Source organism: Lampetra fluviatilis, chromosome 2 (assembly GCF_964198595.1).
Source record: "Lampetra fluviatilis chromosome 2, kcLamFluv1.1, whole genome shotgun sequence".
Classification (NCBI taxonomy): Eukaryota; Metazoa; Chordata; class Hyperoartia; order Petromyzontiformes; family Petromyzontidae; genus Lampetra; species Lampetra fluviatilis.
This window is the reverse complement of record NC_136276.1, coordinates 34,609,532-34,681,620: the sequence shown is the minus strand read 5'-3', so window position 1 is coordinate 34,681,620 and position 72,089 is coordinate 34,609,532. Positions and strand designations below refer to the sequence as shown.

The window sequence follows — 72,089 nt, the reverse complement described above, 5'->3', positions numbered from 1 at the left end:
ACGATGTGCTTGCTATAAAAAAAAATTGATGATGTTGCATTGCTAGTAGTGCACAAGCACAATTAACAACAACACCAAACCTCAACACACTTATCAACAACACTGCCTGAAGATAAACATATATTCGTCGCTGACTATACATTTTGTTTCCCTTAAGGCAGTGTTGGTGACGAGTGTGCTGAGTTTTTTGTTGTCGTTGATTGTGCATGTGCACCACTAGCAATGCAACATCAAAGTATTAGTTTATTAGCAAGCACATCGTGACATACCAGAGATTATGCCGGGATATTCTCGAGAGGGGGCTCTCTCTAGAGCTGCCTCTTAGGGGGGGGCCCTTCTGTCAGCAGTGGTGTGAGCTAGGAATTGCAGGGCTCCACCTTTACCCCCACAGTTGATATACAATCTTAAATTTGGTTGTGAGAATCGTTCTTCAGCTCGCTGAAACAATGAGCAAGTTGAAACAATGATAACACTGGTCAACACACTTTTTCTGGCATAAGCTATTCCAGTGGTTTTAAGGTAATGTTGGGGTGCTGATTCCAAATCTGGTATCAGTTTTTGTCTATCACATCAGGTTTTTGAGATATCAAATATTGCATTTTCAATAATAACTGCAGAAGAAAAATATTACATTAATGTGGCTATCTACATAAAATGATATTATAAACACACTATCCTAAAAATACAGCACCATATTTTAACACTAAAGCAGTCACTGACTCGCAACAACTTGCAATCATAAGTGACAGAGTTAATTTCGGGTAAAATCAATTAAAATGGGGTATGCCGATAGCATAAAAATGATGTGATAGAGCAAATCTGAGATCAGATTTGGAATCAGCACCCTGAAATTATTCTAAAACAGCTGCAAAAGTCCAGGCCAGAAAAAAATTCTTTTTTTTTGTTGACCAGTGTTATCGACTTGTCATTCGCTTGGCGGTGATGGGTAGGCGGAGGGCCTTAAGGCACGAAATTCTGCCAACTCGTTACGTGGCCTCATCCGAAAGTTAATTACGCATCAGAGTATTACTGGCTGCGCAAGAAACCTTTGCGTTAAGTTAACATACCCTCGCCCTATGAACATGTGTGTGACGCACAGAATCAAAGTCAGAACCTTTATTCATCCTGAAGGAATCCGATGAGCTATGTTATTTTTTGCAGATGTCCAGTAGATCATGCGATGAACACGTGTTGTGATTATCACGTGGCCTGCTCAGTAATAACCTTGCACGTTTGGTTAATTTCCCTTTTGTTCGAGCTGGCTTGCGTGACACGAATGAAAGTGATTCGCTGCGTGACGTTTCCCAAAGTCCCAGTGTCATATGCGGCCATGAACGTTGGTAAAACCCACGCCACAACGTTCATTAATTTAAATTAGCAGCACGTGCCTGACGGCCAGGAAACTCGGGGCAAATCGCCCACTGTTCGGATTTTAAACTGGAACACAGACACTATGCATCAATTATGAACGAGATCTGTTGTGGTTGGTCGACAGAGTGAATTCAATTAACGTTCAATCAGATTAATTCAATAAATCGGCGAGCTAAATTGTGGTCGATCGCTCATACTCATGCGTCTTTTGCAACCCTCACTGAGAAGCGTGGTCAAGTCTGGTAAAATTAAATAACGTATTTTTTATATTACTAGGTAAGGCCCACTGAGCTATGTAGCTCTTTTTCAGAAGCGACCTGGCTATCACAAATTATAGCTCAACGAAGGGGCATTTCACGTGGAAATGTCTAGCAACTAAATACTCTAAACGCATGTTGAAGGGACAAATCGAAGGACCCGGAGAAAAATCCACACGACCACGGGGAGAGAGAAACACGCAAACTCCAAAAATATAGCAGCAGGCGTCAGGGTCGGGATCGAACTCACGACCTCCTGTACACCAGGCGAGGTAGTTAACATCTCCTAGCCACCCTGATGATGAGAGAGAGAAACGCACACTCCAAATATACAGCAGGCGTCAGGATCGGGATCGAACCCACGACCTCCTGTATACCAGGCGAGGTAGTTAACATCTCGCCTTTCCCCCAAAAACCGTACGGCCATGATGATGGCCTTCATCCAGCAGGGGATTGACAAAGGAGAGAGGCGATTGATGCCAAGTCTGGACGTCTCCTGCACAAAGTCCTCCCACACCGGTGCACGGGTCCAGACGTCTCGTCCCCCGACACGTCACCATTGCAAGACGCGTCGCTGTCGATCGTTGCGCTTTATGTGAGTGTTTAAATTTGGCTTAAGGTACCTGGTAACCTACTGCAGACTAAAATAGCTCCTCTAAGTCAATGTGGCTGTAATAAAAACCCGCAATGTTAACGACAGGCAGATAAAAAGCAACTGCCCACGTTTGGGAGCGGTAAACGCACACTGTAATTGTGTGTTCACAGTCCATATCCGCTGTTTATTGCCCAGCATGGCCACGATTGAAATCCGAGACCGCATCGCATGCGTTCTTGGTGCGTCCCAAAAGTGTCATTCAGAGAGTGACGCGTTATTGCCTGTGCCGCAACAGCAGGGAACACGCGTTGATCACCGACGACTTCACTCAAAAGGTCCTCTTGGAATACCGCTTCGAACGGCAGCCAGCTGCATGTTACACTGGTCCTTGTGAAATAAAAAAAATTCTCTCTGGATACTCGGTTAGAAAATTATTCCCTGAGACAGTGTTGGCAAATTCACGTTCGTATGGCGGGGGTGAAGCTGCCCATCGGACATCCACTCATAATACAGGGAGGGTTTTTTGGCTGTCGCCTGATGAAGCTAGTTGTAATTACTGGCGAAACGTCGTACTCAGATTGTAAATGTTGTGGCTTGTCTCTCCAACACACAACCGGTGTGCTGTACTAGTACACTACACTATACACTACATTACACTATACACTACACACTAGTGCTGTACTAGTACACTACACTATACACTACATTACTCTACACTATACACTACACACTAGTGCTGTACTAGTACACGACACTATACACTACATTACTCTACACTATACACTACACACTAGTGCTGTACTAGTACACTACACTATACACTACACTATACACTACATTACTCTACACTATACACTACACACTAGTGCTGTACTAGTGACGAATTGGCCACGTTCTGTTTACGTGACAACCCTTACTAGTTGGCTGTGTCGGGTGGTGGCGGTGTTAACGACACATTTATATATCCACGCGATCTCACCCAACAACAAAAAAACCTGTATTATGGATGATATTGATCGTGAAAGCCTACTACGTGTTAAACGGACACCCACTCTTGACATACCCACAGAGTTGAGCTCAGTCTATCGATCCCGGATGATTGATTGACTGCGTCAACCCCTGACCAGGGGGCAGCAGGGTGGAGCAGTGGTAACGCTTGTGCCTCACAGCGAAACACACCTGGGTTTAATTCCTGAATCTGGGGCCTTTCTCCGTGGAGTTTAAATCTTCTCCCGCCTGTTTCTGCACGCGATTCCTCTGGGTTTTCCTCCTGCAGCTAAGAACAACCGACAATGTTGTCATGGGTACTGGTGAAACATCCCAATGCAGGATCTTCCTGAAAAAAAGTCTTCAGACCCAGTATGCGTTTCCTGGGTAAATAAGTAACCGTTGTTATAACCAGGATATGATCTCACAACCTTGTGGTCGTGGGCTCCACGTTGTACTGCTGCTGAGTCTGTCGCCAGGGTATTGGCGTGACGATTTACTGCCAGGTCACCATATCAACAACAGCAACGTGCTACAGCAGCGTCAATAGCCAACAATACCTGCATCATACAGAGGGAGGGAGATGCATGCTACACTGGCCCTTGTGAAAATTCATTTTCACTCTCATGAACGTCTTCCTCCAATGCCTGTTTCCACCAACACGGGCGATACACAGTGAAGTCTAACGTGCATCTTTCCGCAGTGTTACGATTCATAATCGATATTTGGGTTTGACCACGTCATGATCTGGCCATATTTGTGTCATTTAAGACCCTAAACCACCCAACACAACCACATTCCCTTGATTCTCTCACCATCCTGTGATGTTAATAGTCTACCCAGGAACTGCATACGAGCTGCCATCATCCCTCCATCTCCATGGTGGATGTCCTCTCGGACGCGTTCCGTACCTTAGCAGCCACTGCGTCGTTCTTCTTGATCATCGGCCATCAACCCATTCTGCCAAAGCACGAACGCCTTTGACGTGTGTACCTTCTCTAATCCACGTGTTCCTCTTCCTGTCTCTCAATGCGATTCCAAGCATGCACACATTTCAATTTTTTGTTCCATTTTTGTTATTGTTATTGACCGCATTTCGGAACCATGTCATAGCAAATCGTACGCACTGATTAAAAGTGTTATTTCTTCGAAAAGTCACACGCCAATATGTCTGAAGATGAGAGGCTAAGAGGGGTTCTCCTACATTGAATTAAGTTGGAAAAAGCATCCTAGCTTTGCATGCCAAGTTGAAATGTAATCAATATTAAGCCGATCACAGCCGTCACTCTAATCCAGAGCCTCCTGCCATGGCACGCATCAAACAAGACTCTGCATGAAAGCCCCTGCGGGATGCGACGCGAGAGAAAAGGGACCATTATAATGAGTAATCTTGAAACAGCGTGGGGACATTCTTCACTTCTAGGCTTACCGGAATATGGCGATGACGCGATATATCGTACGATATAAGACCCATGATAATCGTATCGTCGGTTCTTCAACACGTAGTGATTGTTGTTGCACAACAAAAAAATTATTAATTGACAAACTCATTCTGGCTCTTCGATGTGTTTACGGATCTTACCACCGCATGATGCCCGGGCATAACGTCCGACGTTTCGTTCCACCTGCTAGGAGCCTTCTTCGGGAACGGAATTGAGCAGGCTCCCACCCTGCAAGTTGAGGCGTTACCTTGCGGGCCGTGAGGAACGTTTAACCACGCGTCACCACGCGGGTTCAGTGCAGGTCGGTTGAAAGGTGAACGGTGCAGTACAGAACAGCAGTGGGTTTCACTGCTCTGCCCTTTATTGCCCACGGCGCCCGGTAGACTTCTCTTTAGCGCAAAAGCGGTCACGACCATCCGGGCTTGACTCCGGTCAGCGTCAGAGATCTGACAAGATCTGGGCGCATTCCTCGGCCGCGGGTCAATCTTCAGTGTTTAGCAGTGAGCTTCATAATTATCGATTGTTTGACTGCCAGCGAGGCTCCCTGTCTCGTTTGTGAGGCCACTCGAGGGTTCACGTAGCCCACCCACAGGAGTCTCACGTCGCAGTCTTCTTACCTCTGCTGCGCCGGCGCATTGCCGGCTGACGGAAGCATTTGGTCCACAAAGAGGAAAGCGTTCATGGGTGCGGCCACGTTGCCGCCACCCATGCGTCTTCGAACGTGGGTCGAAATGAGCGTTTCATAAGTCCAACCTCACGTCCAATAGGCCAATGCTAACTCAGTTACAAATATGGCTTCTGTATATCTCGAGGAAGGCGATGATATTACATGTTCGACGCACGAGGTCAAAATTGCATTTTAAATTGGACTTTTGTATAAACTACTGCAACAACAACAAAAGGCTTTTGAATAATGCATTTCACGGAACAGTGACTGGGATTAAAATGCGCGCGGCGACGTTTTGAATCTCGAAACCAATGCTCGGGGCTATAGCTGCTCAGAGTTGTGCTCCGTAGGAGCGTTGGACTAATTAAAAAAATAAGTGTGGTGCTCATGTGCAGAAACTTAGCAACAGTGATTGCCCCAAGCCTCAGATCATCGAGGCGTGTGGCATGTATACATGTTCACACCGCACGCCACGACCCGGGCAAATGTCGTTCACGAAATTAGTCGCGAAAATATTCACCAATTAAGGGTGTTATTTTACTTTCGTCAGCGAAGTTGACGACAATTGGCAAGCATTTCTTCTTGCCGATGCCACTACTGAGGAACTTTTAGAGTCCCTCTAGGTGGGTATTTGGCCTGCTCTTTCACACTAGCCAGACGGTGGGAGTACCCACTTTATCCTATGCAAGTATGTTGAACTTCCTTCGCTCCGTACGTAGCCAACCATGCTAATAGAGTTGCAGGGGAAAGACAACAAATTAAACACAAAAAACAGTTCTAGAGAAATAAATGTTCAGTCTATATTTGAAAGTGCATTGCTGCAAAAGGTTTCCAGATAACAGAAGGAAGAGTGTTCCAGATGGCCGCAAAAGCGCATCTGAAAGTGCGCGATGCAGTGACCGTCTTTGTTCGATGGCTAGCAACCAAAAGCCGCTGCTGCTGCTGCTGCGAGTATGACCAGAGTGTCACGTGATGATGGTTCATGCTCCATCACGCGAACGAGTTCAGCGCCTGCCATTCGACTAACTGCGCGTGCACCCATTTATACTGCCGGGTTGACAGAGGGTGCTTTAAGTTAAGAAACTTGCACCTTCATTCCAACTTCGATTTAAAGCTTTCGTGACTGCAGGGATTCATCTTCTTGGTTCTTTCGGTAAAGTCACGTAGAATTGAAATAATACAATTATAAAAATAAAACATAATAAAATAATTCTCACGACGTTTCGGCCACAACGCAAGTAGCCATCCTCAGGTGGAGAACAGGTCTGTATTTTATTATTTCAATTCTACGTGACTTTACCGAAAGAACCAAGAAGATGCATTCAAACTGTCACGCCGGGAGATCATGTCGAACCGTGCGACCTCTGTCGATGCCCGTGGCACCAGGGCAGCAGCATCCCTGCATCAAATTCTCCAGCACATGTCCTGTGCATGCACTCTGCCATCATGTGACTAATTGCCCCGTTTGACGCATGCACTCTGTGCGCAGAGTTGCCTCTGCATCGTCAGCCCGCGAGCAAGTGCCATCCCAACTGAGAGGCACCTGGTTTCTTTTTGCAAGAGTTTTAATTTTTTTGCAAAAACGTACACGAACGCTGAGCAAGGTGAGGATTAGCGGCAGTAATATTCCAGCTTGAAGCGCATTCAGCCCAGGCCACCTGTTTTTGCCAAAATGAAATTGCGGTTTTCCTGCTTTATTGTTAATAAAAGACACCGACCCTACATAGCTCATATAGGGCAATATTCGTTTTGGTAAAAATATGCGTTAAATTGATATGCAAATTATTTTGTCAAGGCGCTCTTCTTCCACCTCCAACCCAGCTTATATATATGCTAAATTCCTCTTGATATGCAAATTATTTTGTCAAGGCGCTCTTCCCCCCCTCCAACCCAGCTTAAAAAAGACGCTCCAAGCCTGGGGTTGTCATTCAGACTCTGTCTTCTCGACAGACCTGTTCTTCACCTGAGGACGGCTCCTTGCGTTGTGGCCGAAACGTCGTGAGAATTATTTTTATTATGTTTTATTTTATTATGTTTTATTTTTATAATTTTATTATTTCAATTCTACGTGACTTTACCGAAAGAACCAAGAAGATGAATCCCTGCAGTCACGAAAGCTTTAAATCGAAATTTAAACTAATATGTTATTGAGAACCAGAGGTGGGACAAAGTCATTGTTATGCAAGTCCAAGTCGAGTCGCAAGTCATCAAATTCATGACTCGAGTCTGACTCGAGTCCAAGTCACATGACTCGAGTCCACATCTCATAGGTGGGACAAAGTCATTGTTATGCAAGTCCAAGTCGAGTCGCAAGTCATCAAATTCATGACTCGAGTCTGACTCGAGTCCAAGTCACATGACTCGAGTCCACACCTCTGTTGAGAACTAGTAACGACGCGCCTCCTGAGTCACGGTATGGCCCTGTGCGGCTCGGAGTTGTAGAGTGGGAAAGAGGTAATAGTCGTACAGCCTGTTCTCCTGTGACGCCGTGGTAGTTAGGCTCCTGAAGAACACCATGCTATGAGGAAAATGCGTATGCAGGTTAAACATGGCGGCCAGACCCCACATCCTTCCTTGTGAAGGTGGGAAACCCCCGACAAGCCACACCCAGTATGACATGAATAATTATGCAAATTAAGTTGTAAAAACCCGCCCATCAACTCGCGTTCAGCGGAACACGTGGGAACAGAGATGATTACACTTTTGTTACCGACTAATTTCACATTACTCAAGTAGTCTAGCAATCAAAGCAACAACCAGTTCCTTCAAAAATGTAATAACCCAGCTGTATGAACAAATACATTCGTTTTAGCAGTTGAGATTTAGACTCGGTGTATAAACAATTACGGGTAAGGGAAGATCTCACGAAGAAGATGATTCTCCAACCACAGTGATCTCATCTCTGAACGCTCCGACAGCCAACCATGAGACCTTTTAATTTATGCCAGTCCCAAGCGACAGTTATCTAATGGTAAGCTGAGTTCACAACGATGCACATGCTGAGAATACGAACTCGCTTGCCACTCTGACGTTCTTCATATTGGGAACAGCTCTATACAAGCTCTATGAAGTCCAGTAAGTGGGGAATTTCTCGCAATGATGTGCTTCTGAAGGCACTGCTCGTGTCTCGTTTATTCAAAACCCGCAACGTGTGTGCGGGCCCTGCATGCGAGCAGTGTGTCTTGAGCACCATCTGCTGTTAACCAACACGAAGCGCACGAGGGCATGAACTCGGCTGCCCCCTCTGCTGGTTAAGTAAGGGTACTCGCGGCCAGCAGACGAGGATTGTATTGGCAGCGTGCGAGGCAACACGGGGGAGCTGTCAGTGTCCAGAGTAGACGTCAAACAAATGTGGTTGCCCTGGCTCTTGTTTTAGTTTGACTACTTTTCTCACCCCTGTTGTCGCACGTGAGATACGTGCCAGTGAACGTACGCACGTGCCCTTTATATCAATCAACTGCCCGCGGACCGTCGCAATTATTTGACCATATGACTTTGAACCCCCCCCCCCAACCTCCTACGCATTCCACAAGTAGTGACTAATCCCATAGCTGCATTTCCCATAAATGTGCTAAATTACTCTTGATATGTAAATTCCTTTGTCAAGGCGCCCTTCCCCCTCCAACCCAGCTTAAATATACGCTGCCAAGCCTGGTGGTGCTCATTCAGACGCTGTCTTTCCGACAGACCTGTTCTTCACCTGAGGACGGCTGCTTGCGTTGTGGCCGAAACGTCGTGAGAATTGTATTTTATTATGTTTTATTTTTATTATTTTATTATTTCCCTTCTACGTGACTTTACGGAAAGAACCAAGAAGATGAATCCCTGCAGTCACGAAAGCTTTAAATCGAAATATTTTACCATACTTCACCACGACGGTCAGTGCGGGTTGGTGAAGGCGGCGGAGCACATCGCAGTTTAGTCGTGGATTTCGCTGCCGCACGAGCCACTCCACTCTCCGTTCTGCCCTTGATGCCAACTCCGACAGAACTCATCGCTGCAGCCTGCACGTCAACGCAAATCTAACTCCCGTGGATGTTGGGAGAGACCACAGCTGGGCTCTCTTCATTCTAAAGGTCCCCTTGAACAAGTCCGCCAATTACTCCCCACGGGACCACTTAGTTCCTCTTCCTCCCTGCTGTAGCCTCAGAAGTGCCTTCTTATTCCTGCTGAAACTTCCATTTGTTAAAACTTTAGTAAAAAAAAGGTATTTCTGCTTTGCCGCCCCACGTTTTTTGAATCCCCTTGCCGCTCATCGACGGTCTGGTTCCCTCCTTTCACTCCCCCTCTTTACTTCCCCATTAAACCAAAACACAGCGCTTACTTGCACCTCCACCTCTCATTTTGCTGATGCCTCTTGGTTTGCACATGTTTGCACCGTCTGTTTCGATTCGTGTGTTTGTGGCACTCTTAGACGAACGCACAGAGCTTACTTGCAGCTGTACCGAACTCATTCTGGCGCCTCGTGCTCTAATTTTATTTGCACCGTTTTGGCGATTCGCGTGCGTTTCCTTAATGATCGTCAAGTAGCTCTTTTTGTAGTTGTGCAATATTCCTCAAAGACCCTGTACTCGTTCTCTGCACTATTGATGTTTCTTGTCTTTGTTTTGTTGTTCCTGTGTTCACGCACCACGAATCTTGTAAACAAAAAATAGCCGGTCAGCTGGCTAAACGGGATAATCCGTGTAACAAATAAAATAAACTTTAACGTAAACACTGCCTTCTGCATGGTGGTGGTCACCCTTCCAAGGACTATCCGGGCTTCCAAAATCGGATGAGGTCGGCCATATTCGGGTAACTTGGTCATAGGCGTATACCCAGGTATACATGCACATCATCATCTGCCATCATCTATCCGCTGCTGGATGGACTCCCCATACCGCCGCCGTTGTCCCCCACGATCCTGTGCTGCCACAATTCCATCTCCGGTGCAGTGCGCGAACTGATATCATCATCATCATCGGTCAATCTCCGCGCTGGTCATCCTTTCAGGCAAGTTCGCCCACGTGGTTGCCATTCCTTCACCGGTCTCGTCCGAATGAGCTATCACCCGATAACAGATGAAGAGAAATCTGTTCGTGTGTTTCTGCCAAGCCATATCTGAGTATTATAGCCATGAGTGTTCATTTAGTTTTTTTAGTATTATTATTTTAGTCATAGTCTTCGTCGAGATGATCAGGACCCGTGGAAGTGTAGTAATTACTTAGTCTGTGGATTTTATTCCTTTGCTTTCTTAGTTTCGTCTACTTAAGCAGTCAAACTTTCAGTCAACTACTGTACCCTTAGTTATTAAACACATTCATTGGTGATGCTGCGATGCCAGCGGTGCATGAGTATATTTAACAAACAAAAAACATTCGTGAAATATATATATATAAATAGGCAACGTTTCAGACAGTGGCCCTTCACAGTTCATTGGCCCTTCTTCATAGCTCATGCATGCTTTGACCAAGAGCCATTGCTGAAAGGTTACCGATCATATAGAGTGTGTCATTAAATATTGGTGTGAGGGGCATGCAATCCGCCCCCCCCCCCCCCCCATTATCAGTGAACTCAGTACACATGTGTTTTTATTACACACAGCACACATATAGGCACTGACCATGTGTGGTCTTCCTCAGGTCTCTAGCAACGCTCTTCAATTATCTCGGTCTGTGCCTCCATTCTCGACCCGTTAATTTCGCATCATCACGGTCGGTCTTGCTGCGATGTTAGGTGGGAAGCAGTCGTAGTCATCATCGTTGACACACAAAAACAACAACAACAAAACTCATTGCCGAGTTGACGAATATTTGTTGTCACTAATTTGGCTAACTATGTCAACCTTCATTGCCACGGGGACAAGCGTGGCAGCAGCAGCAGCACAAAAACAAAGATCCCCTGTATAGCCTGTAACAGACTGTTGGGGAAAGTGCTGTTAGCGAGTCGCACCTATGATGGCCAATACGGCACACGAGGAGGTGGGTGGCCAGCACCACGCCCAGCCACTTTTGTCTCCCCAGTGGCGATGTTTACACACCGCACCAGGTACTCATTTGAGGCTGAGTCGACCTAGGGAGGGCCCAGGACCGGTTCAGATAATCACTAATTTTGGCTGTGAGCGCGAATCAAACTCGGGTCGCCAGGTTCGTAGCGCAGCGTAGCGCTAACCGCTACACTACCGCTCCCCAGCAGCACACACACGCACGTTCATTATGCATCGCGGATGACGTTACTGGACATCTGTGAAAAATAGTTTTATAGCAAATCGGATTCCTCCAGTACGAATAAATATTCTGATTCTGTATGCAGCCGGACGTAGCTGTAGGACCTTCTTCTCCACAGTTAGTCAGACATGCCCCCGCCACCCCATGCCGCCACTCACAGAGATGTGAAAGCCACAGTGCATGATGGTATCATTGTAATGAGTCCTCTCCTTCCAAGACAGGAATGCAATTCGCCATTAAAGTAATTCATCCTCGAAATAATTGGGGGAAACACCATGGGGTGAAGTCGTGGCGCAGTAGTGAGTGCAGTGCTATGAACAGAGTGACCCGAGTTCAATTCCCAGCCACGGCTAACAAGTTAAAAGTCAAATAAACCCCCATTCCTGCCATGGTGTGGGAAAGCCTTCATCCAGCAGTGGAGTGACAAAGGGCTGAACAATAATTAGCTCATTAATAGGTGATCCAAGGTCACGATTTTATTTGGGAATAAAATATGTTCTTGTGTTGTTTGTGCGGTCTTGCGTGTTCTGTATCCTCCGTCTGCACTGTCTTGTTACTGACATTTTTTAAAAAAGAGAGCATTATCGTATTTTTTGGCAATTCTACTGTTGTGTGTCTTTGCTGCACTTGTTTTCGTGTTTGCCTTTGTAATCGAGGTGTCCTTTGAAAAAACTTGTAGGGGATGTTTCAATTTGCGTACAGTAAATACATGAAACTGAAACCTTTAAATAAACAAATCTGTCTTTCTCTTACCATCATCATCATAAGTCATGGGCAATCCACTGCTGGGTGACAGCCTCCCCATGTCACAAACGTCTTTCATGCTGCTGCGATATTGATAATCCAACTCGTGCCAGCACGCAAGCTGATTTTATGGCTCCATATCCTCAGTAGACGACCTCTCTGACGCGTTCCGTGCCTTGGCTGCCACTTCCTAATGACCTATCTCCTAAAACGTAACAGTTGCATATGATTTGCATAAATGTTACATTATTCACACACCGTGGAGTGGCCATGGTGGCAAGATGTTTACTACCTCGCCTGGTGTGCAGGAGGTCGTGGGTTTCGATCTCGATCCTGATGCTCATTGTATATTTGGAATTTGCGTGTCTCTCTCCCCGTGGTCGCGTGGATTTTTCTCCGGGTACTCCGGTTTTTACCTCCACATTTAGAATCAACATGCGTTTGGAGTATTTGGCTGTTATACATTTCCATCGTGAAAAGCCACTTCGTTAGGATATCATTTGTGGCCAGGTCGCTTCTGAAAAAGACCTATAGCTTCGTGGGCCTTAGCTGGTCAAATAAAAAATAGTTTAGTTTAGAATTGTTTCATGCATACCCATTGACATCCAGAGGCATTGTGCCTTGTGATTAAATGAAAAATGACCTTTACACTAATGGCCTTTTTACATAATCTCAAAAAAATGTGAATTAAATATTTATGCATTTAATATTGCATGAGGCTTGCGTAGAATCCAATATGTTAAAACAAATTATTGGCGTGGCAAATAGACCAAGTTGTAATTTACGACCGTATATTGTATTTTTAAAGACCCTTTTGAATGCTGTTAAGTCATAAATATGACATTACGTAAGGCCAGCCTTTCATCTGGAACGCACCCATGTCTACACAAATACATTAAAGTATTCCTAACAGAAATCTCACGTTCTCTAATCTTGCTTGTGACCTCTTCCTGGTTCTTATAAATTGAATGTGTTGAGAGTAAAAGTAATATGAGGATTTGCATGCTACACATACGGGCAGCAGCAGCAGCAGCTTCACTGCCCTGATATCTCAAGTCTAAGTAGAAGAAACTAGTGAGTCCATTAAAATATGCTTAAATTTCTCATTTGAAATATTTATAACAAATTATTTGTGTGCGGGAATATAGGGGGGGAATCAATTGCTTTTAGTTAAGTAGTGTTTCGCTACGAATTTGATTGTTCTCATCAAGTTTGAAAAGCATACACCCATGTTTAGGTAAAAAAAAAAACCCCGGCCCTATCCCATTATGACTCGAGGTACAAAGGTATAAGAGATAAATGAGTGAGACAAAAATCTGAAGCAATAAACCAACATCCGTAAGTGACGTTTACTGAATGCCCATTGATTTTATTTGCATGCTCAAGTCACCTTAGTAGGGTGGTATGACGTGTCAACAATGTTCACTGTCGGCGCATTTCACCACCTTCAATCGAGCAATCTCCCAGACACACTAACATGGACGGCCAGTGTCAACCCATAACATCTTTGTCAATAAATACACTTGCACAATAATCACTACTGTTACAGCTAGGGTACATTCTTTTTGAACTGGCGGCGCGGACCATTTAATTGATTTTATTTATTTACATGTTCTACTAGGTGTGATATTTCTAAATTCCGACTGAACAGGTTATATATTTCACATGTTTGTATTATGTACATGTCATTACATGTTTGCTCTGTAATACATGCGTCAATTGTCACCCTGGACACCAATGCAAACGAGACGTTTAATCTCAAGAGATTATCCAGGTGAAATTATCTAATTGATATTTTAACATATACTGTATATGCTTGAAAAATGCCCTCTGCACCAGCTCTGCGAATTCTGTGAGTGAAGGGGACTAAACAGCCTGGATATAGTACGATGACAATCTGCAAAGTGGATGTCTTGCTGTGAGAATGCGTGCGGCGAGTGCATACAGACTACGATCAAGTTAAAGAAAATAACACAATTCCGAAATTCAAGCGTCACGCTTCAGCCAAAAAAACTGTGGCTCTTACCTGCGGTACACGTCTATCGGTGTTACATTTAAAACAAAAATTCTTATGTCTCGCATTTCTAGTGACTCGGCGTAAAAAGAGGCAATGAATCGTGTGGCTCAACTGGCCTGTATTTCAACTCCTGGTTAAATAAATGGGACATTCACCACGGTGGTGCATAGGTGTACGATTCACGCGCACAAAACTGTTCACAAATGGTACAGGATGCTGTTGACTGGGCCACTTGACAGACCACATTGTGCCTTCATAGTCGCCAATAGTATGTAGTTTATGCGAAGCGTATTAGGCTTGCACAGAGCAATTGCTTTAACAGTTGCAATAACGCCGAGGGCATGTGGGGCCCAGACTTGCTTACTGAACATGTTTTACTCTGCATCACACAGAGTACACACAGTTGGTTTGTCCAGCAGAGGGCACTTACCTTCGCTAAAATTGGAGCTGTAATGATGGCAATCCAGTCGTTTTTTTATTTAGTCCAGGTACATTATGAATCGGAAATAAAACCTGCAAAGTATGGATAAATAATGAGGCTACCAACTCGCTAGATGATTGGTACTCCATAAACATTGACTGCAAAAGAAAATTCTGTGGATACAGAATACTTCTGCCTTGCGCTGTATAGCTCACAATGTGTTGGAGAGTCAGTGAATACAATGTAAGGCTTGGCCAATGGTAAGGGAACTGTGAGACGGATTAATTTTCCTCAGTGATTTTCTAATATTTTATATTTGAAGCAGGAAAATGGACATGATGCATCAGAACAATTTTAAAAATTGAATGGCAAGGTCACGTGTCAAACAGTGAGCGTTATTATGGATCAAAACTGACACCTCTCAGTGTAATGATTTAGATTTCAAGGGAAACTGATGAATTGGCCATACATTGGAAATTCCACCTAGGAATTCCCAAGGTCACATTCGTCAGCAAACCAGAGAAGAGCATGTCAGACTATAGTGTGCATCGGATGGAAAGACTTTGTTAAGATGGATTTCAAACACAGCACTTAAATAATGACCTTGCGAAATATTAAGATGAAAATACCTTGATAAGTCCTGGCCCAAACGACCTAAGACAAATGCTAGCAAACGAAGGTGATAGTGTTGTACAAGCACAGCCCGTTTGTCAAACCATTGCTGGGCGGGGGTAGCTACGTGGGCCTGTAATCCAGCACTGTGGATGCGAGGGTTTGTGGATCACACATTTTTGTGAAACTCCTTCCCGTGGGCATCAAAGTGCCATACCATGGCTTGCCATGAGAAGACGGAACAGCAAAGTGCGGACTAATATCATCTGCCATCCCATCTGTATAAACACTCAATATTTATCTGAAAACATCTTAAAATATGCACTTCCGCATGTTGTTGATTGTGCAGCATTTCAATATGCATTGACATTTAAAGACGTTATATAAAAACGCTCATGATTATTATGGATGTGGGTCTACTCACGCATTTCGGACAGGATAATATGACCATACTTCACCACGCTGCGCAGTACATGTTGAGGGTGGAGTTCAGAAATTAAGATTTTTCTTCACTGCCCTATGCTGCCTACAAATGTGTTTTGGCTTGGTGGTCACCCACAATCCAGGCTTAATTTTGCTTCGCTTCTGAGGTGTTACAGGATCGGGCACATCCCAGGTGATTTGGTCCTAGCCAATGATGGTATTAGTCGTGGCCTTATCATCATGCGTCCAGCTGGGATTGTCTAACATCTTGAAGGTAGACCAAAGTGTGGTTCATATTTAGGGGAACCTGATTCATGAAGACGACTGTGTTAAGGAGCTGGTGAATGTATTCCCTTCAGTGGGGCAGCACTCCACACACCCTCACCAGCTGTCTCTCAGGATTGTGCCTGTGGTGGTGGTGGTGGTGCAGATATATTTTTAAACATGTTTGGCAAAATTCACAGTTAACGTCCAATGTTGAGCCAACGTTGGTATGTGCTTAGAACTGTTGGACCAACGTTCCACGTTTACTGGGGTGGTGGTAAACTGACAAAAAAACTGTTGACCACTCGAGAATGCATTCCATATACTTTGGACACTTTTGATAAACCGCAGTGTGGTCATTTGTGGAACAACAGTAGTAAAAACAGAGAGACAAATATTTTAAGAGGGGAATAAACAAATGAAAAAAGCGTACAACTTGCAGCACTTTACTTTCCTATAAAGCCACCAACATCAACACATGGAGTCTATTATTTAAGTCCAGGTCACTACGGAGTGCATCATACGCCTGGTCCCGATGTTGGTTTAGCATGCTATCTCACCATCAAAGTCGTCTCCCACTGGTACCTTGTAAATTGCTCGAAGTGTACCAACCCTTCGATGGTAATTCTAAGCACAATCGAGCTGCTTCGGTGAACAAGGAATTTAGCGTCCCTTGAAAGTGATCCTCTCGGCAATAATATCCTGCCATGTGGTAATTTATTTTTCAGCGTGACTCGTGTGTGCAAATGTCACACGAGCGCTCTACGACGCATTTGTGAAGCTGAGCTATAAAAATATATATATCGAGTTCTATGCCCTCATACATATTTGGCAACTCTCACAGCTTTGCACACTGGGCAACCGCTATGGTCACCCACCCCTATTAGGAATTGGTTTCAGATGTTATTTTTTCTGATATCGGATTTTTATGCACAATTTGTAATGTTTAGTATTTTGAATTACATATTTTTTTTAATAACTGGCTTTGTTTTCTGCAATTAAAGGAACACAATTTTATACTTTTAAATTTCAATCACTGATTTCTTTATTTTTACCTATAAAGTATAACAATACTGTTGATAATTTTGACGAACTTTAAGCAAAGTGACATCATATATCAATGTATGATGTCTCGTGCCAGCACCTTTGTTGGGAAAACGTGGAAATTATTCCTCGAAAGTGACATCACTTCCTGTTATGTCCCATTTTCGGATCAATCTAAAACAAGAAAAAATCGGATCTAAAATCTTACATTGGCCTGATTTTTTTTAACAGATTTGAAAATCGGGAACAACATGCCTAGTGCCTAGTCAAACAATAACTAGCGCTTTTTACTTCAGGGCATCTCAAAATCCAGATCCACATTGTGCCAACCCAGTAAACATGCAACATTGCTGGATTAACGTTGGCATGCGGTTGGAACCGTTGGACTAAAGTTGACCAAAAATGTCATGTTCACTGGGTATTGGCCTTGTTAATAAGGCAGGACATGCAAAATCAGGGATTGCAATGGGGTAAGGCTTGTGGAAATCCCAAAAGGCTAAGGAAATAGTAGAATGTGATACACAACAAAAGTTTTTCCCAATGACGTCCCTCCCACTGTCCATGTCACCTTCCTTAGTCACACCTCTTGGTACATACCTTGTGCCCCAAATTTCAAGACTCGCTGCATAATTAGGAATATAACAAGGCATCGACTCAATTAAAAGCAATACTTGAGCTTTGCATGTGCAATGAATCATGAGCTAAGTCACATTTTTGTGTCCTGTACCGTCCAAGTACTGTACTCCCATGGGTTTGCCTGACCTCTGCTGTCACTTAAGGCTGCTACGTAAACCACAAATGGGTGAAAAGTTGTATTCTTAGATGATGACCCCAAATTGTGACATTTCATAGATTTACCAGGTGGCACAATCGTTACAACCCTATGGCATACCACAGATTCCCTAATCCCAGATCTAAAATACCAGACGTTATGATTCCCAGGCATTTCTACATTAACACATAAGCCCCGTACAACAACATTCCAACTGTCACAGATATGCATCGTACAAATCTCGTTCCCAACATTGAGGCCTCCTTCCCATGTCCGTGGTGGTCCGTGTATTGGGCATTCCATGTCTCAGTCTTGAGGTCTCTTTTTATTTGCTCGTTTCACCCACGTCCTAGCTATCCCTACATCCCAGAATTCCAACGTTCGCCCATGTCTCAGGCTTACAATCTCAAAGATCTCCTTACGATGTCCTTGGTCCACCAACTCCAAGCTTCACCACATTCCAACGAGATCTTTCATGTTTGAGGTGGTCCCATTCCCAAGTCTCCTACATAACAGATCGCATAACCATCCCAGCTCTCTTTTCCAAACTGTAGGTCTTGATTTGTGGGCCATCATGGCCTCGTTCATATGTGCCTGGTCTGCCACACTTCCCTATCTCTGAGGTGTCATGTCTCCTTCTCAATACGTACTCTCTTATTTACTCGAGTTACGAGGAATCATATCGCAAACCTAACTTATGACAATGCTACGATATTGTGACACGTTGTGTACTCTGGCCCCAGGCATTCCATGCGCAGTCCAAAAGCCCTTCTTCCCATTTCAAAGGATGACCAATATCTGGATCTTTCACATCCCTGTATCCCAAGTCCCCTATTTCTCCCCCCCCCCCGTCCATGGCTAAAGTGACCAACATCTCATATTTTGCATGTCCCAAAGTCCTCCAACACTAAAGTCTTCCATACGTCCCCAAATCCCAGTTCTCCTTTCTAATATCCACGTCTCACATGTCCAGTGTCCCATGATTTACTCCCCACAATGCAGCTGTCCATGCACCTTATGTCACAGCTCCACCATGACTTTAGAGTCACATCTCAGGTTCAACCATAATCCAGCTATACCTACACATCCCATCGGCTAGGTATCTCCCCCCAACATCTCAGACATCTCCTCACATCTTAGGTGTCGTACATCCCAGGTTTCAACAGACAATCCAGCCCCCCCCCCCCTCCATCGCATACACATTATACAGGACCCCCCCCCCTTTTAACCCAAGTCCACCATCACTCAGAATTGCTCACATCCCAGATCCCCTGGCACTTTGGTGCTCCCATACATCCCAACCACAGATCCCCCGCTAGCTGTTAAATCCCAGGTCCCCTAAGTCAACCTACACACACCCCGCTCCCTTCCTATCCAGGTCCCATCACACATCCCAGATCCCTCAAACTCAGCCCCCCCCCCCCCCCCACTGATTCCAAGGCCCTTTTCACCCAATTTCCAGATGCCAACCTCTCCCCCACTCTCTACACACACACAGCGCTCGCACCACGCACAGCGCACCACACACACAGCGCACCACACACACACACAGCGCACCACACACACAGCGCACCACACATACAGCGCACCACACACACAGCGCACCACACACACAGCGCACCACACACACACACAGCGCACCACACACACACACAGCGCACCACACACACAGCGCACCACACACACACACAGCGCACCACACACACAGCGCACCACACACACACAGCGCTCGCACCACACACACAGCGCACACCACACACACAGCGCACACCACACACACACACAGCGCACCACACACACAGCGACCACACACACAGCGTGCACCACACACACAGCACTCGCACCACACACACAGCGCACCACACACACACACCACACACACACCACACACACACAGCGCTCACCACACACACAGTGACCACACACACAGCGCGCACCACACACACACAAAGCGCACCACACACAGCGCACCACACACACACACAGCGCACCACACACAGCGCGCACCACACACACACAAAGCGCACCACACACACACACAGCGCTCGCACCACACACACAGCGCACACCACACACACACACAGCGCACCACACACACAGCGACCACACACACAGCGTGCACCACACACACAGCACTCGCACCACACACACAGCGCACCACACACACACACCACACACACACCACACACACACAGCGCTCACCACACACACAGTGACCACACACACAGCGCGCACCACACACACACAAAGCGCACCACACACAGCGCACCACACACACACAGCGCTCACCACACACACAGCGCTCACCACACACACAGCGACCACACACACAGCGCACCACACACACACACAGCGCACCACACACAGCGCGCACCACACACACACAAAGCGCACCACACACAGCGCACCACACACACACACAGCGCACCACACACACACACAGCGCACCACACACACACACAGCGCACCACACACACACACAGCGCACCACACACACACAGCGCACCACACACACACACAGCGCAACACACAGTGCACCACACACACACAGCGCACCACACACAGCGCACCACACACAGCGCACCACACACAGCGCAACACACACACACAGCGCACCACACACACACACAGCGCACCACACACAGCGCAACACACAGTGCACCACACACAGCGCACCACACACAGCGCAACACACAGTGCACCACACACACACAGCGCACCACACACACACACAGCGCACCACACACACACACAGCGCACCACACACAGCGCAACACACACACACAGCGCACCACACACAGCGCAACACACAGTGCACCACACACACACAGCGCACCACACACAGCGCACCACACACACACACAGCGCACCACACACAGCGCAACACACAGTGCACCACACACACACACACAGCGCACCACACACAGCGCAACACACAGCGCGCACCACACACACAGCGCACCACACACACACACAGCGCACCACACACAGCGCACCACACACACACACACAGCGCACCACACACAGCGCAACACACAGTGCACCACACACACACAGCGCGCACCACACACACAGCGCTCGCACCACACACACAGCGCGCACCACACACAGCGCGCACCACACACACCACACACTCACAGCGCACACACACAGCGCACCACACACACACACAGCGCACCACACACACACAGCGCTCGCACCACCCACACAGCGCGCACACACAGCGCGCACCACACACACACACCACACACTCACAGCGCACACACACAGCGCACCACACACACACCACACACTCACAGCGCACACACACACACAGCGCGCCACACACACAGCGCACCACACACACACACCACACACACCACACACACACAGAGCGCACCTCACACACACACAGCGCACCACACACACACAGCGCACCACACACACACACCACACACACCACACACACACAGAGCGCACCTCACACACACACAGCGCACCACACACACCACACAGCGCACCACACACAGCGCAGCACACACGCAAAACAAACACCACACAGCGCACCACACACACCACACACACACCGCACACACACACACCACACAGCGCACCACACACACCACACACACACACCACACACACACCGCACACACACACCACACACAGCGCACCACACACACAGCGCACCACAGACACAGCGCACCACACACAGCGCACCACACACACAGCGCACCACACACACCACACACACACCGCACACACACACACCACACAGCGCACCACACACACCACACACACACACCACACACACACCGCACACACACACCACACACAGCGCACCACACACACAGCGCACCACAGACACAGCGCACCACACACACAGCGCACCACAGACACAGCGCACCACACACAGCGCACCACACACACAGCGCACCACACACACACACAGCGCACCACACACACAGCGCACACCACACACACACACAGCGCACCACACACAGCGCGCACCACACACACACAAAGCGCACCACACACAGCGCGCACCACACACACACAAAGCGCACCACACACACAGCGCACCACACACACACACAGCGCTCACCACACACAAAGCGCACCACACACACAGCGCACCACACACACACACAGCGCTCGCACCACACACACACAGCGCACCACACACACACAGCGCACCACACACAGCGCGCACCACACACACACAAAGCGCACCACACACACACACAGCGCACCACACACAGCGCACCACACACAGCGCGCACCACACACACACAAAGCGCACCACACACACACACAGCGCACCACACACAGCGCACCACACAGTGCACCACACACACACAGCGCGCACCACACACACACAAAGCGCACCACACACACCACACACACACAGCGCGCACCACACACACACAAAGCGCACCACACACACCACACACACACAGCGCACCACACACAGCGCAACACACAGTGCACCACACACACACAGCGCGCACCACACACACAGCGCTCGCACCACACACACAGCGCGCACCACACACAGCGCGCACCACACACACCACACACTCACAGCGCACACACACAGCGCACCACACACACACACAGCGCACCACACACACACAGCGCTCGCACCACCCACACAGCGCGCACACACAGCGCGCACCACACACACACACCACACACTCACAGCGCACACACACAGCGCACCACACACAAACACAGTGCACCACACACTCACAGCGCACACACACACACAGCGCGCCACACACACAGCGCACCACACACACACACCACACACACCACACACACACAGAGCGCACCTCACACACACACAGCGCACCACACACAGCGCAGCACACACGCAAAACAAACACCACACAGCGCACCACACACACCACACACACACCGCACACACACACACCACACAGCGCACCACACACACCACACACACACACACCACACACACACCGCACACACACACCACACACAGCGCACCACACACACACCACACACAAACCACACACACACACCACACACACACACCACACATACACACCACACACACACACTCCACACACACACACCACACACACACCACATACACCACACACACACCACACACAGCGCACCACACACACACCACACACAAACCACACACACACCACACACACAGCGCACCACACACACACACAGCGCACCACACACACGCACCACACACACACCACACACACACACCACACATACACACCACACACACACACCACACACACACACTCCACACACACACACCACACACACACCACATACACCACACACACCACACACACACCACATACACCACACACACGCACAACACACACACCACACACACACCACACACACACCACAAACACACACCACACACACACACCACAAACACACCACACACACACAGTGCACACACACACCACACACACACCACACACACACACCACACACCACACACACCACACACACACAGCGCACCACACACACCACACACCACACACACACACACAGCGCACCACACACACCACACACACACACACCACACACACACCACACACACACCACACACACACACAGCGCACCACACACACCAAACACACACCACACACACACCACACACATACACCACACACACACCACACACACACCACACACACACCACACACACACACACCACACACACACCACACACACACCACACACACACCACACGCCACACACACGCCACACACATACACCACACACACACACCACACACACACCACACACACACCACACACACACACACCACACACACACCACACACACACCACACACACACACCACACACCACACACCACACACACGCCACACACATACACCACACACACACACCACACACACACCACACACACACCACACACACACCACACACACACACACCACACACCACACACACACCACACACACACCACACACACACCACACACCACACACACACCACACACACACCACACACACACCACACACACACCACACACACCACACACACACCACAACACACACACCACACACCACACACACACCACACACACACCACACACACACCACACACACACCACACACACACCACACACACACCACACACACACCACACACACACCACACACACACCACACACACACCACACACACACCACACACACACAGCGCTCACTCGGAGCGAGTCCTCGGCTCCCCATTCCCCGGCCCCGAGGAAGCGCGCCGCGCATGCGCGTGGGCGCGTGGAGCCGGCTGGAGGAGCGGAGACCCCGTGGCGTCACCGCAGCAGCAGCAGGAGCAGCAGCAGCATCATCTTCTTCATCCCTCTCGCCTCTCCCTCTATCTCACACGGCGACACAACGCGTCTCTTCTCGCCTGCACGGTAGCTCACGCACAGCCCTAACCCACTCCCTCCCTCCCTCCCCCCAGCCCTAACCCACTCCCTCCCTCCCTCCCCCGCCAGACAGGAGTTGTATCTCACGCAGCCTCGGATAAGTCGATCTTTCGCACACACGTACACAGCCGCTGTGTCACTCGCAGCCCTGACACCACGAAACACACACACACAGAGGCTGACACGGGAGAGAGGCTAACACACAGGCTGACACAGTCACACACACACACAGCCTCGGATAGCCTGTCATCTCATCTCTGCTCTCACACACACACACAGAGGCTGACGCACACACGCACACAGCCGCCTACACATGCCACCGCCAGCAGCAGCAGCAGTACCAGCAGCAGCAGCAGCAGGCGCACACCGCCGCCCCTGCGCACACTGAAGCAGCAGCAGCAGCAGCCGCCGACGAGGCGATAAGAGCTGCGGCTGCCACTACCCAGCGCCGCGCCTGTGAGTGTAGCCAACACCATCATCACCCCCTCCTCTCCATGTCTCGCTCTGTCTCTCTCTCTTTCCAGCATCATCTCTCTCCATCATCATCATCTCTCCTCGTCTCTCTCCAGCGGCAGCTGTGTCTCCAGTATCACCGCTCCACCTATCTCTCTCTCTCTCTCTCCAGCATCATCATCATCTATCTCAGCATCATCGGCCAACTTCATAGCATCTCTTTAGCATAATCTCACGCCATCTCTCTCCAAAATCATCTCAATTCACCGTCTCTTTCCGAACTCACGTTCAACCATCATCTCATCTATCCAACATCTTCAGTATTTCCATGTTTCACTCTGATTTCCATTTCGATCCATCATCTCCATCATTCTAACCTCTCTCTGTCTGTCTCTGGCATCTCCATCTCGCTCCAGAATTATATCCATATACCCCACCTGAATTTCTCTCCAGCATCGTCATGCATCTCATCATCTATTGCTAGCATCTCCATCACGTTCCACTATCTGCATTGCTCACCAACATCTCCATCTTCTCCAGCTATCTGCACCATCTCTCCAGCATCTCTCTCAAGAATATCCATGTCTCCGGCATCATTCCTCATCATCATCATCATCTCCAGTGTCGTACTTCATCTCCAACTCCAGCACCATCATCGTTTATCTACAGCATCATCTCTGGGGCACAGGGATTTATTCGGTGGGGTTGGGAGGCTCGGGGAGGGTTGATGGTGTTGTGGGGGTGGATGTTTGAGGGGGTGGTGGTGATGATGGTAGAGGAGGAGCGGTGGTATAGCGGTTAGCGCGCTGCTTTATGAGCCCGGCGACCCACGTGACGATTATCTACGTGGACTCAGCCTCAAATGAGTTGCTGGTGCGGTGTGTGAACATCGCCACGAGGGAGACAAAGGCGGTCGGGCGTGTTGCTGGCCACCCACCGTCCTAGTGTGCCGTGCCGGCCTTCATAGGTGCTACTCGCTAACAGCACTTGCCCCACCAGTCTGTTCAGGCTACACGGGGGGATCTTTGTCTTTGTGGTGGAAGGGGTTGTTAGTGATGGTGATGATATGGTTCTAAGGGAGTCATGGTTTAGGTGATGAGTGATGGTGGTTATGGGAGATGGTTTATAGTGGTTGGGATGGCGGGGTGATAGGGGGTGATGATGGTCTTTGGGATTGATCATTGTGGTGGTAGAGGTTGGGAGGGCAGTGGTTGGTGGTGGTGGTGGTAGTGCAGATGAGAGGGCGTGATACGGTGATAATGGTGATTGTGGGAGTGGGTGATGTTGGTCGTAGTGGGGGAATATGGTGAACAGAGAAGTTGATGGTGGTGGAAAGGTGTGATGGTCTTAGGTTCAATTTTCAAGTTTGCTTTGTTCAACCAGGTGAGAACTCAAGAGACCAGGATAATCCCATTTGCAAGAATGACCTGCGGTATTCGTCTGCCAGTAGGGGGCGATTATTGCTACATGTGGATGCACCCAAATGTTTTGATGAAGGCTTCGAATTTAACTGATTTGGACGCTGAGGCCGACACACAATGGTCTACTGTTGTGAATGACGGCAGGTGATCTTTAACGTCCACTGGTGGATGATGGTGATGTTGGTGGCAGTGGGGTAATGGTAGTGCGAGCGTATGTTCCGGGTGGGTGGTATTGATGCTGGTGGGGTGTCATGGATTTTGGGGGTAAACAGCGATCGGAAAGTGATGGTCATTGTGTTTGTGGGGAGAGGTGTGATGGTGTTGGGGTTGAATGGTGCTGGTAATGGAGCTAAGGAGGGGGTGATTGTGGAGTTGGCTGGGAAATGGTGATGGTGGTGGTCATAGGAAGGAGTAATTGTGGAAGCAGTGATGGTTGAGGTGGGAGGGGTGATAGTGGTAGTTTAAAGCGATTATGGTGGTAAAGCTGGGAGGGTGATAGCAGTGGATGAAGGTGGAGGTGAGAGGGCGATGCAGGTGGGAGGGTGATGACAATGGATTGTGGTGGCGATGTTGATGGGATGGATGGTGGGTGGTGGTGGTGGTGGTGTTGGTGGTAGAGTTAACCCTGAGGCCTTGACTGCAGCTCTCGAGGCAATCGGCAGGATCTGCAAGCAGCAGCAGCAGCAAAAGGGAGAAGCAGCAGCGGCAGCATCGTTGGGGCGGGGTGGACCACAATAATCAAGGGGAGAAGAAGTAACATCATTAGCAAGCGGAGCGAGGGGTTAAGATGCAGAGCAAGCAGAACAGCGAGACAGAGAGATCGCGCATATGGGGAACAGCAAACACGAAGCCTGGATACTGGAGCAAATTTCCCGATCGGCAGAGAAGCAACAGAGAAGCAACAGAGAAGCAAGGGAGGAGAAGCAGCAGCAGCAGCAGCTGGAGGCTCTTTGTAGAGAAAGCCTCATTGACATGGGTCCCACTGCAGAGCAGTAGCAGCCTGCCCTGACTCTTTGTGCTATACATAGCGTGCATGTGTTGTGCACCTCATTCACCATGGCCTGTCATCTCCCATTGTCCCTCCTGCACTGTGTGTGTGTAGACTGTGGCGTGGTTCGTGTTCTGTGTGTAGACTGTGGCGTGGTTCGTGTTCTGTGTGTAGACTGACGTGGTTCGTGTTCTGTGTGTGTAGACTATGACGTGGTTCGTGTTCTGTGTGTGTAGACTGTGGCGTGGTTCGTGTTCTGTGTGTGTAGACTGTGACGTGGTTCGTGTTCTGTGTGTGTAGACTGTGACGTGGTTCGTGTTCTGTGTGTAGCCTGTGACGTGGTTCGTGTTCTGTGTGTAGACTGTGACGTGGTTCGTGTTCTGTGTGTGTAGACTATGACGTGGTTCGTGTTCTGTGTGTGTAGACTGTGGCGTGGTTCGTGTTCTGTGTGTGTAGACTGTGACGTGGTTCGTGTTCTGTGTGTGTAGACTGTGACGTGGTTCGTGTTCTGTGTGTAGCCTGTGACGTGGTTCGTGTTCTGTGTGTAGACTGTGACGTGGTTCGTGTTCTGTGTGTGTAGACTGTGACGTGGTTCGTGTTCTGTGTGTGTAGACTGTGACGTGGTTCTTGTTCTGTGTGTAGACTGTGACGTGGTTCGTGTTCTGTGTGTGTAATCTTAATTTGGGAGCTTTCGTGACTGCAGGGATTATTCTTTGGTTCTTTTCGGTTAAGTCACGTCTAAAAATAAAATAATAAATCAAAATAAAACAACACATTACGACGATGTTCTGTGTGTGTAGACTGGCGTGGTTCGTGTTCTGTGTGTGTAGACTGTGGCGTGGTTCGTGTTCTGTGTGTGTAGACTGGCGTGGTTCGTGTTCTGTGTGTAGACTGTGGCGTGGTTCGTGTTCTGTGTGTAGACTGTGACGTGGTTCTTGTTCTGTGTGTGTAGACTGTGACGTGGTTCGTGTTCTGTGTGTGTAGACTGTGACGTGGTTCGTGTTCTGTGTGTGTAGACTGTGGCGTGGTTCGTGTTCTGTGTGTAGACTGTGGCATGGTTCGTGTTCTGTGTGTGTAGACTGTGGCGTGGTTCGTGTTCTGTGTGTGTAGACTGTGGCGTGGTTCGTGTTCTGTGTGTAGACTGTGGCGTGGTTCGTGTTCTGTGTGTGTAGACTGTGGTGTGGTTCTTGTTCTGTGTGTGTAGACTGTGGCGTGGTTCGTGTTCTGTGTGTGTAGACTGTGGCGTGGTTCGTGTTCTGTGTGTGTAGACTGTGGCGTGGTTCGTGTTCTGTGTGTAGACTGTGGCGTGGTTCGTGTTCTGTGTGTGTAGACTGTGGTGTGGTTCTTGTTCTGTGTGTGTAGACTGTGGCGTGGTTCGTGTTCTGTGTGTGTAGACTGTGGCGTGGTTCGTGTTCTGTGTGTAGACTGTGGCGTGGTTCGTGTTCTGTGTGTGTAGACTGTGGCGTGGTTCGTGTTCTGTGTGTGTAGACAGTGGCGTGGTTCTTGTTCTGTGTGTGTAGACTGTGGCGTGGTTCGTGTTCTGTGTGTGTAGACAGTGGCGTGGTTCGTGTTCTGTGTGTGTAGACTGTGGCGTGGTTCTTGTTCTGTGTGTGTAGACAGTGGCGTGGTTCTTGTTCTGTGTGTGTAGACTGTGGCGTGGTTCGTGTTCTGTGTGTGTAGACTGTGGCGTGGTTCGTGTTCTGTGTGTGTAGACTGTGACGTGGTTCTTGTTCTGTGTGTGTAGACTGTGACGTGGTTCTTGTTCTGTGTGTGTAGACTGTGGCGTGGTTCGTGTTCTGTGTGTGTAGACTGTGACGTGGTTCGTGTTCTGTGTGTGTAGACTGTGGCGTGGTTCGTGTTCTGTGTGTGTAGACTGTGACGTGGTTCGTGTTCTGTGTGTGTAGACTGTGGCGTGGTTCTTGTTCTGTGTGTGTAGACTGTGACGTGGTTCGTGTTCTGTGTGTGTAGACTGTGGCGTGGTTCGTGTTCTGTGTGTAGACTGTGGCGTGGTTCGTGTTCTGTGTGTAGACTGTGACGTGGTTCTTGTTCTGTGTGTGTAGACTGTGACGTGGTTCGTGTTCTGTGTGTGTAGACTGTGACGTGGTTCGTGTTCTGTGTGTGTAGACTGTGGCGTGGTTCGTGTTCTGTGTGTAGACTGTGGCATGGTTCGTGTTCTGTGTGTGTAGACTGTGGCGTGGTTCGTGTTCTGTGTGTGTAGACTGTGGCGTGGTTCGTGTTCTGTGTGTAGACTGTGGCGTGGTTCGTGTTCTGTGTGTGTAGACTGTGGTGTGGTTCTTGTTCTGTGTGTGTAGACTGTGGCGTGGTTCGTGTTCTGTGTGTGTAGACTGTGGCGTGGTTCGTGTTCTGTGTGTGTAGACTGTGGCGTGGTTCGTGTTCTGTGTGTGTAGACTGTGGCGTGGTTCGTGTTCTGTGTGTAGACTGGCGTGGTTCGTGTTCTGTGTGTGTAGACTGTGGTGTGGTTCTTGTTCTGTGTGTGTAGACTGTGGCGTGGTTCGTGTTCTGTGTGTGTAGACTGTGGCGTGGTTCGTGTTCTGTGTGTAGACTGTGGCGTGGTTCGTGTTCTGTGTGTGTAGACTGTGGCGTGGTTCGTGTTCTGTGTGTGTAGACAGTGGCGTGGTTCTTGTTCTGTGTGTGTAGACTGTGGCGTGGTTCGTGTTCTGTGTGTGTAGACAGTGACGTGGTTCGTGTTCTGTGTGTGTAGACTGTGGCGTGGTTCTTGTTCTGTGTGTGTAGACAGTGGCGTGGTTCTTGTTCTGTGTGTGTAGACTGTGGCGTGGTTCGTGTTCTGTGTGTGTAGACTGTGGCGTGGTTCGTGTTCTGTGTGTGTAGACTGTGACGTGGTTCTTGTTCTGTGTGTGTAGACTGTGACGTGGTTCTTGTTCTGTGTGTGTAGACTGTGGCGTGGTTCGTGTTCTGTGTGTGTAGACTGTGACGTGGTTCGTGTTCTGTGTGTGTAGACTGTGACGTGGTTCGTGTTCTGTGTGTGTAGACTGTGGCGTGGTTCGTGTTCTGTGTGTAGACTGTGGCATGGTTCGTGTTCTGTGTGTGTAGACTGTGGCGTGGTTCGTGTTCTGTGTGTGTAGACTGTGGCGTGGTTCGTGTTCTGTGTGTAGACTGTGGCGTGGTTCGTGTTCTGTGTGTGTAGACTGTGGTGTGGTTCTTGTTCTGTGTGTGTAGACTGTGGCGTGGTTCGTGTTCTGTGTGTGTAGACTGTGGCGTGGTTCGTGTTCTGTGTGTGTAGACTGTGGCGTGGTTCGTGTTCTGTGTGTGTAGACTGTGGCGTGGTTCGTGTTCTGTGTGTAGACTGGCGTGGTTCGTGTTCTGTGTGTGTAGACTGTGGTGTGGTTCTTGTTCTGTGTGTGTAGACTGTGGCGTGGTTCGTGTTCTGTGTGTGTAGACTGTGGCGTGGTTCGTGTTCTGTGTGTAGACTGTGGCGTGGTTCGTGTTCTGTGTGTGTAGACTGTGGCGTGGTTCGTGTTCTGTGTGTGTAGACAGTGGCGTGGTTCTTGTTCTGTGTGTGTAGACTGTGGCGTGGTTCGTGTTCTGTGTGTGTAGACAGTGACGTGGTTCGTGTTCTGTGTGTGTAGACTGTGGCGTGGTTCTTGTTCTGTGTGTGTAGACAGTGGCGTGGTTCTTGTTCTGTGTGTGTAGACTGTGGCGTGGTTCGTGTTCTGTGTGTGTAGACTGTGGCGTGGTTCGTGTTCTGTGTGTGTAGACTGTGACGTGGTTCTTGTTCTGTGTGTGTAGACTGTGACGTGGTTCTTGTTCTGTGTGTGTAGACTGTGGCGTGGTTCGTGTTCTGTGTGTGTAGACTGTGACGTGGTTCTTGTTCTGTGTGTGTAGACTGTGACGTGGTTCGTGTTCTGTGTGTGTAGACTGTGGCGTGGTTCGTGTTCTGTGTGTGTAGACTGTGACGTGGTTCTTGTTCTGTGTGTGTAGACTGTGACGTGGTTCTTGTTCTGTGTGTGTAGACTGTGGCGTGGTTCGTGTTCTGTGTGTGTAGACTGTGGCGTGGTTCGTGTGCTGTGTGTAGACTGTGACGTGGTTCTTGTTCTGTGTGTGTAGACTGTGGCGTGGTTCTTGTTCTGTGTGTGTAGACTGTGGCGTGGTTCTTGTTCTGTGTGTGTAGACTGTGGCGTGGTTCGTGTTCTGTGTGTAGACTGTGACGTGGTTCTTGTTCTGTGTGTGTAGACTGTGACGTGGTTCTTGTTCTGTGTGTGTAGACTGTGACGTGGTTCGTGTTCTGTGTGTGTAGACTGTGACGTGGTTCTTGTTCTGTGTGTGTAGACAGTGGCGTGGTTCTTGTTCTGTGTGTGTAGACTGTGGCGTGGTTCTTGTTCTGTGTGTGTAGACTGTGGCGTGGTTCTTGTTCTGTGTGTGTAGACTGTGGCGTGGTTCGTGTTCTGTGTGTAGACTGTGACGTGGTTCTTGTTCTGTGTGTGTAGACTGTGGCGTGGTTCGTGTTCTGTGTGTGTAGACTGTGACGTGGTTCTTGTTCTGTGTGTGTAGACTGTGACGTGGTTCTTGTTCTGTGTGTGTAGACTGTGACGTGGTTCTTGTTCTGTGTGTGTAGACTGTGACGTGGTTCTTGTTCTGTGTGTGTAGACTGTGACGTGGTTCTTGTTCTGTGTGTGTAGACTGTGACGTGGTTCTTGTTCTGTGTGTGTAGACTGTGACGTGGTTCGTGTTCTGTGTGTGTAGACTGTGACGTGGTTCGTGTTCTGTGTGTAGACTGTGGCGTGGTTCTTGTTCTGTGTGTGTAGACTGTGGCGTGGTTCGTGTTCTGTGTACTCGCTGTAGATTGTCACTGACAGTTTCCCATACCTAACCGCAGTACTGCATCGTGCCACGGTGTAACATTACTGTAATAATGTTATATTGCACAGGAGTGTGGTGTATTGTTTTAGCATGCTGCACGTGTAAGTAGTGGTGTGTCACATTATCTACGGCCATGCTCAATCCACTGCTGAATGAACGACTTCTTCTCAAGCCTGTCCCGAGCCTGCTATGTGCAACAGTGTGCAATGTGTATACTGTTACGATATCAACAGTACTGAGGACTGCATTTGCACAATACAGTTGTTTGATATAGTACACTGTGATAAAATACATTGCCGCACTATACTACATTGTAGTACAGTATCACATTGCATACACATTTAAACAATTGTACTGTATTGAATAAATATATATACGAACCGTCATTTGTTAGCGATGTACTGTGTATAATACATTCGCTCCAATTAATATACAACATCGAATTCTATTGTTGTGACATGTAGGGGCAGTGTTTGCTGCATGTGATGACCATATCCCTACCCCACGGGGCTCACTGCATGGCAAGAGACGAGCAGCTGCTGCATTGGTCGTTACACCCCAATGTGTCATGTCCACCTGCAATCTTTATTTTTGATGTAACTCGTTATGCTTTTCTGTAAAGTATTATAGGTAACATCGTGTCCGAGCAGAACTCCCTTCTGTCTCCGCGTACAAATCAGTCGTTCGCTGTGTCCGTCGGCCTGTTGGCTTTTCCAAACAAATATCTAGCGGTTAGGATTTATTTTATAAGCCAAAAAAACACTGGTTTTGACCTACCGGGTCTCATCGGCAGACTTAAGGCTCGTTCAACAATGCTGTTGGGTTGCCAGATGTTATTGGCAAGAACCAAAAAAACATTCCCATCTAAACGATAGCGTGGCTGTTATTCTGAGACCCACGACTGGATAGGAGGATGGGAATGGATGGCTGTGACGGTCCCACCTGATGACGGAGACTTGTGTTGCCTCCGAAACGTCGTGATTTTTATTATTTTATTTTTATTAATTTTAATTTCATTTTTTACCTACGTGACTTTACCGAAAAAACCAAGAGTATGATGGGAATGGAAGCCAATGGGTGCAGGGTTGAGGGATGTGCAAGAGGGCTTCTACTCAGCATTGGGAAATTACAGAGTGACAACAAGTTTTAGGGTATGCATGTGAGTGTTCTGCTGTATAGATTATCTGCAGTGTATGTAAACCTCACAGCCCATGTGTAATCGTGTAAGAGTGCATTACGCCACTGCATTAGTTTCCCGCAGATTGTGTTTCCACGCTTTCTGGTGTCGTACTCCGCTGTGTAAGGGGAGCCAGTGATTTCTGTAACAGGCAGAAGTGACATATAGTGTCAGTGCAGTTATTTAATAAAAGAGCGTTTTGATATTATCCGTCTCCAGAAACAAGATCAAGTGGAAATGCATGTTACATTAATGGAGCATGTTAACTCTGACGAATGACACGCAATAGCACGGCTCGGTTACGCTAACACATTGGCAAGATGGCATGGCCTCGTTCAGTGTATACTAGGGTAATGGCTGTTCGATGGAGGTTTGGGTTTCCTCAGGGTTTTATTTTGCACGGTTTTGAAACATTGTATCATTTTAAAGGGGACGGAGTGGTGGCTGAGTAGTTGTGCGTATTGAACTGTGAACCCGGCCGATCGCCTGAGTTTTATTCCCAGTTAATAGCTAACATCAGTGAAGAGCGATACCTCGACTGGTCCTGGATGGCCCCCGCTTCACCAACCCGCACAAGCCCCAAGACCAAGGCCTTCATCCTTTAGTGGATTGAGAATGGCTGGAATTGATTTATTTCAGAGATCTAAAAAAATACAGCACTGAAATGCCACTCAAATGGTTCCACAATCGGTAAACTTCCGTGTTAAGAACTCGCACAAGTCATGTTACAGCCAAAAACAGTAACCAAATTAACATTACTGTACGTATTAATAGTACATGCTGGAGTTGGCTTCAAGTAGGTTGCCTCTACTCACACGCAGCCTGCAGTGTGTGGAGAATTTTATTATAACGTTCAACGTAATGGAGTTATGCTCGGCTCGAGATCAAGGTAGATGAATACGGCTTGTATTGTGTTAAAACGTGGCCAAGTTACCTGTTGAATGGGCGGCACTTCGTAGAAATACAACAGCGGTCCTGCTGGCATTGCCGAGTGACACTACAGAAGCCCTCTGCACACCTTGGGTTGTGGAAGCACAGAAGGCCTCTTGACAGGCCATGCACCTGGGCAAATGCCACACACAGGGATGTTGAGGCCTTCTATCCACTCTCTGCTCCGCTTACTTGTTTTACTTATAACATGAAATATAAGGGTGTGCTGTGGGCTCGTCATCGCTAGGTGGGTGAGAAAGGAGATGCAAAAAGTACTCGCCTTGAAAGTCAGATCGGCTGCCTGACCATCAGAGGTGGTTCTGGGTCATTGTGGGCCCTAAGCAGGAATTATTTGTGTTGCCTCCTTAAAAATGTTTAAATACTCGTGAAATTACAGAAGAGGTACAGGCAAGAAATATGCTGTGGTTCGAGTGAATTGAGAGAAATGTAGACAAATACAGATAAGAGAGATGACAGCAAGATAGAGATGAGAAATATTGTCTCATTCTGTAACTTAGCTTGTTGTCTTATGATGTGCATTTGAGATAATATTTTAACGCACTCCTTTTATCACGAATCCAGGACCCCTCAAACCGCTTGGTGACCCGAAGCTTTTTCTTGATTCGCTTAGGCCTGGCGGCGCCAACTGCTGACGTGACAATTACTAAAAGCTCGCCGTCCTTCCCCACCAGACGCAGGCGATGGGCTCGGAGCGGGTGGAATCACGGCGATGGCCGGCCTCGCAAGGCGACGGCTCGCCTGGGGGAGTGCGCTCCCCAGGCCCGCGTGCACCCAACGCCTGCTGCTTCTGCTGGTGCTGCTGCTGCAGCTGCTCATGGTACGTCCTCCGGTCTCTTTGGTTCGAAATCCGCCGCCTGCGTGACAGGTAACTACCCTTCCCCCCCCCCCACCCCCAAAACACCCAACCTCTCCGTCCCCACTCACACTTCCATCCCCGCTCACACGTCCATCCCATACACAAAGTCTGTTGTCCACTATCCCACTCACCAGCACCACCATCCTGAGTTTGGGGAGGCTGCTGTCTGCTCTTATTTAACACAAGCACTTGATGTGAATTAGGATACCTCTTTTCCTCTGTACAACCGATCCTCGCTGGGGCCATGGCGAGCTAGCCTGGCACAGCTCAGCAGGCACAAGGTTGATATTCAAGTGTACAAGCCATGGCCATGCTGTAACGGCAACGAAATTAACACGTCATTAACCCTGGCCCAGCTTGACCCCGGTCCAGATTCATGTCTTGTAAGGCGAGCACATCACTCTTTTGTTCTGAAAAGACTCGGCAAATAACGAGTAGAAAACCACGCGCGCTATTAGGGTCCAGTGCTGTCTCAGCTCAGATGTACCCATTGGACAGGGGGGGGGGGAGATTCCACGTGTAAATGGTAACTTTTGCATCTTATGGTACATAAATAAGTCAACTGTGTGGCCAATTAACCTCAAACCAAATCACCCAGAATGTACCCGATCTCTGAAGCTATGCAGGCATAAGCCTGGATCGTACTTGTATGAGTGATCATGCATAACACATTGAATAGACCGTGGGACTACATTATGGGCAGCAGAGAACAGTGCAAGAGAATAAATTGTTGGACTGTGCTTCTATGGTCCCATTTATATCATCTCCCCACCTTCACCAATCCACACTGACCAGTATAAATTATGGTTTAACAACTCCCACAGTGTGTGGAGGATTTCATCTTGCAGTGGACAGAGCACTATATGTGTACATTTGGAAAACTATCAAACTTAGAGCAGACACCAGCATCTTTCTGAAATGCACTCAAGCCTTTCCCACAACCCCCTTATTACTCATGCTCTCACTCACTCGCCCATCCACTCACCATCTCGCGTGTCCCCTGGGCAAGGGCCTTGGAGAAATAATGCATCAAATTGTTTTCTGATCTCCATGCTGCCATTTCCTTTGTTTTAAAGGCATGGTAAACCACACCCCAGAATGTTTTTTTTTAAATGTATTTTTAAGAACCAAACATAGTTTTTACTTGTCGTTAACACATTATTTTCATGTTTATAAGCTGGCACATTATTTAGAAACACAAACACAAATGAAGGGAATGTGGTATATCTTCAGTGGCTTATTTTAGTTCCTGCTAAAAGATTGTGGCACTATTTTTGGCTCCGCTGGGTAAATATAAGTACAACACTTGAATCACTCTGCCCACCCAGGAAGTCGGTGAATTGGCTCTATGCTTGTTGTTTAGAGCCAAGGTGTGGGAGATGGGGATAAGACTTATATGGAACCAGTGCCGCACGGGAATTGATTTTTCACACTCGTGCATTCGATGCAACCGTTTTAAACTAAAAACCGTAAATGGGTAAACGCATGCGTTCATAGTTTCGTCATAAACGTGATGTTATGTTCTCATTGCAGTCATATCTCGAATTAAGTTTTACATCGTGTGCTCGTTCTTCACATTTCGCCATTTTACAGCAACGAAACTAATTTGGATGATTATTATTACTACTATGATAAGGGAATGATTACAATGCTTTCTGGAGTGTTTTAAAATGGTGAAGTCATCCCTGAAATATTGTACACCTTAGAGCATGCCGTGAATGTAAACTGTGCCATGGAGTTGTGACTCATCTTGCTTTAAAAGGTCAGAGTCAAACACCTGCCCGAGAATGAAGTATTTTGTTAAAAGGCTGCAGGGGACAAAATTCGCTGCAGTCTTTTTGGTTTGCGTTGCAAACAGGCAAATAGCAAAATGGGAAAAAAAACACAATTTTCCTTTTGTTTGTAGTAATATAATCACCCTGCAATTAAATCTTGCTGCTGCATCTCCACCGTTGAAGACGCCTAACACACGTGTAAGAATTATTGTATTCCCAAAGCATGACACTTATTACGACTCAGTGCTCGTTTGCTTGATTCTAAATGATACGGAGGAACGTGGAGGTTTGTATATATGCATTGAAGTTTATTAACCATTATTGAAAGAAAATAGTCCCATCTATTTTGAAGATGTTTACATTAGCTGGTGTCTCCTGGGGCTACGAATGGGCTACAATTTGATTAAAGATGTATTTGCTGCAGTGTGCTTTTTTTAAGAATACTTATACTGCAGTATGCATTTATTTATATATATGGTAATTACTGTAGGTGTGTTCGTAAAATCAAACAGTGAAAAGTAAAAACACCCAGGATCAAACGGAACATTTTTGAATGCTTTCCAGCTTTTGACTATAAATTGCCCTTTCTGATGAAAAAAATTATCCTACTGTTCAAAAAACTGGAAACTTACTAATGCATGATGTTATGATTAATGACAAATCGCTGAAAGCTGATAAATACAAACCAAAACATTAAAAAACCTGAATGTGTAATTTATAACCAAATAATATTCACCAAATTGTGATGACCCAAAATGTTGGACACTGAGTCTGCAGCCTTTCCCTTTCCAGCCTGACGGTTAGAAACCATGAAGGGGCGGGCAGTAGAAGACGCTCATCACACGAGAGTAAACTGGAAAGCATTCAAAGCCCCGAAGAGAGGTAAGTTCAGGCTGCGTGCAGTCAGCAAACTGTAAAACCCAGCCCAATGTGAACATAACTCAAAGTAATTACGAGCGTCGTGTTGGAGAATATAAATAACAAAATAAATAAGCAGACAAAATGGTTCCACATATCCTTCTCTCCATAAACCTATAAAATATATTTTTTTATCTTACCAGGTAAGTCCCACGGGGCTATTTAGCTCTTTTTCAAAAGCGACCTGCCCACAAATGATAGCTCAATAAAGTGGCTTATCACGTGGAAATTTATAGCAGCCAAATACTCTAAACGCATGTTTCTAAATGTGGAGGGAAAAGAATGGAGGACCCGGAGAAAAATCCACATGACCACAGGGAGAACATGGAAACTCCAGATATACAGGCATCAGGGTCGGGATCGAACCCACGACCTCCTGTTTACCAGGCGAGGTAGTTAACATCTCGCCACCGTGGCAACCCATTAGCCGCATGGCCTTCTGGGAGTGCATAAAATCAGCAGTATTGTTTCAAGACAAGCAAGCTCTGCACCTGTTTCGACATACATTATCTCATCAGCAGCCATCTCATTGCTTAAATCAATGCTGTTGAATTGCCAATCTACAGGCATGGGACGATAAGGCGGTGCGTTTTTTTGCCACGTGACTTGGCTCTTCCTGCGCAGCTCCCGAGTGACAACGTGCAGGCATCGGTAAACGCATGGTTTAAGACGAGCATTGCAATCAGGGAATGAGGCTTCCTGTGCTAGTTGAGCATATCGTTGTGAACAGGACACTTTTGTCATTTTAGCAAATAAAAAAAATCTGGAGTTTAAAGATTGTCATTGTATTACAACTTGGCAGCAAGATGGTCCTCTTGGCATGCGCGCTGCCCGAACTGTAAAGTGGCTCCGTTTACACATAACACGATTAACCGTCCGTGATGTGGTGCTTTGACAAAGAATGTACAATTGTATATCCATATTTTACGTAGTATTTACGTGTCAAATGTGCATATGGTTACCACTGTAATGTTGTATCATTATACAAATCTGTATGCTCCAGCATCCAACCAGCCATCCCCCATACTCGTGGCACAGATATAGCAGTGGGCCAAGAAGTGGGGCAATTTGTGTCTTTAACTGTGATCCAACTCGTTTCTAATTCGTAGCTATTATCTTATCTCGCTCTCCAGTGTGTTTTCGGTTTATACAACGTGTTGTTCGGCTTCTTCAGGAACTGACATCGTGCCGAAAAGCACGCATCACAATAAAAACACACACAGCAGAGCTATACCACACAGCCACAAGAACCTACGCTGTAGCATTATCCTTCCTACCTCTTTGCATGGCTTATGTAGGAGTAACAATGATATCTTCAGTTGCGAGTTTTAGCCATTCACTTTCATTGTCTGAGAGTCAGCCAATGTCTTTCGTACGTGAAGAAGGTAACACGTATTTCTCACAGCAGCGCAATGTCATAGATTATTTCCACATCAAAGCTTTGTGAAATTAAAGTTGTGGCGAGGGTGGGGGGGGGGAAGAAATGCTGACTGGGGCTCTGTGTGGTTGTGCGTTCATGCCGGGGACCTGCAGTGGGAAGCTGTCGCTGGAGGAGGTGACATCGTGGAACCAGTGTTTTGAACGACTCATGCACAGTGCAGCGGGGCGTGCCGTGTTCAGAGAGTTTCTCCGAACGGAGTTCAGCGAGGAGAACCTGCTCTTCTGGCTCGCCTGTGAAGACCTCAAGAAGGAGGAGAACAAGAACGTTGTAGAGGAGAAGGCCAGGACAATATACGAAGACTACATTTCCATCCTCTCGCCCAAAGAGGTGAGCCACTGCCCCTGGCCTTTGCACCTCGTTCTCACACCCCTGGCGAATGGAGGTTTTGTGCTCTCCGACGTGTTTTTGAGCCGCACCGCGTGTTGTGATGTCCGTCATTTCGTTTCACCTTGCCGGGACCAGCTCCTTTACTCCCTCTCTTTGCATGGCGTTGAGAGATTCGGCACGGTGTCAATTGAATCCCTTAATAGTTACCCTTCGTCGCCCCAAATAATCACGTAGCTACATGCAGGTTTCCCTCGCTTTTATGCGGCTTCGATTGGTGCGATTTTGCACTGTATATGCGGCCAGCCTATTTGTACCCAAAATTCGCTACTTGCCGTTCGAACTCGCTCATGTGCGGACGTGGGATACACTTTGTGTACTAAACACTTGACAAGGCAGGCAGCCGTCTCGTGCGGTCTCGCCTTGTGAGCTCTTTTTCTTGGAACGCATCTACTACTCACACAGAGCGAGGAAAACCCGTATTTGAAGAGATTGTAGGATATAGAAACCTGCCCAATTCAGTTCTTGGAAAAGCTACCAGCACATGGAGCGATGACGGACATCGTGTGGCACAGCCTAAAAACACGTTTGAGAGCTGTCCAACACAACCGTGAAAACATACACAATGTGATACAAAAAAAAACATAGGCTTTCCGCTTTTTGGCAAGAATACAGATGTTAAGATGTTCAAACACCAATTAGACACCTATCACAAGGCATCAAGTCTGGATCTAACAACACATGCTCGTGGTCAAACGTGCCAAAAAGGAAACGGCACAAGCACAATGAGACACTGGTGAGAGGAGGCCATAACGGAGGCCGTCTCTGGCTAGGCTAATCAGTTTCAAGGACAGCGCATACATTTTTTAAGCATGTTTGTTTGCAAACACTTTCCCACGCAGAGGGAGGAAAGTGTTTCCCAATACTGTGTGGATCAGAGGTCACTTGAAGGAATCCCAGAAGTAGCTCTGTGCTATCCACTTCTGCGCGCCACGTCAACTCTTTGACACGATCTGCACTGCTCTGCGAAGACATCCAAATGGATTCTCCGTCTCATGACACGCATCCAATGGCACAATTTGTTTAAAAACTGGGAAAACAAAAATAATACATCGTAAAAAAAAAATTTTAATGGACGGATCGTTACCCCGAGGAATACATTTAGGTGAGTGCTGCGTGCGTGCGTGCGGGTTTCAGGTCAGCCTGGACTCGCGGGTGCGCGAGGTCATCAACAGGAACATGGTGGAGCCCTCGGCGCACACGTTCGACGACGCACAACTGCAGATCTACACGCTCATGCACCGAGACTCGTACCCGCGCTTCCTCGGCTCGTCCGTCTACTCGGCGCTCTTGCAGAGTCTCTCCAGCTCTTCCTCCAACACATAGCACGTGGCCTGCGTCAGCACTTCATCAGCCGCCGTCGTCGTCACGAGAGATGTATTTGCCTGCCTACTTGGCGTCTACCACAAACTTACCCGAGGTCTTTGGGACCTGTTTGTACCTCAGTTTGGACTCGATGTTGATGCTTCACTTCGTAGGGTTTTTTTTTTTTGGAATGATCACAGATTTTTATGAATATCTCTAACTTGGGCACTTGTAGAACTTGTAAACAGTGTGGAGAACTTTTGTGCGTTGCATAAGAAAAGAAAACGACACCTTCCAATCATTTACACTTTGTTTTTCATCCACATGTTTTTCTTTTTTACGTGGATTTTTTGAGGCATCTTGCAATATGAAAATAATGTTCAAGACAATTACTTGCTTGGCCTATACAAACTGTCCAAAATTTTAAACTTTTTAACATTTAGATTATCAAGGGGGCCTTAGACAGGTTATGTACATAGTTGGACAGAAAGTCTGTCTTGTTATTTGCTGTTGCCAGTTTACTAAATGTATGTATGGCACAATTCATTTGCACCATATAATACTTGAGGGTGATGTATCAGTTACTTACATGATTAATAGTCTTTATATTTAAATAAGTGGTCCACATTATCACGTAATAATAATGTAACACACACACTTGCTTCTATACAGTATTTTGAATTGCCAATTTAAGCTTTATTTTAGCCACTATTGTCGACTTTTGTGTTTTGTGGGGTTTTTTTGTACTTGATCTGAAAAATCCAGGTCTTATTTATTTCGAAGTTCTTGAACAAGTTATTTGTGCTTCAAGAAAATGTTGAACACGTAGGCTGAGTGACCAGTTGATTAAACTGCTGCCATTTTGCTTGGGCTCTAAGAGTGCCTGATGACACCCCCCTCACTTCATGCATTGCCAATAAATGAGAAAAAAATGATATTTTCAAAGTTCAGTTTTTATTTTATGTAGTGTGCTGAAATGAGCCAAAACAAAAAAAATGTTACAAAATGGAATGTTTAAACATGTCGAATATTGGCGTTTTCCTTTTATGAAGATTTTTTTTAAACGGTTACTGTGAAATGTTATTTATATGAGTACTGGTCTACGGTAAAATAGTATCTGTCAATGTGCTGTGGTATGTATGCCTTTTTAAATGTAAGTAACGAGACAGCTGCTAGAATTGGGAACCCATTGGAACCCCACACTACAAGTACAAACTCATGAAGCTTGAAAGCAATAGCTATTGAAATAGGGGGCGATGCCCCCCACCCCCACCTCGGTTATTTGTGGTGCCCCATTAATTGGCCCCACATCTCGGGCTAACACGACGAGGGCTATACATGCTCGGTAACCCTGGAATAAGGTGGGGCTCCCCTTACGATGTGACGTTGTACCTTCTTACAGGACATGCCACATCAGGCTGGGTCCTCTAATTTGTGGTTGCGTACTGGTGTTTTTAGGTACTGCCTTTAGGTTCGCGTATATACGCGAATATTTTCATTGTGCATTGAAGACGTATTGGTGCTGAGAAAATTACTAAATTGTAACTCCAGTCAACATGGTGTAGGGTTCCAAATAGCTCCCAAATAGTACCTCTTTTTTTACCACACTAGCTGCTTTACAATCCGCCATGTTTTCATATTTGCAATGTAAATCAAAGCACAACAAATACGACAAACACTTTGTGCAATGTGCAAAAATGTAAAATTATGTTTTCCATTGGAATGCCCAAAGACACAAACGACTAAAATGACCCTTCTATGTCCACGAGACACAGGAAACTAATTTACATTTCAGGCGAACCCCAAAAGCAAATTGCATGCATTTCAACGTGTTGTATTTTTGTGCATTTTATGTGCGCTTGTTTGCGATTTGTTTGTGTTGTTAGGTTGCATTTATTAATGACAATCCAATCGTGCCCATTGCGGTAAATGGGTCATCAGCATCAGAGTATTGAATGCTCTCTGAACCAGAACAGTGGCACTAAGCATGTTCTATTTATTTTTATTGCAAGCAATTACACGTATTTATGTTCTGTATATTTTTGTTAAAATACAGTTTAAATGAATATCACTCTGTGTGCCTGTGGGGTTTTACAAAAATCGCATTTTTCAGACGTTTAATCTCCACTTTGCTTGATTTTTTTTATCACGGTTGATGAGTTTGGGCACGAAGGCCAAACACGCCGAGTGGCCATCAACAAACAGCACTATTGAAGGTGCAACAGACAGGCGTTGTAACGTTGCTTGAGGACCAGTGGCATAAGTGCTCGATGGAAACAATATTTTTTTTATTTAAAGCTTTCGTGACTGCAGGGATTCATATTCTTGGTTCTATCGGTAAAGTCACGTAGAAGGGAAATAATAAAAATTCTCACGACGTTTCGACTGCAACACAAGCAGTCGAAACGTCGTGAGAATTTTTATTGTTTAATATTTATATTATTTTATTATTTCCCTTCTACGCGACTTTACCGAAAGAACCAAGAATATGGAAACAATATTTTTAAGTAAAATTCTCGAACGCAGACTAACAAAAGTGTTTTTACATGGAAAGTACAGCTGCCTCCAGAATAAACCGTCAAAGCCGAGTTGACAACCTGTGGATTTTAATATTGCTGTATATCTTACGGAATCATACTCTTTAGACGAGTTCACTAACCCAGTAACAAAAATCTAGTCCCCTCTTGGCTATTAAATGGTGGCATGAGGGCCGTGCAATACCCAACCCATTCCCCCAATTTTAGGTCGGCCAATGAGTGAACTCGGTAAATGATTATATATATACTGTATAGCTAATGACCATGTTTGGTCTTCCCTCGTGCAATGCCGTCTCTCATAACAAATTAGCGTCGTCTGCATCTTTATTCAGTCTCTACAGCACTAGGCAATTCCGTTTCGTCATCGCCATGCTTTGGGATCTGGTGGATCGTCGTAATCATCATCATCATCATCGTGCTTGAACACTTCATCCACCCATAGTTACAGTTGACTGAAATAAATATAAAAACCCCCTTTTTTCGTGCCAAATATATCTTGAGCACTAAATTCGCGGACGAGCTTCACGCCGCTTTCGAGCGGAATGCTCTCAGGTATGGCGAAGTTTGTTGCAGCGATGCTCGCCTCCAGGGCTTGCAGTGGGAACCTCACACCAGAGGTCGCAACCGGGTACCCGATACCCGTACCCTACCTGATACCCGGCTACCCGTACCTGGCCGGGTACGAGTACCCGTTTGCGACCCTGGTGCGGCCGGGTATGGGTACGGGTAGACCGTGAGTCACTGGTGAGTCACCGTTTGTCACTCATTTCCCAACGTTTTGTCTCTTCTCACAATTCAAGTTCCTAGAATCAACCCACCCGCGCCTGCAACATGGCTTCATCCCAGAGGTCGCAATCAGGTACCCGATACCCGTACCCTACCCGTACCCGGCTGGGTACGGGTAGGGTACGGGTACGGCCATGGTACCCGTTGGCGACCCTGGTGCGGCCGGGTACGGGTGAGGAATCAAAACCCGTTTGAGACCTCTGCCTCACACCCTCGCGACCTCCACACTTGATGGGGATGCTGACATAGCGCCAGCGAGCCCGGCCAATAAGAACATCCACATTGTTTCCCTTCGTCGTTTTTTTTATAAGTTCGGCATTAAAACTGGGTGCCGAAGTAAAGGTTGGACGGGGCGTGATGGGAATGGTTATCGAGTAAAACAACAAAGAAGGTAATGGGATGTTGTAAAAGTTTTGGCCCATGTTGGAAGGTTTCAAGTGTGTTTTTTTTTTGAGTAAGTGACATCTCAGCTGAGTCTCGCTATGTGAAGCAAATTTTTCCGTGTTGTCTTAAAGTTGCACTTACTCAAGTGGATGTCCATTCCTTTTTTATGAACCACCGTGCAAAACTCGCAGTCTTTCCATAAAACAACGCAAGTCAACGCATCGCTCGCACCACAAGTGCAATATAAAAAGGAAAAGGCAGACACATTGGGGTCACCAGCTCATGATTTATCATTTACTTAAGGTTTAAAATAATTCCAATGCAATTTAACATGACAATTAGAATTAAGCTGACTTTATAAAACAAAAATCTATGCCATTTTTTCTTTAAATATATAAACCATTTTTAAACATTCCTTTGTCTTGTTTAAAAGCATTTAAGGCAAGAGAAGTTAGAAGTATTTTTTCATAAAAACTGAAGTGCTTGAATCTTCTTTAGCAGAACTGGGGAAATAGAGGATATGAGTAAATACAGAAAAGAAACTGACATCTTACGTGGCATATTTTAGTAAGCGTGCATCACACAACACCTAGAAAGCACAGTGTTGGTTAGAAATAGTTAGAAATGCCTGCATGCGTGTGTGTGTGTGTGGACATGTGCAACTGGAAAACGTATGCATGCTCTCGATTCTCAACAACAAAGAACACGTGGCAATTAAGCTAAGGGCGACTGTTTAGTCTGCTTCAATTGCAGCCAACCAAGGTCAGTGATCACTTCCTGCTTACTATATCCATGAGCATGACAACTGCTGCCGGGGTTTGTCATCTCACAGTGAGATGCAAACACCCAAAAATACGTTGCGTAAAGGTGCAGTGGCTTATGAGTTTAATTCGCTAAGATTAATATCCTAACGTTAAAACCACAAGGTTTTTGTCTTGTTATTAAAATACAACTATTAATGATCTGGTCAATTCAATGTTAACTTTGTTAATCTGACAGAAACCCTTAGGGTGGCAGGTGCCCTGATTTTATCGATAAAGTTAGTATCACCTCTTGAGAAAATGTACCGAATATACAAGACAAATTGACGTGCAAATTTGGTAGTTTTGGACAAAGTCCGAAAAAAAGGTTTTTAAAAAACAATTGGATGTTAGAGTTACATGAGCCATTGGTGAAAAGCATAACATTCCCAGAGGGTGTTTGAAAAGTACTTCTGTTCTTTGCCTGTAGAACTATAATCGGCACACGTTTGCAGTGGTACAGTATGCCAAGGAATAGTCTACGACGTGAGGTTTCAATAGAAGCAGCAGCACGTGAATGGGCACCCTACGATAACTCTGCATTGTTGCGATGTCTGTGTGAGTAGCAACTATGAACACCGTGGCAAAACTTGCCTTCCATCGGTTCCCGCACTCGTTGCAAAAGACGAACGTGGTCATGGGCTCATCTGCGCTTCGGGTCTGCACCTGAAATACGACAGAAAAACCGACAACGCGACAATTCACGATACCGGCTGCGTAAGTCACCACTGTTGTTCTGTATGGCTCTCCGAGAAAAAAAGCGGGCTGCTCCAATTGGTTCCTGGAGAAGTTCCCAGCATGTGGAGTGAAACGTCTGACATTGTGTCGAACAATATGCGGTACGAGCCATTCACGATTTCTATTTGCAAGTGCTGCACTTGCTGTGCATCAGATGCAAGTGGAAACAAGGTGGTAACTTTTCACGAATGGTGAACACCGGTTAATGTACTGCGCTGTGAACCAGGCCACCCAAGTTCGATTCCTGACCATGGATAGTTGTACATGATACATGGACCGGTCCTAGGCTCTATTAGGTTTACTCAACCTTAACACAATTGCACAATGCGGTATAGTTCTGGCCACACCACCGATTCGCACGCCATCCTGGGCCCGAATAGATGCTCGGTTGCATGACGAGGAGCATCAAACATCACGCAAACTTGCGGCCGTCCTCGCAGCGGCTTTTGGCTGGCCATCGAACAAAGACGGTCACTTCATCAGGCACTTTCAGATGTGCTTCTGCGGCCGTCTGGAACGCTGTTACAATATTAGGAAGCAACTGGAGCTATGCACTTTTAAATCTATATTTAACTAATTTTTTTCATTTACTTTGTTGTCCTGCCCCCGCACCTCCGATTAGCACGGTTGGCTACGTAAGGTGCGAAAGAAGTTCAACATACGTACACGTGTACATTGAGGGACAGGACACCGCTGAAGAACAAGCGGCCACTCACTTGAGTGTAGGTGCATCTTTTCTTCTTGCATTTTCCGCAGCTGAACAGGTCGGTCTCCGTGCCGCCCGTCTTGGCCATCTGGTGCGCACGGATGGCTTCCTCCGTCATGGCCTTGCGCTTTTCCCTCAGCTCGTCACTTGCCATCTCCTGCGAATACAAAGGCCAAGCCAAGTTGAAGTTAATGGGAAGCGTGAGCATCGCCACAAAGAGGAAGGGAACGGGTGGCCGGTGGTGGAGAATTGCCCGATGATGCTGGATGCAATTACCAGCGAAACGTCGTATTCAAAAATTGTAAATGTTGTGGTTTCACGCTTCAACACACCCGTGGGCTAAAGCAGTGAACTATTTGTCTTTTGTCAACGTGACAATTTTTTGCCGATTGGCCGTGTCGGGTGGTGGAGGGTTACAACACATTTATAAATAACGCAATCTAACCCAAAAACGTTGATTATGAGTGGTACTCGTATAGTCTCGTATATGGCCACTGGAGATGTAAATGCACATGAAGCAACAATATGCGTCGAGCGCATCAAAAGCAATGCAAATCCAGCCATGCGAACGTTCGTTTTTGATGTTTTTTTTCATCCACATTTACAAACGCGTTGCTAAGGGCAGGCGGAGAAACTGATTTTATAGACAATGTAAAACAGCTCTTTGACGTGTTTCCGGTTATACCGCGTGTGTTGGTTCGGCTCGGCATGATGTTCGGCGTTTCGCTTCACGTGCTTGTGAGCTTCCGTCAGGAACTGAAGGTTCTTCTTCTTCTTCAGGGAATGGAAGCTCCGAGCACGTCGGGCAACATGTCGGACGTCGTGCCGAGAAACACGCGGCAACAATCCGAAAAAAGCGTTGAACGCCCGTACACAGCGCTAACTGTGAAATCCTACGCACCCTCATGTGAAGATAAGCTCGCACTGAGTTGAACGCTACCTCCCGTTTGACCTGCATCCAGCTGCCACTGCTCCGTGGCACGTAACAACAATTTCCGCAACAAAGTAACCTTAACCACTCGTGGCAGCGCTGGTGTCGACGTAGCTGTTTTGCTGCTGCTGCTGCTGCTGCTGCGTTAGTTTGGCAGAATAAAAAAATCTGTTTTGTCAAAAACGGTCAACCAAACGCAATCCTTGGTGGCTGTTAATGATATCAACGTGAACTCCAACACAGTTTCTGTTGGGGAATTTTCTTTCCCCCCCCACCACCACCCGCTTTGAGCAGAGCTGCGCATTGTTTTTTCTGTGGTTAACGTAGTCCAGATCACCCCCAGGATGGGAAACAGGGCACCTAACTCTCCAGGCACTGTAACGCAATCTCTTCCACGCTGACCACCAGAGCAAGAAGAGATTTAAAAAGCTTCCGTTCAAATGAGAGTTTTTCAAATACATATGTGTGTACGGTACACCATCGCGTATCCGGCCATTACAAATCCGATGACGCGATAACAAACTTCCAAACCTCCGCTGTCATTTTGGCCATGCAGCTCGCTGAAATAGCCCCGGTCAGCACGCTGATGCGGAGGTTCGGGTTTTTGGGGTCCTTGAGGTTGGAAATGCGACTGCGCACGCGGTTCTTGTACTTCTGATCCACGGCAGGCAGCTCCTGGAAGATGGCTGGCCGATTCTCACGTCAGCGGAAAAAAACACGGCAAATGTGATGAATCACTGAGCTCCTATGCCACCCTCCCTCCCCCTGCTGCTGGAATCAAAACATGATTTCCTACTCAAATAGGGCATAGAGCTGGTGCTCATCTCTTCTTTACAGAACTGAGCCAGGGAAGGAAATTCCACGTTCTTATGGCGGGTCGAGTCTATTTGTAAGACAACCACAATGTTGATTTCTCCACAGTGGTGCTTTCATTTATCGACCTCAAGGGGATGATGGGCTGAAACAAACCACCAATCAGGATTTAAACTCTCATCCTTCCAGAGTGTGAGCCACTTTCTCTAGCGCTGAGCCACCAGGCTAGACATGATGTTGTAATCAAGACGGGAAAGAAACGTGCGTAATTTTGATTCATAAATTACGAGAGGAATGCAATTTAGATACAAATGTGATGTGCAATTTAGAGATTCCAATTCCTAATTACAAATGTAGTGAAATTACATGTTAGAATTACATTTAATTTACATACTGCCCCATCAGTGGCTGTCATGTGTTCTTGCCCAAGTCATCCTTGACTGTAACCGTTTTGTAGGCTTGTAACAATTCATCGATTTAAACCAACTCTCATGCCGATCGACTAACCATGGTGCCACGATTTATACTGGTTAGTGGACAGAGGCGGCAGGGGAAATTTTAAGAAACTTGCACCACTGTTTCAACTCTGTTCAGTTCGTTGTCCTTCCCCCGCACCTCTGATTAGCACGGTTGGCTACATATGGTGCGAAAAAAAGTCCAGTGTGCTCAACATTACACCACGATAGCGTCTCACGTGTAGATGTTCTAAACCAAAACTGTGAAAACACAACGATGCGGACTGCCAAAAAGGATACAGTCTTCAATTTGTGCCCCAATCAGCTCGCAGTTCGCCGCATACTTCACGTAGTCATCTGCAAATAATGAAAACACATTCGTACAAACATTCGCATTAATAACATGAACGGTTTGAGCGTTTTGCGAGGGCCACATCTGAAATGTATATTTTGCCAGCAAGGAAAAAAATGTTGTTTGTCGACATGTTGTAAGCAGAATCCACCCTGCCCGTTGAAGTGTGTCGAAGTTTAATATCTGGCATCAATCACTTTATCCCCCCCCACCCCCCCCCAAAAAAAACAAAAGTCTTCAATTCTGCATGATCATGTTTGCATCAGTGGAGCTGCAGAAGAGCATATTTACCACGTCAGCAATATCCAGCGATGACTGCACGAAAAAACACTCAGTCACTGTTTTCCTTTCCATTATTGGCATCATTTGGAGTATGGCTCTGAGGGGTTGTTTTTTATTTATTGAAAGCATAGGATAAACCACCTGTAAGTTTTCAATCAAACAATATTATTCCTAACCATACACGCCGCATCAGCAATATTGACGGATAAGATCAGGCCAAACTGAGGTTGGTGACCAAGGGTATAACTTTCATTGGACAATGATAGTCTTGTAGATGTCATCGGGAAGATTAGGTTGTAATGAGCAGGACGTGTGCATAATGATAGGTGGGCAGGTTAGAGACAGGCGATGGATTGGTACCCAGAGGATGGCCACTAAAGGAGAGACTAAAAGCCAGAGGGGTAGGATGTCAAAGTCGATCTCAAAGGCCAGGTGGAAACTTTTTAACAACTCTAGGATCTGAAGGTGGCCACGTGACTCAGAGGTCAGCGTGCTGAGCTGTTTCCACTGAGATCCTGGGTTTGAGTCGAGGTTTTAGCCACCTGTAATTAAATATAAATGGTTACAGCCTGGCCATAATCACTGCACAAAACAAAATCCATCACGTTACATTTGGATCTGCACTTGGCTGAATTCCACTTCAAAGAATAAAATATATTATTGCTTTAACTTTTACATGAACACATTCCTGCAGAGGGAGCTGGTAGGAACGTTGGGTTGCTCGGTCAATGGCCAGGGTCAACGGCGGCGTGGTGTATTCCGCAAATATGCCCGACTGTGAGGGCGGGCACAAGCCAGCGTGAGTAGGTTAAACGTTGAGTTTTATAAGGGCACCACGGGGTGACTAGCCCCTCCCCACCCAGTCCCACCCCTCCCACCCCCCACCCAGCCCCACCCTCCCCACCCAGCCCCTCCCCACCCTCCCCTCCCCACCCAGCCCCTCCCTCCCCACCCAGCCCCTCCCTGCACGACGGACACAATAATCCCCTGTGGGCTGGTGTACCCAGGAGGTTCCTACCAGTACAAACATATCTCTTCGGGAGAGCACGTGTGGAAGTGCTGCCCCCTACCGCCTTGACCAGAGGTGACTTGAAGGGGGGGGATCTGAGAATTGGGTCTGCGATATCTGCTTCACAATCGAAATAACGTTAGGGGTAAAGACAAAACATTAAAAAAGCAACTGCGGGACCTGGCACAAGGAAGTAGGCAATGGTGGCATCACCAACATTGGCCACCTGTGTTGACCTCTTCATTGTCCTACTGCTGCCCACCGTCATCCCCGGCCAGGTGACTCAACAGCAGAGCGAGCAGCTCGCAATCGGAAGGTTTGCGACTTCCAATCCTGGTTGGGTAGCGGTTGACTTAGCTCGCAATCCCAACGGTGTCAATAAAATGAGTACCGCTGATTTGGTTAAATTAACGGTGATTGTCCTGTCGATACATTTCCCCCCCCTCCCCCCCCGCAATAAGAATATGCAATTTCCACCAATGGCTCATGCCTATAAACAGCAGAGGAGCAGTGCCTCGGTGCTCATGTGAGCAGGAAATCACGTCGCCTTCATTTATGTATTTCTACGACAGTCTCACCATTGGTCTTTAGTGCAGCTGCCAGCATTTCCCGGCACTTTTCTCGCACAACCTCACTGGAGGTGCCCGCCGATGGGAACGCGGGCGACCTTGGGGTGCCAGGAGTGCTGGGGCTGGTGGGTGTGGTGGGCGTGGTGGGCGTGGTGGGGGTGCTGGGTGGTTTGGTCTCCGCACGCCTCCTGTCACCTCCTCCTTTCTCGCAGTGCTTGCCTTCGGGCCCAGAATTGCTGCCATGAGCAGAGCGATAATAGCGGTCAACACGGTGGGACATGTTACACGTACGTACACGTACATCGGTTGCACTGTGTTGCACACGTTGTTGCTAGACACGTGTTAATTATCGGGCTGCCACATCTCCAAGGCTCAACAAATCCCGCGGGAAGAAGAATATCTCACCGTCGCGGAAGAGTGGAGAACTACATCCAAACGCATCGTACTCGAGCGGTGTATTGTCCCGCAACCGACAAAACACCTGGGACTTTTAATTAATGTCCCAGGAAGATTCACCGATTTCCCAGGACGGCAACCTCTAAAAAAGAGGATCATGCTGGGCAAATCAGGACCGGTCGCAACCGTAGTTAATTGCTGCACTGTACTGCATGTGCTATAATACACGTGCCAATTACTGAAATATAATGCATGGATTGCAGTGCACGTGTTAATTGCTGCACAGGAAGTTGATAGCATGAACTGTGCCTCCATTCTGAGGGGCTTTATCACACAGTAGTAGTCGTACTGCATAATTGCTGAATATTCCTGCATTGTTCTTACTCATTTCGGCACCAGAGCATTGCCTGAATACCAAAGTAGTGGATAGAAATCGCTGCAAATTTTAACCACTGACATCACTCCCCATTTAGAAAAACGGTCGAACCAGAGCTTCTTTTCTCACTGAACAATTTCTGGGTCGCTGTTAGACTGAAGTTGCCATTTGACGAGTAGCCACAGCCAGAGGTAAACCGGATGAGGTGGCGATGAGATGTTAACTACCTCGCCTGGTGTGCAGGAGAACGTGGGTTCGATCCCGACCCTGACGCCTGTCATTTGGAGTTTGCGTTTTCTCCCCGTGGTCGCGTGGATTTTTCTCCGGGTCCTCCGGTTTTTCCCTCCACATTTAGAATCAACGTCACGCGTTTTAGAGTACTTCTGAAAAAGTGCTATATAGCTCAGGAGGCATTACCTTTTAAAATATATATTTTTAAATAGTTTAGTTTAAATATGTTTTCCATGTCGCTAACCTGGACAGATCCTGCTTAAATGAATCCCTGGCTCTAACCTCGTTCTGATTATGTGATACACCCAATATAGCAGTTGCAAACATTGATGCTCTTTGTAAAAGTTATAATTTGTGTAGGTTTCCGTGCTTGTGCTGTACAGCTCTCCGATGTGTTTTTGTGGTTGTACCGTGCCGTTCATCAGCACGGTGTCCAACGTTTTGCTCCGCGTGCCGCGAGCGAGTTCAGGAACTGAACATCCAACCCGTGAAGAAGTTCGTAGCGCACGCAGTGAAAAATCTGACGTTACAAAACAAATACGTCGCCACCCCAAAAAAACAAACACGCGGAGAGCTTCTAAGTACCACTCTCTGTTATTTTTGTAAACAGCATTGGTGTTTTCCAGCTCAAAACACTGTGCAGAACTCAGCAACACTGCAAAGGCGAAACCGGCTTGAACTATTGCTCGCACCCCAAGAGTTTCACGCAGGCCCCGCCGAGAATCAGCGAGGAAACAGGAGTGAGAAGGTGGGAGGCTACCTGCCCTCAGGCATTTCCACGGGGGAGTAGGGTGGACTGGACGAGGAGGAATCATGCGAGCTCCTCCTCTTCATCTGATCCACCCCTAAGAGGTCAAACACACACAGCGCAAGAAACAAAAAAACACACACGTACAGGACACGTGTATTTAACATTGCCCCCATGATGTACGCATTGAATTGTGTGCATAGGAACTGATACGTTTAAAAATGTGTGACTATTGCATGTGAAGTATTGGAAATGACGGCAGGAAACTCCTTTGACGGGAACACACTTCTTTTTATTAAATCTTGACTTGAACGATACAACGCGTGGCCTCTCTTCTTCACAGTACGGTCACCATACAACGATACAACTCGTGACCTCTTCTCTCCGCTCCACACTTCTCTCGACTCCCGTAGATTCTGTGCTGCTGGCTCTCTGTGCCTCGTGTAGACTCCGCGCCTCGGCTACACTCTTCTCTCGTCTCGTGTAGACTTTACACATCTGGCTACACACTCTTCAGTACCCGTCTCGTGTAGACCTTACAACTCCGGCTACACACTCTTCAGTACCTATCTCGTGTAGACCTTATACTCTCTCTGGCTACACCGTATGCATTACTCGGCTCGTGTAGACCTTACACTCTCTCTGGCTACACCCTGTACATTACTCGGCTCGTGTAGACCTTTCTCTCTCTCTGGCTACACCTTGTACATTACTCTCCATTACTCTACATTACTTTCCCTTACTCTCCCTTACTCTCCATTACTCTCCTCTCCGGGCTCTATCTCTGCACCTTCGTCTTCATTCCTAGATGGTTCCACTTCCTCCCTCTACTCCTCTGTGCATCACCTTATATATCCCTTCCTCCCGGGAGACGGAGCGGATGCGGACCTCAACGTCGGCACCGCTCCTCAGTTACCCAATCACCACGCGCTATCTCTACGATCCGTTTCCGCCCAGCGCGTGTTTCCACTCCTCGACCAATCACACCGCGCTGCCACCCGATCACTCCCTCTCAGCGCGTCACCGGCACACAGCCAATCAGCAGCACTACCCCCACCCGCGCTGACGCCTGCTCCTCCCCGTCAGCGCGCGTCACCACACACACACCCGTACATACGCGCTGGCACACGACGTATACCCCCAGCGCGTATCACCACTACACATGTAATAGGTCCAGCAGCCATGAGGGGCGCTACTCTATCCCATTATATGTATAAACTGTTCAATTAAGTTTAACACGTAGGCTTTCGCGACCAATATCATCCCTAATACAGCTTTTTGGGGTTAGATTTCGTAAATATATATTTTATATATTTTATAAATATTGAATCGAAATTTATGCAATCGAACCCAAAAAACCTGTATTATGGTTGTTCAATTTAATTCTCGCTTTGAAATGTGAAATGTGACATTTCAAATTGCCAGGGGTGCGGGTGTCAAATAATAAAACCCTCAAAGGGGAGACATTACGCACGATCACTTAGCTGGGAGTGAGAATGAACAGCTGGAAAGTTTGGTCACTCACCAAGTAACTTTTTCCAGGTCTTTATGAGGATCTTGGAAATAGAAATCACCTCCTCATCTTTCGTGAGTTTTCTTAGGGAGTTCACGAGCATTCCCACTCGCGTCACCTGCCAGAGAAGGGGAACTCACATTTCTCAAGGGAAAAGCATTCTAACACTACTGGCAGCCAATGAATAAATATCTTCCAGCTTTGTGATAGAAGCAGTCCAACTCACTTTTAGGATGCCCAGTGTCATGGGTATCGCCTGCAGCTCCTTAAGAAGATCCAGAGCTCCATCCTGCAACACAGCAGACCACAGGTAAAGATTAATCATTCAACGTCTGTTTGCGTGAACGCTCGCAGCACCCAAACGCTCAGTATTTGTTGTCATCACGAGGATTGCAAAATAACCAGACGACATCAGGGGATATAACCCTTCCTGACCCTGCGAGCCAAATGCCAAAATATTCATACGGCCGGAAAACGTGCCAGTTGGATGTGCAACATTATAATGTATTACTTACATTAACCTCACTGCGTTGAGTGTGGGAAAAGCCAAAAACGATCTATGCGAGCCACACAATGACCTGGAATGCACTGCAGGGCTTGGCAACGCATCAAGCGGGAGGCCCCTGAACATCGGACAGTGCCCAGCCCAGCCACTTCTCCACAAGCAGCCAGCTTGAGCTGTGCCTCCAGCGAACTGGAATGGCTTTCTGCACCCATCTACACAAACAAGTCAGTCCGAGGTTCTGCAGGTTAGTTGCAACGGAGGGTCGATCTGAGGGTCCGTTCATTGGTTCGGTGGAGTTACTCCTCGACTTTGTCGGAACTCTGCTTCCGTTGAGAGCAGAGAAGCAATTGAAGTTAAATTGCTCGAAGAAGCTGCCAAGTTGAGCGTCTGTGTCTTCTCCACAGCTTTGTCGACCAACCAAAAGCGCTACGGAGCTAAACGATTTCCAGTTTATTTTCTGAATTCATAATTCTGGAGCAGTTACACCTGATGACGGAGGCTTGTGTTGCCTCCGAAACGTCGTGATTTAATTTAGTTATTTTCATTTATTATTATTTTATTTTATTATGATTATTTTACCTACGTGACTTTACCGAAATAACCTAAGAGTATCAATATACAGTACTTCAGCTTATCTATGGTAAATATGTTCAGCTTTAAGTCCGCAATAATCCACTATTCGTACAATGTAAATATCACGTGGAATTAAAAACCCACCATGACATGTTTTCTTTTTTCATGGAAGCACTGCTTTTAAAAACGAGTTGCTACAATCCACAGTCACTTTACCACACCACGTGGCGGGTCGCACGTGGTGGGGTAAAGTGTGAGCACCCTCGCCTCCAAGACATCTGGCCGTCTGTAAAAGAGTAGGCCAAAAAACCACAACTCGGGGGGCTCTAGAGCTCATTCTATCGTGGAGGCTCTTCCATCAGAAGTGGCATGAGTCAGCAATTAATTGCAGAGCTGGCACCTTCACCGTTTACCAACTTTGGTAATCGTCAGTGAGCAAGCTATCCTGCAGCAATCCACACGATGTGATCCCCAAATCTAGCCCCCCCCCCCACACATCTCCATTAGCCTCACGTATGCAAACGTACAGCACTGCTGCAAGAGGTTTGGGGGGGGGGACAAGGGGCTGTAATTGTTTTGCTATTTTTAGGTGAAATTATTCAGATTCCACACATCTGCTTTCACTTCAGCAGCACCCCGGCCCCCCTTTCGACCCCCCTCCCCACCGACTCTGGAATCCGCAACATCTGTAGTGGATCTGAGAGCAGCAACAATGGCAGTCGGCCAAAGTCAGCAAATGTGAATGAAACGATGTAAAAAATTGGGTTTTTTAACGCACTGTGCAGAACCGTTGCCACCTCTGAGGTGCCAAAGAACGGGGCAGACGAAATTTCGATTTAAAGCTTTCGTGACTGCAGGGATTCATCTTCTTGGTTCTTTCGGTAAAGTCACGTAGAAGGGAAATAATAAAATAATAAAAATAAAACATAATAAAATAATTCTCACGACGTTTCGGCCACAACGGAAGCAGCCGTCCTCATTCTTCACCTGAGAACGGCTGCTTGCGTTGTGGCCGAAACGTCGTGAGAATTATTTTATTATGTTTTATTTTAATTATTTTATTATTTCCCTTCTACGGGACAGACATTAGGGGGAGACAAGAATATCTCACAATACCAGCAAACAGGGAGATCAACTATGTGTACAATACATCTCATTGATCTTGAGTGATGTATTCCTACTACTGTTATTCTGCAAATGACAAAAACGTGGACTTTTAATGCCACGGGAAGAATTACAGATACCCCAGGATACCAGCTACCTCAATGGGACAATCCTGAGAAAAATCCAGGCAATTGGCAATTCTTTCAAAATATCATGATAAACTTTCTATTTTACCAGGTGAAGCCCACTCAGCTATAGCTCTCTTTCAGAAGCGACCTGGCCACAAGTGATAGCTCAACTAAGAGGCATATCGTTTGGAAATTTATAGCAGTCAAATACTCGCGTGCAAATAACACGCGTGTTTCTAAATGTGGAGGGAAAGATCTACGCGACCACGGGGAGAACATGAAAACTCCAAATATACAGCAGGCGTCGGGGTCGAACCCACGACCTCCTGTATACCAGGCGAGGTAGCTAACATCTTGGCACCGTGGTGCCCTTTTATAGATACGTACTCCACAAAAATAAGATAAATTATATAGAAAAACATTCAACGTCTCTCACCAAATCTCACTTAATCATTTAAAAATTTCCTCTGCCAGATATGGAGTCGTCACGGTCAAAAATTTCGATCCTTGTGTATTTTACACTTTTTGAATCAAACTAGGACTCATGTCTAACAGACGGGGGGGGGTCTTTGCCTTTCGACATCTGGCAGTACACGAGAATTGGTTCAGGCGAGCCCGACCGCTGCTGATGAGACAGTGAATGTCAAAACCGGTCCAGCTTGCTTGTATTCAACCAACGCTGCTGAAATCATGCACTCACATAACTCCGTGTGGCTCATGGGATGTGTAAAATAAATACTTAAGATTGTTTTTTTTGTGGGTGGCGAAGCTATGATATACGATGAAGGGGGTGTATTATTATCAGCGTATTTATACGGTAGGAGGAAAACACGTACGGCGATTTCATTTGTGTGGAGGGCCAGATCAAAACAGTGCGTGTGAATATCTATTTTAAATCCCATTTTTAAATAATACGCACAGGACACCGATGTGGGGTATATATATCCATATATAAAAGGCAAAGTTGTGATTATGTGTGTCTGCATTGTGATTATGTGTGTCTGTTCAAAATGTTTGGCGTACTTCCCGACATGCAACAAACTGCAAATTTGCCATGTGGGTACTTTCCAGACTTTACACCATGAAAACATTATAAAAATACCCTTTTCTTTTTTTTGGGGGGGGGGGGGGAGGGCTCCAAAATGCATTTATTTTTTGCACGGCAAGTGAGCTGTGACGTCACATCTGTCATGTGACCCGCAGACGTGGAAGCGTAACGCATTGTAGTGTAGCAGGTAGCGGCGCTGCGCTACGAACCCGGCGACCCGAGTTCGACTCCCGCTCACGGCCACCAACACCGGCCTCTAATGAGTACCTGGTGCGGTGTGTAAACGACATCGCCGCTGGGGAGACAAAGGCGGCCGGGCGTGGTTGCTGTCCGGGCTTCATCGGTGCTGCTCGCTCACAGCACTTGCCCCAACAGCCTTGTTACATGGCCACACGGGGGAGCTATTTGTGTTGGTGTTGTTGTAGGGTGGGCTTGTCGTCACAAGAGGGCAGTATGACCCGCTTCTTCCTCGCGACGCCACTCTGTTCACTCACACTGTAAACACCCCTCGGCGCCCACGAAAAGCCACCAAAAAGCCACCCCCCACGCCCGCAAAATCGCGGCGTGACCGCAACTCTGGGCTCAGCCCTTGTGGATTTGTGATGCAATGCGAATGCAAACTCACAAGTTTAGCGAGCAAAAACCCTCACAGTTCACCAACTCTCTCCCGCTCCCTACACCGAGTCCCACGTGTGTCCACTGCTGCCCGGCAGACGAGGCTTGCGGGCCTCCTGTTGAGGTCGTCCCGGAAACACTGCCATTCTTGTCGTTGCCAATAATGTGTAACCAATATTGGCAATAAACAATATTGCAACACTGCGGGCAATGCATGTACCGTATACTGTACGCATTATCCCCTCCTCTGGCGGGGTACTGTGTGGAACATTCTTTCCCATCATATGCCCAATTAAAATTTTGTACACAGGACTGGAATGAGTGTTATGGGTATGGCTTGCGGAGGCAATGAGAATGGCAGAAAAGTAAAAGCAATTCAATGTTCTCTCATGCTGTATGGTTCCACGTCTAGTCGGTGGCATCAACGTGAAATGACCGATAATCCATCATCATTCGCGGAACACCGTGTCGGAGCAGGGAACGAACCCCATCGTGGGTTAATCTAGGCCTCGGCAAGGTAAGGTAAAAGTTAAAAGGTAAAAACAACGAGCCTACCTTGACCCTATCTTTTACCTTACCACGATACAATCACTCTACCATACCTTTTACCCTTTAGCAGGGAAGGTAAAAGGTAAAAAGCAACGAGCCTACCTTTACCCTACCTTTTACCTTACCACGATACAATCACTCTACCCTTACCTTTTACCTTTTAGCAGGTAAGGTATAAGGTAAAAAGCAACGAGCCTACCTTTTACCATTACCCCATACAAATGACCCCATTACAGGGTAATTACTGGGGTACTACTACACATGAAAGAGGTTTATAACAGTACATTCTAGGTAGAGCGCTTTATTCATATAGAATACTCTCGATTATTCTAATTCTACACGCTTTCTTTTAACTCACTCTGTTGTTGTTGTCGTTGTTGTGTCCTCAAATCTTGTAACTCAATTTTAACCCACTTCCAAATGTGGTATCGACTGCAAACATATATTTTAAGTTCTCATGCTTGCATTACAATATATAGAGCAGTTCATATTTTGTATGGTATCACGTCGTAATGCTCCATCACATGTTTTAAATCTATTACAGAGTGAATATTGAACTGAAGCTTGACTTTAAAAAATGTAATCGCAAATCAAATCGCAATATCTGTCAGAAAAATCTCACTTATTTAAGTTGTTTTTCATTTATTTTTATTTTATTTTTAACTACGTGACTTTACCGAAAAACCAAAGAGTACGAATCCTTGCAGTCACAAAAACTTCAAATCTAGATATTTTCCCCAAATCGTTCAGCCCCACTCCACACCCAACCCAATATTTCCATCTTCCATCTCCTCAGCCATTACTCAATTGGGATCGCACACGCCAACTTCGCCACAGACTGCAAAAATCTTGGCAGACACCCTCCTGGAAAGGCCTTTAAAAGAGTCGGCGTGACTTCCCGAGGAAATACAAACAAAGGGTACCCGAGTCTGCTCTTGTGCAGGTTGTGACACTATCTGATCCACTGTGAATAAAACGTCATGTGGAGGTTGCTTTTTGAGCAAGATATGACCGAGTTTATAGTCAAAACATATTTAATGTCCGAATTTCACTAACCAATTAATGCAATTCTACATTTCAATACAGTAGATATTCATGGAAATCAGCAGCATCATTTTTCCATTACAACCGCTCTGTGTTTAGTTTGTCATCCTTCCACCACACCTTCAATAAGCACGGTTGGCTACGTACGGTGCGAAAGAAGTTCAACATGCATACATACATCGTCAACCATGACCAATCCACTGCTGGATGAAGTTCCTCCCAATGCCATCGCCATCGCTCACGGTTCCGCGGCGTGACAGTCCACCGGGCACATGCACCACGAGCCAATGTCCTTGCTGCGTGGCCTCTGTGGACGTCCGCTCAAGACGTGGGTTTAGCGAACCGTCGGTATTGAGCAGTGGCAAAGTGGTCGAGCCGCGTGCACCGTGCACCGTGAACTTCACGAGACCTCAGCTTGCATCCTGGCCATGGAAACCGGTCTCGGGTAGCCCCCCTCCCTCCGCCAACTGGCACGTTTACCTTTACCGCCGATATCACGCGATGCAAAAGTGTTCCCTTCCACTCCGCAGCCGCGTTTGCGTGGTATTTGTTGACAACATTCGAGCGAGGAGAAATTGCCACCTTGACACATGCAGCCACCTCGCGGCACGCCAATGGAAGTTGGGCGTCAGCGTGAGGCCCCAGCGCCGCTCACAGCAACGTAGCTCAGGAGACATCTACAATTTAGCGGTGGAAACCAGGGTGGTTCCTCAAAGCAGATCCTCTCTCTCTGTCTCTCTCTCTGTCTCGGCTCATCTTGTGAACAGTGTCGTTTGTAGCGGGTACCGAACGTGACCACAGCGACCTTCGTGTAATCCCATTGCTTGGACGAAGGCCTCAGAAATACCCACAACCGCTTTGTTGCGGATCTTGAGGGTTATTATATGATCGTACTTCGCCACGCCGGTCATTGCGGGTTCGTTAAGGCGGGGGAAGCATAGTCGAGGAAGCATAGGGGTACAGCACAACAACAGATGTTGTTGCAATTACCCTTGACTCTCCCACCACGTCGCGTGCAAGCCCTGTGACAACCTGTTTGTGCAGCATGGCCATATATCCAAGCACTGTCCAGGCCTTGAATCTTCTGAGATCTGCAAGTGGTTGGGTGCATTCCCAGTGATTTGGTCAAAGGTGCCCAAAGTTAGAAGATAATTAAACCATAAAAAAAATTATGACGCAGCATACACAGCATTATCCTTCCAAACATGCTATATACATACAGTAATGTTCCCAGCAAAGCTCAAAATAGTTTCTCTAACATTTACATTGTAAATGGGGTGAAGTGGTGGCGCAGTGGTTCGTGCACTATGCTATGAACCATGCGACCTGAGTTTGATTCCCAGCTATGGCTAACATCAGTGGTGACATTAACCTGTCCTGTTGCATGCTTTCACCAACCCAGTGTTTAGCATGGTGAGCTATGGTCAAACAAACCCATAATTGTAATTATGGAGGTCTTAATCTAGCAGTGGATTAACAAAGGACCGAGCATTTTTTTAGACAATTCTGATAGTAATTGAGACATAAATCGAGACCCAAGTCCCGATGGTAACACTCCACGAACACGCATAACGACATGTCCATTACTTAGCGTGTCCCAGTTTCGTGCACACGACAGCCCGTCCACATCACGTCACCACATGCCCTGTCACCGCATAGCCAATGTGTCTCACAGATTCACTGCCTCCAGATCACGTCTCATTCCCGCGATCCCAATCATGTTCACACTCGCCGTGACAGTACGTACGCCTGCTTCAGGCCGGATTTAATTTCCCACTGCATGTGTTCTGGGTGACTGGTGGTCTCCGTTACGTGGCATATCACTGCTATCGGAGCCACAGCCAATGCGAGAGGTATCCTGGATGTGTTGTGCAGTGTGGAAATATATTCAGGGTCACCGAACCAGAGTCACACCCGTCCTGATATTAAGCCCTGCCTATACAAGTCAATGACATGGACGAGTAGAATATATGGCGGGTGTTAACGACACATTTATATATTTACGCGATCTAACCCAAAAAAAAACTCTGCTATGGATGATATTGGTAGTGAAAGCCGACGTGTTAAACTATAATATATTCTTTTGTTTTTAATATTGCTGGTGGTACAACATTCCTGGTAAACGTGTTACGGAGGTCGATGTGGAATATGGGGGATTATACTGCTGGCTGAACTGATGGGGGGGTGGTCTATGGTCATGTTGTCACGGAGTAGAATGTACAGGAGAAGTGTCAACTAACAAACATTCAGTGACGAGGTTTTTGAGTGGCTCAGAGGCCAGAGGTCAGATTGCTAAGCCGGCACTGCTGAGATCATGGGTTCGAATTCTAGCAGGCGCCCATGATTAAACTGTGTTCTGAAATCTAGATAATTGATGGATTCGGTCTGGTTACCAATGACTGCACACAGAATATATATTTTTTGACCTAATTGGCCTACATTTTAGCTTCAAGAAGTCAACATATGTATTTGACTGTATAGTTTGAATATGTATTTCTGCATCAGAAAGGTAGGTCGCTTGGAGAGAATTCAGAAGCAGTTATGTGACATCTCCTTCCACGGAACATTCTCTTACACGGGGCAATGCATGCCATTGATAGAGCTCCAAACTAATTATTTGTCTCATGACATGGTGCTGACGGCACGATTGGGCTAAATCTGAGAAAAAGCCAAAAGTTAGGAAATAATCTAACAAAAATCAGAATCCTTAAGTGACAGAAACGTGGCACTGATTTGCGCAAGGAATTTCCACACAACTATCGGTACCGTATGCATCGATGCCTAACTGCTGTAATCCATCAATGCACATTATATCTGCTCGAATATGATGCACAATCTTTGACATGGTAAATACATTAACTGCCCATCTTTTGCAAACGACCACGGTAAGATATGGACTAGGTCACGTCACTCAAGGTGACGACAGCAGCTGCGTCTTTCTCAGGCCTTTCCAAAGTTCAGCAGGAACGAGAAAGTCAATGGGAAATTCCCATCTGTCAGCCCTTTGCCCACGTTAAAACGACCAATTCAATAAAGATTTAGCATGTGGACACATTCTAAGAATTGTTTTTGTTATAAATATACTAAGATATGTTATGGTATGGTCATTGTTTCAAGGTATAAAAACAACTTCATGGGAATCCCCAAAGATACGTGATTCTCACTCAAGTGAAACGCAAACTAAACGCACGATTTAGGAGATCATATTACTCTACAGTGTACCGGGAACGTTGCTTTACACTTATAGTGTACATCACAATGTGGATGTCCTCATAGACAAAGGCTAACCACACACCTCTGCCAGAATATCAGGTCCAAAAGAGGCCAAGAAGGCAGGAGCCAGAATATTTTATCTGATCGGGTGGCTGTCAAGGCTGCTGTTGCCAATATTTTTTTGTTATATCTGCCTCACGCGGTGAACTCTAATCCCGATCCCTTGGCGATCCGTACGATGAAACTGGAGCTGCCACTTGTCAGGTTGACAGCTTTCCACGAGAACCAGCGCCGGGTAAAATTGTCTCTTGCGTTTGACCCGAACACTTATTTCAGGACCTTATTCAGGCACTGGCCCAGCAAATAATCAGCCGGTGCCTTCAAGGGGGTTGCACAGATATTTTAATATTGCAGATCAACTCTGGAGTATCCACTTACAGTGCTGGGTGAACAGAGGCAGGGAGGGAGGTAGTGTCTTCTGGTCTAACACCGTTTGAGACTTGGCTCGAAAAGAAAGCTGTCTCTGGTGTGGACCAATCAGTTTCAAAGACAATGCATATGCTATCAGAGTATGTTTTTGGTTTGCATTCTGACCACAAGTATTGTGGTTAATGCACACATGACTCCTTGTAAAAAGGTTTCAGTTTAGTGTTTTAACATCTTAACAGCTGTTTTGTTGCCAGAAAAAAGGGGAAACCCTATTCTCATCGGGAGGTGGGGAGTTAATGAACTTGCACCATCGTTTCAACCGCCACACCAGGGGTTCGAACCGGCGACCTCTGGATTGCAAGTTCAGTGGTGCAAATCACGGACAACATTCACTTATTTATCACAGATGTAGTGACTTATATGGAGTCACTATGGCGTTTAGCGCCAACTACTGTCACAAGAGAGAAACTGTACGTCTTGAGTCTCTCTCTGACACCAGAGTGGATATGGCATTGGAATCGGGCCCTAGGGGGCATAGTTCTGGTGAGGGTCGGAGAGAGAGCAAGTGAGGACGTGATACTCTGTGTGAACCCGAGTGGGCACGTGACCGGTTCAGGGTAGCAAGGGGGCCCGAAAGGGGGGCTCGAGGGACACGTGATATGGGCCAGAGTCTTCTAGTAGGATCTAGAAGGGGGCGTGGCCGAGGGCGGAGCCAGGCCACGCCCAGGAGCACCAAGGGGCAGACCCGAGAGGGCTCTTGGCTCTGTTGGAATGGAACCCGTCGGTGCGACGTCTCTTCGATCCTCGGTCTTCGGTGTTACGCTCGGCATCGTGGGTCAGGCAGTGTGTCACTGACTGACCCGGTTATGTAGTTACCCCGTTGTGGTCCAGTTCACCGTGTAGTTATCACCTAGGTGGAGATCCAGTGCACGTGTATGTACTTAGCCCTGTTGGGGTGTTGTAATAAAGTGTTGCCTCCAAGAACAAGTGTGTGTCTCCGTGTACAACACTACACAGGCACAACAATGACTTCACTAGGAGAGAATATTTGAAACGTCTGTGCAGTTCAGGTGCCGTGATGTGTTGCCAATGTACATGGTGGTCCAGATGTCCTGTGACCCCTATTTAATTATCTAAAACGTAACTTTATTTTAAAGGAAGGAATGTTTATTTGAAACATAAATGAAGATGGAAAGAAAATAAATGTTAGCGGTCAATTAATTGGGGGGTCACAAGACATCTGGACCATCCTGTACTGTGTCAACTGACGAGGAAACCTCTGCAAACGACATTTTCCATCTCGGGGGATTATCCAGATTAATGATTGTGATGAGCTCCCAATTAAAGCCGGCACTTAATGATGGTCATTGCAGGACTGCGTACTTCGTGCACACGTAATCCACTGCTGGATGAGGGCCTCTTACCCCCCCCCCCTTCGCCCACTCCATGCCGTGCGGGACAGTGGGAGTTATATGGCCATTCTTCACCACACTGGTCAATGCACAGAACCACAGCATAGTACAGCAATGGATATTACTACACCGCCTTCTCGCTGACCCCATTAGTCCAGCAGCAACCTGTAACACTTCTTTGATGCGTGGTGGTCTCCCATTCTAGCACTGTCCAGGAACTGCAGTATTGTATCAACAAGTAGTAATGCAAAGGGCAGCCTATTAACGGCTTGTACTTTAATGTAATGGCAAAGTAGATCGCTGAGCGATGAATCATTTTGTGTTCTTCAGTTCAACATCTGCCCCTGCCATGGTGGTGGCCTGGATTGGTGGCATCAGCGAGGGCTTCACTTGCCCAGTTGCCAAACCAGTTCTAAAAACGTGTTTTGTGCTTTTGTAAAGAAATCGCAGCCACAACAATAACAAGGTATGCTGATCACAAAACACAATCACTATTAGCAATTAATTCATTTACAGCGTTTAGGATACTTCTAGTACTGTGATGTGTGGTCGAGACTAACAGCGGAGTGACAGCCAAACGAGGAAAACATAGCCTGGAGGAACGTCCATAGACTGTGGTGAAGCGATGAAATGAGCTTGTGTGCGGAAGCTAGATGGATTGTTGCATCACGAAACCGTGATAGCAACAGCTTAGGGAGAGGGCCTTCACCCAGGGAACCTGCAACGTTGGCTGCTGGCTCAACGTTCATTGGTTCCTGGACAATCCAGCAGAGGATAGATTGCAGACGATGACGGATGCTGCTGCTGATAGCTGACAATTAGATCTAGATTTGAAGCTTTCGTGACTGCAATGATTCATATTCTTAGGTTTTTTCGGTAAAGTCACGTAGGTAAAAAAATTAAATTAATAAAAGTCAAATAAAAATTATTTTAATTTTACTTTTTTTCTTTTTTTACCTACGTGGCTTTACGGAAAAAAACCTAAGAATATGACAATTAGATGTTGGGTACAATGCAGATGTTAGTTTTTTGGTTCATATCTCAGCCATTTAAGTTTTAGAACACATCAAGACCTAGTATCCGTCCCGTATTTAAAACACAGTCTAAGCACAGCGTGCGTAATGCACGGACATTTTCTCTGTCTCTTACTTTGGTACGGGCGAATGTGTGCCACTGCATGCCCGGCCATGGGCTCGCCTTTCACGGACGGGTTAAGGACCTGGCTTGTGGAATGAGGAACCACGATTTAGCCTGGAGCAGCAGCAGCTACAGCAACAGCACCAAGCCGCCACCTGCCGCCGTCAACGACCGCGCTCCACATGTTTATTTATGGATTATTTCCATCCCGGATCTGCGCTCAACGCCAAGTGTCATCTCTGCTTGCCGAGGAGCAATGCTCCCTTGCAAACACACGCAGCTCGTTTTGCCCTCTAGGCAAGTGCTAAGGGGGTGTTCCCCCATCATGCAGGGTTTCCCCAAACTCCACGCTACGTCTTTCCGCGTTCACCAATGTACTCCCCATTGAAACACAAATTAACTCGTCCCACGCTGCACGCGCCCGATGTTTGTCAAACGTGTCTGCGTTCGTACAACCGATTCAAATTTAGATTGGGGTCTCAGTGTGTGTGTATGTGTACACGTGTTTCGTATATGTGATGTGTGTGTGCACGTGTCGGAGGAGGCTCGTGAAGGACGATACTGCTCGGTTGGAGGCAGTCGCCCTCCAACAACAACGGAGGGCAGAGGAACGACGCTCGCAACAACGAGCGGATACAATGCAGCAAGTTGGCACAGTAAGGGGCACACCTGGTGCATCTACCAGTCATGTCAGTCAGTCAACCCTGGGTCTGTCCTTGACCTTTCGACACTTCACGTGGCATCAAAGTTCACCTGGCCTGGCACATGCGCCGTGGTGCCGTCGCTTATATATAATCACAGTGGCGAATGGCGGGCGTTGTTGATATTGGGAGTAGATTTGTAAACGCAGAACAGCGTGGTGGGTGGGTGGTTGGCGTGGACTGGAGTTTGTAAAACCCTGCCGCAATGCAAACGATTAGAGGCCCCCAGGTAGCGTGGCTCCCAGAAGCACTGAAGCAACAGCGCACATCGATGACTGTCATGTTACTACTGATGAGCTCTAACGAGGATGAAACCGGTCTGCAGTTGTCTGTGTTTCACCCGCAGAGTTGGTCACCTAAAGTCCTTAGACAATAGGGCCAGGCAAAGCTGAGAGCAATGCACATTGCAATGTGGTGATTCTAAATTGAAAACTAAAATATTTTTTTAGAACTGCGTTTTTTCTATGTTTAGTTTAACACGGAGGCTTTCGCGACTAACATTACCCGTGATAGAGGGTTAGATCGCGTAAATATGTGTCGTTAAAGCCGCCACCACCCGACACAGCCAATTAGTAGTAAGGTGCGTCAGGGTTTATCACATACTCGAATTGTAAATGTTGTGGGTTTACTCTCCAACACGTCCGTGTGTTGTACTAGTAACGAATTGTCATGCTCTGTTTAGGTGACAATCCTCACTACTAATTGGCTGCGTCGGGTGGTGGCGGGTTTAACGACCCATTTATATTCGAACCCAAAACCCTCTTATGGATGATAGTAGGTTTTTACCCTTTTAACTGGTACAAAACTGACACCTTTATTCAAGGCATCATGTTTGCAATGACCACAACACAAGTAGTCAAAAAAGCAAACAAAAAGAAGTAACTCTGATAAGGATGATAATATGCACTGTCCTTGAATTTGATTGGCCCACACCCGAGACGGCTTTCTTTAGAGCCTAGTCCCCATTGGTGTAGGGCCAGATGACACCAGAAGGCGTACAACTCAAACACAGTGCAATATCAGAGTATTGAGAGCTCGGGGTAAGCAATTACACTATGAGATCTCTTTTACCAGTGGCAAAATATGATAGTAGGTTTTTACCCTTTTAACTGGTACAAAACTGACACCTTTATTCAAGGCATCATGTTTGCAATGACCACAACACAAGTAGTCAAAAAAGCAAACAAAAAGAAGTAACTCTGATAAGGATGATAATATGCACTGTCCTTGAATTTGATTGGCCCACACCCGAGACGGCTTTCTTTAGAGCCTAGTCCCCATTGGTGTAGGGCCAGATGACACCAGAAGGCGTACAACTCAAACACAGTGCAATATCAGAGTATTGAGAGCTCGGGTTAAGCATTTACACTATGAGATCTCTTTTACCAGTGGCAAAATATGATAGTAGGTTTTTACCCTTTTAACTGGTACAAAACTGACACCTTTATTCAAGGCATCATGTTTGCAATGACCACAACACAAGTAGTCAAAAAAGCAAACAAAAAGAAGTAACTCTGATAAGGATGATAATATGCACTGTCCTTGAATTTGATTGGCCCACACCCGAGACGGCTTTCTTTAGAGCCTAGTCCCCATTGGTGTAGGGCCAGATGACACCAGAAGGCGTACAACTCAAACACAGTGCAATATCAGAGTATTGAGAGCTCGGGGTAAGCATTTACACTATGAGATCTCTTTTACCAGTGGCAAAATATGATAGTAGGTTTTTACCCTTTTAACTGGTACAAAACTGACACCTTTATTCAAGGCATCATGTTTGCAATGACCACAACACAAGTAGTCAAAAAAGCAAACAAAAAGAAGTAACTCTGATAAGGATGATAATATGCACTGTCCTTGAATTTGATTGGCCCACACCCGAGACGGCTTTCTTTAGAGCCTAGTCCCCATTGGTGTAGGGCCAGATGACACCAGAAGGCGTACAACTCAAACACAGTGCAATATCAGAGTATTGAGAGCTCGGGGTAAGCATTTACACTATGAGATCTCTTTTACCAGTGGCAAAATATGATAGTAGGTTTTTACCCTTTTAACTGGTACAAAACTGACACCTTTATTCAAGGCATCATGTTTGCAATGACCACAACACAAGTAGTCAAAAAAGCAAACAAAAAGAAGTAACTCTGATAAGGATGATAATATGCACTGTCCTTGAATTTGATTGGCCCACACCCGAGACGGCTTTCTTTAGAGCCTAGTCCCCATTGGTGTAGGGCCAGATGACACCAGAAGGCGTACAACTCAAACACAGTGCAATATCAGAGTATTGAGAGCTCGGGGTAAGCATTTACACTATGAGATCTCTTTTACCAGTGGCAAAATATGATAGTAGGTTTTTACCCTTTTAACTGGTACAAAACTGACACCTTTATTCAAGGCCAATCAAATTCAAGGACAGTGCATATTATCATCCTTATCAGAGTTACTTCTTTTTGTTTGCTTTTTTGACTACTTGTGTTGTGGTCATTGCAAACATGATGCCTTGAATAAAGGTGTCAGTTTTGTACCAGTTAAAAGGGTAAAAACCTACTATCATATTTTGCCACTGGTAAAAGAGATCTCATAGTGTAAATGCTTACCCCGAGCTCTCAATACTCTGATATTGCACTGTGTTTGAGTTGTACGCCTTCTGGTGTCATCTGGCCCTACACCAATGGGGACTAGGCTCTAAAGAAAGCCGTCTCGGGTGTGGGCCAATCAAATTCAAGGACAGTGCATATTATCATCCTTATCAGAGTTACTTCTTTTTGTTTGCTTTTTTGACTACTTGTGTTGTGGTCATTGCAAACATGATGCCTTGAATAAAGGTGTCAGTTTTGTACCAGTTAAAAGGGTAAAAACCTACTATCATATTTTGCCACTGGTAAAAGAGATCTCATAGTGTAAATCCTCTTATGGATGTTTGTGTTTAGCACGGTTTGGCTACGTACGGTGTGAAAGAAGTACCACGTACATACGAAGTTCAACATACGTCACATTACATGTGCGCAATGGATCGTGAGATGGGAGTTGTGGCTTCCTGCTGTTTATGAACACACCTTTTGCATGAGCTGTTAAATCTGGGTTAACGAGCTGCATCGCCGAAGCAGATCACACGGCTCTCCCCGATGTATTTTCGGGTTGTGTACCGCGTGTTGTCCGACGTTCCACTTCCACTTGCTGGAATCATTTTTCAGCAACTGCATTTCTGAAGTTTTCTGAAGAAGGGAACGCCCCCCCGCGAGGACATCCACGGCAAGGATGATAGGATGAAATCGGAAGCCGCAGTTGAAATGAAACCAGGAATCTCTCGTTCCTGAAGAAGCTCCTAGGCACGTGGAGCTCAACGTCGGACATCACGAAGAACAGCCACGACCGTGAAAACAGTGCAGCGATGAACAAATCCGGCACGCTGTAGCTCGGCAAAGCAATTCATGTGGAGTGCAGCAAAGGCGTCCATTACATCTCACCTCTAACCCTCAACATACGTGCTGAATTAATCCACACGCGTTGCTGCACGAATAAAAAAAAATGCTGCACTATTCATCAAGTGCTGGACTAATCGCACGAGTCAACAAGTGCAGCACTAATCAACACACGAGTGCAGGATTAATACGCGTGGGGCTACATTAATCAACACACGTGCAGGATTGAACACAAGCATGTGGCTGCACTAATCAACCCAGTGCAGCCCCAATTGACACGAGCACGTGGCTGCACTAACCAACGCACGTGGCACTGTGTTGTACCAATAGCCCCGTGCTGCACGATAAACACGAGAGCACGTGCTGCACACACAGACGCGCTGCGCCAATTGCCACATCCATTAGCCCCCCATCGACACAGTCACGCGCGCGTGTGCGCACCCTGAACGAGACACGAAGTTGCTCGCTCCACTCCGTTCACCCCCCTCGAACACCCCCGGTTAACCCCCACGAACCCCACACCGTGAAGTGATAGCACACAAACACACACACACACAAACACGCGCACATACACAAACACACACAAACACCCCCACCATCCCGGAGCCTGTCGGCTCGTCACCCACCGCGCTCTTCCTCGTCACCATTTTCTCCAGGCGCTTGGCGATGCGCACCACGTCCTCCTCTCCCCTGCCCATGTCCTCCTCTTCTTCTCTCTCCCCTGCTCGCCAAGCCCGCGTCCTCCCCGTGCCACCGCCGCCTCCGCCGTGTCAACACGCAGCCACAACACGCAGCAGCCACAACACGCAGCAGGCAGCCGCCCGTGTCGCAAGCAACGCGGGCGGCAGTGGCGAGCAACTTGGCGGAAGGAAACGGTCAGCGGAAGAAAAGCGCCGTGCAACAGTGGCGATGCTTTCTTGAAGAACCACACCAACCACACTGTGGTTGGTGTGGTTGTTGTTGGTGGTGGTGTTGTTGTTGAAGCGTTGCTGCTGCTGCTTGGTGGTTGGGGGGAGGAAGGGAGGGGGGCTGGCAGTGGGGGGGGGGTGGTGTTGATGTCAGCTCATGTGGCCACTAGGGGGAGGCGCGTTCCACTCGGACATCGCAGCCGCGGTGCGGGGAGCCCCCGAGGCGCGACGAGACGCGCTTGGCACGCGGCTGGGGCGGTGCTGGAGCGGACTGGTCGTGGCCGGGCGAGGCCCCGCATGCGAGATGGCCTCGCAAAGAAGAGAAGCGAAAGTCAAAGCTTGCATGTGTCACCGTGAGCCGGGGCTGCTGCCTGTCGTCCTATGGCTGTTGTCGGGTAATGCATCGCACCCGGAATTGTATTTATGTATGTGTGTGCGTGTTGAGCTTTCTTTCGCACCGTGCCTTAGGTCAACCCGGCACAGCGCATCGATCGCACGCCACGCTGCGTCGTGGGGTGGGGGGCTCGTGCATCGTGGCAACAACTGCGAGGCCGATGTGCGCGCTCGTGTGGTGGATCATCTGATCCTGCCCACGCCGCCGCCGCCGCCACCACCGCCACCTGCTCCGACTGCACAAGGTCACAGGGGGCATGGCAGCAGGCTCCCCGCGAGCGAGTGGCACGCCACGTGTTTCATCCGGTATCGTGACGTCACGTGTTTTAGGTCGCGGTTAATCGGGTGACGTCACGTGTTTGGATTTGCGGTTAATCGGGTGGTGACGTCACGTGTTTGGTCTAAGGTTAATCGGGTGGTGACGTCACGTGTTTTAGGTTGCGGTTAATCGGGTGGTGACGTCACGTGTTTGGGTTGCGGTTAATCGGGTGTTGTGACGTCACGTGTTTGGGTT

At 47.2% G+C, this 72,089-nt stretch overlaps 2 protein-coding genes across 6 annotated transcripts; one reads left to right on the top strand and one right to left on the bottom strand.

Moving 5' to 3' along the window:
- Nucleotides 1-24,295: 24,295 nt before the first annotated feature.
- On the top strand, nucleotides 24,296-41,630 carry LOC144946327 (regulator of G-protein signaling 20-like). 3 transcript variants are annotated; one of them, XM_078875188.1, is made up of 5 exons: nucleotides 24,296-24,713; nucleotides 34,758-34,903; nucleotides 37,510-37,599; nucleotides 39,169-39,403; nucleotides 40,598-41,630. In XM_078875188.1, the coding sequence occupies exons 2-5, from the start codon at nucleotides 34,767-34,769 to the stop codon at nucleotides 40,784-40,786; spliced, it is 651 nt and encodes a 216-aa protein (XP_078731314.1). In that variant the 5' UTR covers nucleotides 24,296-24,713; nucleotides 34,758-34,766; the 3' UTR covers nucleotides 40,787-41,630. The 3 variants fall into 3 exon arrangements, with proteins under 3 accessions (XP_078731314.1, XP_078731313.1, XP_078731316.1); XM_078875187.1 differs by having other exon boundaries at nucleotides 34,758-34,951; XM_078875190.1 differs by lacking the exon at nucleotides 37,510-37,599.
- A 3,114-nt stretch (nucleotides 41,631-44,744) lies between these two features.
- LOC144946241 (transcription elongation factor A protein 1-like) lies at nucleotides 44,745-71,286 on the bottom strand. 3 transcript variants are annotated; one of them, XM_078875141.1, is made up of 10 exons: nucleotides 70,901-71,286; nucleotides 54,618-54,680; nucleotides 54,404-54,509; nucleotides 52,891-52,975; nucleotides 51,137-51,363; nucleotides 49,216-49,272; nucleotides 48,179-48,333; nucleotides 46,727-46,873; nucleotides 45,867-45,938; nucleotides 44,745-44,975 (listed from the first exon to the last, which is right to left on the bottom strand). In XM_078875141.1, the coding sequence occupies exons 1-10, from the start codon at nucleotides 70,970-70,972 to the stop codon at nucleotides 44,967-44,969; spliced, it is 993 nt and encodes a 330-aa protein (XP_078731267.1). In that variant the 5' UTR covers nucleotides 70,973-71,286; the 3' UTR covers nucleotides 44,745-44,966. The 3 variants fall into 3 exon arrangements, with proteins under 3 accessions (XP_078731267.1, XP_078731275.1, XP_078731260.1); XM_078875134.1 differs by lacking the exon at nucleotides 44,745-44,975 and having other exon boundaries at nucleotides 45,615-45,938; XM_078875149.1 differs by lacking the exons at nucleotides 44,745-44,975; nucleotides 54,404-54,509; nucleotides 54,618-54,680; nucleotides 70,901-71,286 and adding an exon at nucleotides 53,165-53,372 and having other exon boundaries at nucleotides 45,614-45,938.
- Between the last annotated feature and the right edge of the window lie 803 nt (nucleotides 71,287-72,089).

Excerpts from the sequence above, each read along its gene's own strand:
- LOC144946327 (XM_078875187.1), top strand. The coding sequence starts at position 34,767 with ATGGGCTCGGAGCGGGTGGAATCACGGCGATGGCCGGCCTCGCAAGGC. Across the intron at positions 34,952-37,509 it reads ATCCGCCGCCTGCGTGACAG|CCTGACGGTTAGAAACCATG; the intron begins GTAACTACCCTT and ends TTCCCTTTCCAG. Across the intron at positions 39,404-40,597 it reads CCATCCTCTCGCCCAAAGAG|GTCAGCCTGGACTCGCGGGT; the intron begins GTGAGCCACTGC and ends TGCGGGTTTCAG.
- LOC144946241 (XM_078875134.1), bottom strand. The coding sequence starts at position 70,972 with ATGGGCAGGGGAGAGGAGGACGTGGTGCGCATCGCCAAGCGCCTGGAG. Across the intron at positions 54,681-70,900 it reads TGGTGACGAGGAAGAGCGCG|GATGGAGCTCTGGATCTTCT; the intron begins GTGGGTGACGAG and ends GCTGTGTTGCAG. Across the intron at positions 46,874-48,178 it reads TGGCCAAAATGACAGCGGAG|GAGATGGCAAGTGACGAGCT; the intron begins GTTTGGAAGTTT and ends TTGTATTCGCAG.